Source organism: Delphinapterus leucas, chromosome 21 (genome assembly GCF_059928025.1).
Source record: "Delphinapterus leucas isolate spDelLeu-1000000601 "Yukka" chromosome 21, BTC_Dleu_Yukka2, whole genome shotgun sequence".
Classification (NCBI taxonomy): Eukaryota; Metazoa; Chordata; class Mammalia; order Artiodactyla; family Monodontidae; genus Delphinapterus; species Delphinapterus leucas.
This window is the reverse complement of record NC_143149.1, coordinates 24878454-24950542: the sequence shown is the minus strand read 5'-3', so window position 1 is coordinate 24950542 and position 72089 is coordinate 24878454.

Sequence of the window (72089 nt, the reverse complement as noted above, 5' to 3'; positions counted from 1 at the left end):
ATAACCTAAGTGGCTTTTATATTGTGAATTGCCAAGTGAACTCTGTTGAGTTTTCTGCAGAGCTAAGATGTGGTTCTTTCCCAATATAATTTTGAAGTGCATGGATCTGGGATGCACTGATGTGAGGGAGGCACATAAAATACTTGCCACTTCTAAGAACTCAAATGGGTGCAGTTAAAATGGAAGTGATTCCAGGTACACAAGTGCCACCTTCCCATATTTTGAGGAGGAGCCCTGACCTGTATTTTTAAGTTCCTTTAGTAATTTTGATGTGTTTCAGGGTTTAGAAACGAATCTACCTTGCCTTGAAGGAATTCCTAGGCGTTACAGTGGCCTTTCTGTAAAGATCACCACCACCAGGCTGTTACCAACCTGGAGAGACTGAGCATTTTTTGAGCTACAATTTCATATAGTACAACTTTCTTCTAATGGACTCCTTTTGACCAGGATTGAATTTTTAAAATCACATCGTACAGAATCTGATGGCATGAGAAAACTGAGCTCAGAACGGTGTGACGTCTGATGTAGCATAAGATAACTGTTAAATTTTTCAACAAACAATTTCTTACATACATAAAATTAGGGCCTAAAGAATTTTCCTAATAAAGCCAAAATCTGTGCATCTTTGGTGAGCAAATCTGTCATGGGATGGTTAAAGATTTCTCATAAAAGTCTCTGATTCATGACGATGAAGCATCAAGTAATAAAAACAGATTCACCACTACCACCTTCCCTTTTACTTCCGACTGCCATGAGCTGCCAAGGTGATCGCTCTGCAGATCCGCCTGTTAGGCCATTGAGGCTGTGTGTATGTCATGCCTAAGTGGACATTTAACGTTTCTCAAGTTCCTAGCAGGAAGGACCATCAGCAAAGGCATAAACAAACTAGAGCACTCTTTAAATTTCTGTTATGAAAGGTAAACATTAGCTAATCTATGGAAGACTTTATACTAGGTTTCTAAATTTGAGGAGGTAAAAATATCAACTAATCCCGACCGTGAACTTCACACAGAATTAGAAAATTAAATCTGATGGTATTCTCTATAAAATATTCAGGATCACAAAGAAGGTTTAACAAGTTGGATTAAATACATAAAATAAAAGCTGACAGGAAATTAAACCAAATACTAATTCTATGCTATCCTTTGACACCTTTTCTGAGGTTTGTATTTGGAAGATGATATTTACAGACAGTCAAAACAAGCTGGCCAAACAGTTTCAAAGTCCTATGTGACTGACTCTTCAGCATAAGGCAGTCTAAACGGTTAAATGAACTTTTTCCTCTTCGAAACAGATGATTTTGGCATTGTAAAACTGTCACGTCTATCCACAACTTCAAAATGGGGTCGGGGGTGGCGGTTCCAGAAACAATTCCAGAAGACAATTTATTTTTCTTATTCTTAAAGATCTCATCACCATCAATTAGTATTCATTAATCATCCCAGCCTGCTCTGTAGAACTGAAACGCCTCCTGCCTGAATCTAAGCCCATCTACCTTTGATGTACACAGTGGTAACACCTCATTTATTCTGCATTGTTAGGGAATGAAGTGATGCATGTCAGAGGATTTTCTAGAAAACAGATGCTTGTTTGTTTTTTACAAAGAGGCCTCTACTTTTATTCACCATGTTTAAGTGAAACCTTTCTAACATGTACCAAGATTCACCCGTATTCTTAAATATGTTACGGGAAACTTAACATAACATTAATCATTAGCATAAACTTAAGCTAAAAACTTCTAAAGTTGTTGTTAGGAGACATCAGTAATTTAACAACATTGTCAAGAGGCAGCTGAGAGGTTGGAGTGGAATTTTCTGGGGAGGCAATCGAGCGCTGGCATTAAGAAACTAGGCTGCAGTGGACCCGGGCTCTGCCTCTGATCAGCTGTGCAAACTTCATCAGTTATTGAAGCTTTCTGCCCAGTAGTTTCCTCATTAAAATAGTAACAACAGCACTCACTTATTGAATTGTTGGAAAGATGAAATTCTCGCAAAAGACTTAGACCAGTGCCTAGCACAACATAAACAAATCTTAGCGCTTGTGATGGTTAGTCTTGCTTTCATTTTTTACTGTTTTATAGGAAATCTGTTCTATTCTGGGAAACCGGGTACCATGTTTGCATATAATAGAGCATAAACTGAGCTTAAAGCAGGAAGTCTATGAGCTATTTTGGCTGCTTCAAAATGGTTTTCATTTAGAACTTTTTAAAAATTGTAGTAAGAACATTTTATAGGGGTTCTACCGTGGCAATAAGTTTTGAAGTGTACAATGCAGTACCATTAACGATGGGCACAGTGTTGCAGAGCAGCTCTCCAGAAGTTATTCACCTTACAGAACTGAAACTTTACAACCGCTGAAGAGCAATTCCCCATTTTCACCTGCTCCCAGCCCCTGGCAACTGCCATTCTACTCTCTTGCTTCTATGAGTTTGGCTACTTTAGATACTTACATAAGTGGAATCATAAAGTATTTGTCCTTCTGTGACAGGCTTATTTCACTTAGCATAATGTCTTCAAGATTCATCTATGTTGTCACATCTAGTAGGATTTCCTTCTTTTAAAAGGCTGCGTAAAATTCCATTGTATGTATATACCACATCTTCTTTATCTATTCATCTGTTGATGGACATTTAAGTTGCCTTCATATCTTGGCTATTGTAAATGATGCTGCAATGAATATGGGAGTAAAAAGTATCTCTTCAAAACCCTGACAACAATTTTTTTGGGGAAAATACTCAGAAATTGGACTGCTGGATTATATGGTAGTTCTATTTTAAATTTTTTTCTGTACTGTTTTCCGTAAAGGTGGCACTAATTTACAGTCTTACCCACCCTTTACAGTCCCACCAACAGTGGGAATTTCTCATCATTCTCGTCAAATTTTGTTTTTTGGATGACAGCCATCCTAACAGGTGTGAGGTAATATCCCCTTGTGGTTTTGATTTGCATTTCCCTGATGATTAGCGATGCTGACCATCTTTTCATGTACCCGTTGGCTAACTGTATTTGTTCTTTGAAGAAATTTCTATTAAAGTCCCTTGCCCATTTTAAAATCTGGTTATTATTATTTTTCTCTTCTTATTTGTTTTTCTATTGAGTTGTAGGAGTTCCTTTTATATTTTGGACAGTAACTCCTTATCAGACATATGGTTTCAAATATTTTCTCTCATACTCTTAACTTAGAGATTTTTGACTCTGCCCCAGAATGTGCAAATTTCTGGATACCTAACCCATTAAAAAACACCCACGCATGAACATGAACTCAAGTAACTTGGAGATGGACTTGGCTGAAACAACCTTTTTAAAATATTTTTTTATGAATGATATCATTAACAAAAAAAAAACAAAGGGAAGGGATAGGACAAAACAAATGGCATTAAAAATTGCAAAGCAGAGGCTCACATAGGATACATTACTTTCAAGCATTTTTGATATCAAATATTTTAAATTGATATACTAATTACTCTTTTATACATTCACTCAAATAGGCCTTTACTTTCACACGGTATAAATTCCTTTAGCTGGAATTACATGGGTTACTATGACTAAAATGGCACTTAAAAATAGTTTGTAATAGTTTGTTCACTAATGCAGAAATACTTCTTTATGCTTTGGAAGTCACAAGATTCCTTTAAAAATGTTCCTGCCTTTCCCTTACCTATTTTCGAACACTGCAACACGGTTCTGTTTAAAAACTGAGATTATAGGACATCTAGCAGCTCCTGAGCTTAGGACACAGACAATAAACAAATGAGGTCAGCCAGCTTACTCTGCCCATGCCTGTATGGTTTGGGCAACTAGGCAGGAATTAAGGCAGCTTTAATTGAATTGCTACTCTTGGTTTTATCCTTGGGCCTCACAGACCACAGGATCTGTAGAACCTCAAACCTGCCTTAGAAATCTAAGAGTCTAAAGACCCTGATGGCCAAAGACTTCATTCCTATGACCTTACACACTTATGCAGAACCGGCAGATGATATAATGTGGGTTTCACCCACGAGATTCCTGGTGTTTCATTTTTTCCGAGCGAATAACTCCTCTCTACTCTCTGCCGAAGGATGCTAATTGTCGATGTGGCTGCTAAATGAACAGGTTTAGGAAGTACTTTGATTTCCATGAAAGTAACATATTCTAGAAATACAAAGTGCATAGAACCCTCTTAAACATGACTCATGATTGGAGATATGTCTGGAATCCAGGTTTCTTCGTGCCCTCCTGGAACAAAGCACATGTATACAGATGAAGCTGAGCTTAAAACAGGAAGTCTCTAGACCTTTACCCACTGGGTTTTGGAGATACATGTAAAAATGTAGACACACTGAAGTAAATGATCTGAGCTGAATCTACAGCGTTTAGGTATTGTCCAGGGGTTGGCAAAGTTTTGCTGTAAAGAGTCAAACGGTTGATAAGTTATGTTTTACGGGCCACATGATCTCAGTTGGAACTAGTCAACCAGGCTGTTTTACTGCAGAAGTAGCCACAGACAGGATGGAAACAAATGGTCATGGCTCTGTTCCAATAAAACTTTATTGACAAAACCAGGTATCAGGTCAGATTTGGTCCATTGCTGCAGTTTGTTGACTCCTATTATAAAAAAAGATGTATAGGGTGCATGGTCTAAGAGATTGAGTTAGAATCCCAGCTCTGACATTTATTCTCAGAAAGTTTAGAAAGTTCTTAAACTTTTCTGAGGCTCCATTCTTTGTGATAAGGAGATAACAATACCTAGTTCAGGGGCCTGTGATGAGGATTATATGAGACAATGAGTGTAAAGCGCTGAGCTTGTTGGCTGGCACATCCAGCAAACTTATGTGGTACATATCAGTTCCTTTGCATAATTCCATTCCTGCTTCCTTAAGACGTCTTCTACCAGAAGGAAGTACATCCTTGTACCAGGTTTACAGGACCCTAGCAACACCAACATCAAGTCTGGTTACCAAAGGGAGGTAGGCAGACATGGCACTCCTATAAAATAGTCATGAGAAGATGAAGCACAGAACGAGGTTTTTTTTTTTTTTTCCTACAGGATTTGTCAGATACTGTACCATCCTAATACCTTTCAATTTCAGAATGGATGAATTGGGCCAGAATCGCCCCTGTCATTAAGCCTGCCTAAGCAGATGACACAGCCCCAAACAGGACAGAATGTGTGTGTATGTGTGTGTGTGTATGTGTCTGCATGTATGTGCACACGTATGTGCATTGTTTTAAATGCTGTACACTATGAACTATGACACGAATATAATATTACACGGCTAATAAATGCATGCGCACTGTGCAGCCACATTTCTCATTTCCCGCGCCCATATATCTAGCTCGACGACGGAAGTCCTAGGACCACCCCCATCTCACCCTCCAGCAACCAAGGGACAGGAGAAAACCAAGTTTTCTTGAAATCGTTCCTGCCTGACTTCTAAAAGCCATTGCCTCAGACCTCACCAAGCACATTTTTTAGATAACATGATCCCTATTGAGATTACAAGCTATTTTTAAAAAATAGAAATGGTAAATAAAAACTTTCTCATTGAGGGTATTTTTTATTCCCAAGCTTACAAACAGAATTTCATGAAACCTCCAATGACCAGGTGAAGTTGACAGGAAGATAAACTCCAGAGTCAGGCTGCCTGGGTTGAAATCTTCCCTCTGCTACTGAATGACTGTGACCACAGGCAAATTACTAAACCTCATTTTCTTTGCCTGAGAAATTCCTATTTCATAAATTAGTTGTGAAGATTAAATTAGATAATGCATGGAGCGCTCTTAGGGTATCTAACATATGAAAAGTCCTCAATAAGTGTGAGTTATTGTAATTGTTATCATCCCCACTTAATAGACATAAACAACAAAGCACTAAGAGTCATGTGATCTTCTGGATGTTTGCCTGGGAAGGTCCTGCTAGGACCAGAGCTCAGACTTGGTCTTCCACACCACCGCATGAGGACCGCTCCTGCATGCAGTCTATCAAATCACATGACCTTTTTAAGTCTATGCTACCATATTTAAAGTATTTCACTGGTGAAGGTGCTTATTCTCATTAATTTTAAACTCTAATTCAAGAAGTCAGAGAGAGAAAGTGAGTGCCTGGGATGTAGGGACACAGGAGAGGAAATAATGAATTCGTTTTTGTTTTTTTTTTTGCGGTACACGGGCCCCTCTCACTGTTGTGGCCCCTCCCGTTGCGGAGCACAGGCTCCAGATGCGCAGGCTCAGCAGCCATGGCTCATGGGCCCAGCTGCTCCGCGGCACGTGGGATCTTCCCGGACCGGGGCACGAACCCGTGTCCCCTGCATCGGCAGGCGGACTCTCAACCACTGCGCCACCAGGGAAGCCCCTGAATTCGTTTTTATGGTTACTATTAGATTACCATTTGAATTGTCTCCATCCTTTTTATTAACGATATGCATCCAGGATGCACATCCAGCTTTCTTTTTGCTTTCAAACTTGTCAAATCCAGGTAGGCTGCTTAGGGCGGGAGCACACGCAGATAATGGCAAGAAGAAAAACGAGGTTTCTATTCTCCTCTTTGAAACACCATGACTCCGCAGAATGACAGTTACCTGGCTGCCACCTCTCTCAATGCCAGTCACTCTAACTGACAGCGGATTTGACTTTTTCATCTACTTTATCAGGGATCTATTCCTTATCTTGTTTCTCCCTTCTTCAGTGGATCTGAGCTCCGAACTCCCCTGGAAGCTCCTTTGACAGGATTGAGCTCCCAAGGGCTTAACTAGAGACTTGAAGTCAGAGGAAACCATTGCGGTGAGATGCTTAATACTTGAGATGCTAATAAGCTTAAATAGAAACATCCTCCGGATTACAGAATGGGCACCTTGGCAGCATGTTTGAACTTTTCCAAGTATCATTCCACCAGGTGATAAAAGATTTCATTGAAGAATGACAGCAACTATATATTTATAAAATGCCCCTGCATTTAAGGATGTGAAGACGCCCCGTAAACTATCAGTCATTTTTCTCTTACTGAAAAGTCTGGGGCTCACTGAGAATGAAATTTTTCCAAGGTCTCATAAAATCAGCACTAGATTTGAGAAGTCCAAGTTGTCTGAGAAAAGAATCCAGTGCAATCCACCTGACTGCTTGATTTCCCACCATCCTTTTCGTGTCCACATAAATGTTTCAAGGCTAACTTTCCTGATGAGCATGAATGCTGAGCATTTATCAGACACATTGGATAGCTGTAGAATATTACATAATTGTATGGCATGCACCAAGTTAAGACTGTACAGCAACCCATCTCAACCAAAATAAAGAAGGTAGACTTCACCTCACGGTAACTCCTGTTAAAGGGGAGAAAACAAGTGGGAGAAATTCTAATGATGCGTTACACTTGCCCTAAAATTTCAAGTGACACATTGGATGCCTTAAGGCAGACGTTGAGTAATCTTTAAATTTCGGGCACTGTGTATTACAAGCCTATTAGGAACAAATTAGGTTATATATGAAAAAGTCCTAATAAAGCATAGTACTGAGAGCCAGGAGAAAAAAGCTCTAAATTTGGTCATACTAATAACTAGATCTGTGACCCCAGGTAAGGCATTTCAATCACCTTTCATAAGCCTTCTCATTCCTGAGACGATGAATAGCCTAGGTGACACCTTTAGATCTTTCTAGCTCTGGCACTGTCACAAGAAAATAGACTTGGTAGCTTGCAGGATATCAGGCTTGGCACTCAGGACTGCTATGTAATAGGTGATGTGCCCTTTTGTCACCTCAGGCTTTCCATTCTTTACTGTTTCAACTTTTCTTTCCCTCAGTAACCCTCTTTGTTTCTTCAGCCACTCAGGGTCCTACTCTCAATCAGAATTTGATTCCAAGGAAGGGACAGAACTGATCCATTACGTGTTCATATGAAGTTAAGGCCATGCGGTCCTTATTTAAAGGCATGAGAGCTTTAAGTCTGAAATCCCCCTAATTTCGTGTGGCCTCCACCTCAAATGTGGATCATAAACCCAACCACATCTCTGTGTTCAGTGACACCACTTTAGTTTTGCCGCCATCATGCTTCACCTGGACGCTGCCACAGAGTCACAATTGTTCTCTCTGCTGCCTCATCTGGTCACACAGCAGCCTTACTGCCCTTCACAAGGTCCATTCGATCAGCTAAGCCCCTTGCCGAAATCCCTCAAATGACTTCCCATTGTATTTAGAATAAAATCTCAACCCTACCATGGCCTACAAACGCCTGTGTAACTTGATCTCAGCCAGTCTCTTCCATCTTTTCCGTTCGTTCCTTGGGTCACAGAGACTTTTTCTTTTTTTTAATTTTTTGAGCACACTGGACTCATTCCTGCCTTTGGGGCTTTTCACTTCTTATCCTCTCTGCCTAGACCCCTCCTGTCCTATAAACCTCAGGTCCACCTGAGAGGAATGTTGACACAACCTCATTAGCGAACCCCCTGACTGCACCTGGTTATTCTCTCTCTGCCCCACCGCTGCTTTGTTGTCTCTCACTGATCAGTGCTTGAAATTATCCTATTAATTGTGTATTATCTGCACCCCCCTCACTAGAATATAAGTGCGATGACCTTGCCTCTCCTGACCATCATTCTATTTCCAGTGCACTGATAAGTGTCCAGTACAGAGTAGGCCCTCAACAAATGTGTGATGAAGGAGAAAGGTAGTAGATAACAGAAGAAGGAAAAGAAGTGAAATAAAAAAGTTTTTATCCTCTAAGACCAAATGAAGAAAGTGCTCTGAATTAGGTGACTGATCTTAAACGAGGTTCTTGTATGGCCAAGCCATGATGTCACTTGTTTTACACTTAGTGACGGCCTCCTTTGGGTGTAGTTTCAGGTGTGGGGATATGTGTCGTGGGTGAAGGGGGCATGCCACAGTGCCCTTGTCTTCCTGGCTTTGTACTTTTCTGTATCAGATGCTCAGGGACATGATCTGGCTACGTGTGTTTCTTTGTGAGGCCCACAGGCCTCTCAGCATGGTGACGAGACGGTACCCCTTGAGCTGTATTTCTTTCAGATATGTGTCTGAGAGGAAGTGTTATGACCAAGGTCCAAAACAAGATAGTGACAAAACAAGGAGAGAAGTATATCTTAGTACCAATTGTACAGCAATTGCACCAGAGCTGGGACTATAAACTCGGGCTCTATGAGCCAGTCTGTCAGACATTATCTTATTTATGGAAAAAACTTATGGAAAGCCTACTTTGTGAGCCACTGACTTCTTTATTCCTTCTCACATATAATTTATTTCCCAGTCCTGGGGAGCCTTTCAGTGTAGAGGCTTTCAGAAGAGTCTCCTTGGTGGTTTTTAGGTCCTCAAACATTACGCATATTTTATTAAATATGAATAACTGTATACTTCTGGCCTACAGAGGAAAGTCTGGCCCCAGGGTAACAGTGGATCGGTGAAGAACTGCCACTCAGAGCTTTACGGGCATTGCATGTGTGGAGGTGGAGACATCGCAGAATAACAGGATAACTGTTTGCACTTCTTAATCACAATTGTTTTCTGGAAAGGATTTGATAAGCTCACCCACACTGGATAATAAATGAATTGTAAGATTTTGGAAAGACTTGCGTTAGCAACATGAGGAAGGCTCCATTGCCTTAAACCGTAAGAATAAAGCTGTAATGGGAAATTTTCAGGCAATTAAGGAAATAGGTTTATATGTCTAGAGGTTTCTACACAGCATTTCTGAAAGTCTCTGCAGACTGCCTCCTACTTTTCTTAACATCTATCTTCTTATCTGGAAAATGGACATCATAACACTGAACTTTCAGGGCTGTTGTGAGACAAATACATTTAAAGTGCCCACCAAGGGGAGTGGAGCTGACACCGAGCTCCACAAAGGGCCCTGCCTGTTGGTGTTGGAGGGCTGTGAGCTCAGCCCGCTGTGGGGTCTGGGAAAATAATTTCTTTGTGTTTTGCCCTCCTTTATTCATAACATTTACCATGCTTCATCATCTTTCTAGCTTAGGGCAGAGAACAGAAAACAAAAATATCAAAGTATCAAAACATCAATTTTAACAATTAGTCTGTTGGTCTGGGTACACTCCACTCCGTGAATGCCAAGCAGATATCTATTCTACTTCCTCTCCATTTTTACATGTCTTGCTTTTATAAAACAGGGCCTTTTCAGTTACCATATTCTAGGGAGAAATAACTGGGAAAGGCCCTAGATCTTACATGCCTAAAGGCTCTGGAATGTCGTGGCTTTTATTTTTCTTAGCCGGAGGGCATACAAATATTTAACTGTGTGTGAATCATCTGAGCTGGGACTTCCTTATAGTAACAGTGGCAGGACTTGGAGAGCCTTTCTTTTGTCAACGTCTGGATAATCAGGGGCCTCAGAGGATATTTACTCAACTACTGATCAGAGCCCTTTGCTCCTCCTTTTCCGAGGAAGTGCCCTCTGGAAAGTCTCACTGCTCCCAGATTATTTTTTCTAAGATGCCAGTGAGCTTTTTAATATTAAAGAGTCCTGGGCAGTTTTCATGATTCCAATGCAGAACATTTTTACTTTTTCTATACTCATTCATTCAACAGATATATTTGAACAGCTTCTACATGCCAGACACCGAGAAGACTACTAGCGAAAAGGATGAAAAAGACGAACTCCAAACCCTAAAAGTTAAAAAAAAAAAAAAAAATCACAGTCTTAGAGGTGATATAGATGAATTAAAATAGAAGACCTAAGTGCTGTGACTTAGCATAGGACAGATTCAATGGGATCAAATGAATGAATGTTACTAACTGTGCAGGAGAGTGATCAGAGAAGATTCGAGAAAGTTTTGCAGAGGAAGAAGCATTTCAGCAACGGAAAAGATGAGCAGAAATTACCAGTGGGAACTGTGGGGATAAAAAATGTTACTCCAAGCTGAGGGATGACGAAGACCTAGTCGTATGAAAGAACGTATGTGTTTACAGGGCTGGCAATAGCTTAGTGAGGGCAGAACTGATACCGAGAAGGACCCTGTGGGCTCCTGGGCACGAAGCCTTTTTTGTCCCCCCCCATTTCTTGTCGGCAAGACTCCAGCCTCCATGACCTTCCCTGAGTCCCAAAGGGCAGATTCGAGCAGTTGCTAATCAGGGAGGAGCAGCCGAGAGACCACCTGAGGCGAGATTCAAGGGACCAGAGAAGCTAATCAAGTTTAGGAGACGGACCACCTGAGACCCTGCACACACCCTAACCTTGTCAGCGACCCCACCCTTGAACCGTTGTTATAAAGCCCTCCTCAAATCCTCCAGCAATGGGACACAGTTTTCGAGGCAGGAGCCCACTGTGTCCCCCTTTGCCCGGCAAAGCAATAAAGCTATCCTTTTCTACTTCACCCAAAACTCCGTCCCCGAGATTCACTTCAGCACCAATGCAGAGAGGCTGTGATTTTGGCATCAGAACATGCATTTTGTACACAGTCAGAGCAGGGAAACGGGCTGGGAAAAATAGGGACCAGATCCCAAAGCTCAAGGTTTCTGAGGAGTGAACCGTGTGTGGATAGAGGTGTTTTAATAGTGTTTCAAAGGTAGGTGGCTTTAAGCAAACATTTTATATGAAAAACGGATTTTTCATCAGTCAAAAAAATAAGGACACTTGTTTAACTTTGAAAATATGTATTACATGAAATTTTTAAACTGTAGGTTCTTCTCCTACATTTAAATTATAGTTCCCTTACTAAAACTGTATTTATTCAGTACTCATTCGGGATCACACTCATTTCATAAATTAAGGAAAAACTAAGTTTAGTTTTTGTAAGCATCTGACTTCTATGGATAGGACTCCATTTAAAAAAATTCAATAAATATTTATTCAGGGGGTCTCACTGTGCTCAGCACAGTGTCTGAAAGACATAGCAAGAGTCCAGACCCTAAACCCAAGTTAATGTCATAGGACAGGAGCTAAATGCACTGTGGCGTCAATGTCATGTCCCTGGTGAAAAGAATGAATGAGGGCTTTGCCTAGTGACCTGGAGGGACTGTGGAGTGAGCACAGCAACACACACAAAGTTACACTTAGTATCATCCCATTTTTGAAAAACCAACAATTCCATGAATGTAAATGAGACATGAGGCCACGAGAGAAGAAAATAAATGGATTTTTTTCACACATCGATTTTTAAGGCATCTTACCAGGACAGGCAACTCTGGGAGGAGGAGGGCAGATAAGATGCATGATTTAAAAAAAAAAAAAAGATGATATGGTCCCATTTAACTATCTGTGTGGGTGTGGGTGGGTCGTACATTAAACAAATGCATGAAAGGATAAAAACCAAAATTTTAATGACGATTATTTCATGCTCAGGGTAATAGGACTCTAGGGAATCTTTCCTTCCTTCAGCATATTTTAGGCATTGACTTAATTTTCACAATGGGCAAGTACTATTTATATAATAAAAAAGCTATTTTTACCACGAGAGGTAGGGAGTTCACAGACCAGCTAGCAAAGGACAGAAAGGCTGTGTGGCACAGTGGCTAACTGCATCTACCGTGGAGCCTGACCCCCGGGGCTTGAATCCTAGCGCTTCTTATTAGCTATGAGACCACAGGAAATGTAGTCAATTCCCTATGCCTCAGTTCTCTGACCTATAAATTGGTCAAAATAATAGCACCTACCTTCATGGCGTTTCATGAGGATGACACAAATAACCATTTGTAAATCACTTAGATTAGTGTCTGGCACACAGGAGAAAGTACACAGGTGTTTGTTACATGAAATAAATAATTGTAATAGAGTGTCCTAAGTGCCATGACTAAAATCTCCAAGGAAGACTAGGGGAGCACACAGAAAAGTGACTGGTTGGATCTGGGGTCTGGTCTAGAAGGGGGTCAGGGAACCTTCTCAAAGTAGAATAAACCTGGACGAATGGTGAGGTCATTTAACATTCTACTAGGACTTAGCCAGAGAGAGAACGGGAAAGGAGGTAGACCAGGGAGCAAAGAGGACAAATCAATGGCTCAGGTGAAAGAGACGCTCTTGTGTCTGTTTTTTGTTTGTCTGTTTTACCAACAGCGTGAAAGAGAGCAAGGTGTTCACGTCTAAAGAATGGGATCTAAATGTGTTGGCTGCCCCATCAAGGGCTGAAGAATTGCCATCCTTCTTTTACCTCTACTGCATTTTTTTACTTCCTTCATCACCCTCCTGCCTGAGATGTTTCAGTTCCATTTGATATTGTCATCATTCACTGAATGAGTTGATCGAAGGTACTGATCAAAGGCTTGTGCACTTTTTGAAAAGCCCACACACCTGTGTAATTTCCTAAGACAGATATTCAAGGCTGGGTCATCATGTTTCTGTAAGCATACGTCAAGCGCTAGTCTGCGATGATCATCTCTTAATCATATAGTGCTTTCCCTACCACCTCTTAATCTATTTACTAACTCACTACTCACACTTCCTTCCATTACCTCAACATTTATTCTCATTTTGATCCCTGGGGCATATGATTTTTGAATATAGATAAAAGGTAACGTTCTCTTTGTAAAGAGTTGTGTTTTCTAAATACTAAATAATAGAGGGGCAAATTATTGGCTATAAGTAGGTTGTAAGGATGGTGAGTAATGGCTAGGAAAAAGGAAGAAGAAATGAAAATTGGGAATGGTTATTAGTGAGAGAAGCTGAACAGAGAAGCCTACTCACAGAGACATTTTTTTTTAAAATAATACATTGCATTTTTATTACTAAATGAAAGAGAACCATCCGTATAACAGGGAAAAATCCACATGGATGATACCTTATCTTTTCCTTTTTAAATTTAATTTTATTTATTTTTTTATAGAGCAGGTTCTTATTAGTTATCTATTTTATACATCTTAGTGTATATATGTCAATCCCAATCTCCCAATTCATCCCACCACAACTCCCTGCCCCCCGCTTTCCACTCCTGGTGTCCATACGTTTGTTCTCTACATCTGTGTCTCTATTTCTGCCTTACAAACAGGTTCATCTGTACGATTTTTCTAGACGCCACATGTTTGCGTTAATATACAGTATTTTTCTCTTTCTGACTTACTTCACTCTGTATGACAGTCTCTAGGTCCATCCACGTCTCTACAAATGACCCAGTTTTGTTCCTTTTTATGGCTGAGTAATATTCCACTGTATATATGTGCCACATCTTCTTTATCCATTCATCTGTCGATGGGCATTTAGGTTGCTTCCATGACCTGGCTATTGTAAATAGTGCTGCAATGAACATTGGGGTGCATGTGTCTTTTTGAATTATGGTTTTCTCTGGGTATATGCCCAGTAGTGGGATTGCTGGGTCGTATGGTAGTTATATTTGTAGTTTTTTAAGGAACCTCCATACTGTTCTCCATAGTGGCTGTGTCCATTTACATTCCCACCAACAGTGCAAGAGGGTTCCCTTTTCTCCACACCCTCTCCAGCATTGGTTGTTTGCAGATTTTCTGATGATCCCAATCTAACTGGTGTCAGGTGATACCTCATTGTAATTTTGATTTGCACTTCTCTAATAATTAGTGATGTTGAGCAGCTTTTCATGTGCCTCTTGGCCATCTGTATGTCTTCTCTGGAGAAATGTCTATTTAGGTCTTCTGCCCATTTTTGGATTGGGCTGTTTGTTTCTTTAATATTGAGCTGCATAAGCTGTTTATATATTTTGGAGATTAATCCTTTGTCTGTAGATTCATTGGCATATATTTTCTCCCATTTTGAGGGTTGTCTTTTCGGCTTGTTTATACTTTCCTTTGCTGTGCAAAAGCTTTTAAGTTTCATTAGGTCCCATTTGTTTATTTTCATTTTTATTTCCATTTCTCCAGGAGGTGGGTCAAAAAGATCTTGCTGTGATTTATGTGAAAGAGTGTTTTTCCTATGTTTTGCAACAGACACCGCAGAAATACAAAGCATCATAAGAGACTACTATATGCAAATCTATGCCAACAAAATGGACAACCTGATAGAAATGGACAAATTCTTAGGAAGGTTTAACCTTCCAAGACTGAACCAGGAAGAAATAGAAAATATGAACAGACCAATCACAAGTAATGAAATTGAAACTGTGATTAAAAATCTTCCAACAAACAAACGTCCAGGACCAGATGGCTTCACAGGTGAATTCCATCAAACATTTAGAGAAGAGCTAACACCCATCCTTCTCAAACTCTTTCAAAAAAATTGCAGAGGAAGGAACACTCCCAAACTCATTCTATGAGGCCACCATCACCTTGATACCAAAACCAGACAAAGATACTACAAGAAAAGAAAATTACAGACCAATATCACTGATGAATATAGATGCAAAAATCCTCAACAAAATACTAGCAAACAAAATCCAACAATACATTAAAAGGATCATACACCATGATCAAGTGGGATTTATGCCAGAGATGCAAGGATTCTTCAATATACACAAATCAATCAATGTGATACACCATATTAACAAACTGAAGAATAAAAACCATATGATCATCTCAATAGATGCAGAAAAAGCTTTTGACAAAATTCAACACCCATTTATGATAAAAACTCCCCAGAAAGTGGGCATAGAGGGAACCTGCCTTAACATAATAAAGGCCATATACTACAAACCCACAGCAAACATCATTCTCAATGGTGAAAATCTGAAAGCATTTCCTCTAAGATCAGGAACAAGACAAGGATGTCCACTCTCGCCACTATGATTCAACATAGTTTTGGAAGTCCTAGCCAGGGCAATCAGAGAAGAAAAGGAAATAAAAGGAATACAAGTTGGAAAAGAAGAAGTAAAACTGTCACTGTGTGCAGATGACATACATAGAAAATCCTGAAGATGCCACCAGAAAACTACTAGAGGTAATCAATGAATTTGGTAAAGTTGCAGGATACAAAATTAATGCACGGAAATCTCTCGCATTCCTACACACTAAGAACAAAAGATCAGAAAGAGAAATTAAGGAAACAATCCCATTCACTATTGCAACAAAAAGAATAAAATAACTAGGAATAAACCTACCTAAGGAGGTAAAAACCTGTACTCAGAAAACTATAAGGCACCGATGAAAGAAATCAAAGATGACACAAACAGATAGAGAGATACACCATGTTCTTGGATTGGAAGAATCAATATGGTGAAAATGATTATACTACCCAAAGCAATCTACAGATTCAGTGCAATCCCTATCAAATCGCCAATGGCATTCTTTATAGAACTAGAACAAAAAAATCTTAAAATCTGTATGGAGACTCAAAAGACCCTGAATAGCCAAAGCAATCTTGAGGGAAAAACATAGAGCTGGAGGAATCAGACTCCCTGACTTCAGACTGTACTGCAAAGCTATAGTCATCAAGACAATACGGTACTGGCAGAAAAACAGAAATATAGATCAATGGAACAGAATAGAAAGCCCATAGATAAACCCACACACCTATGGTCAACTAATCTATGACAAAGAAGGCAAGGATATACAATGGAGAAAAGACAGCCTCTTCAATAAGTGGTGCTGGGAAAACTGGACAGCTACATGTAAGAGAATGAAATTAGAACACTCCCTAACACCATACACAAAAATAAACTCAAAACGGATTAGAGACCTAAATGTAAGACCGGACACTATAAACTCTTAGAGGAAAACACAGAGACTTCTATGATGACTATTTTATGGACTTTTTTGGCTGAGCTGAAAGGCTTGTGGGATTTTAGTTCCCCGGCCAGGGATTGAACCCAGGCCCCGGCTGTGAAAGCGCCGAGTTCTAACCACTGGACCGCCAGGGAATTCCCTGGATTTTTTAATATGCCACAAAAATGCAAAAGAAATGGTCACGCAGTGCTTATCTGTCTGAAAAAGAGGACTAACACAAACTACAAAACTAGAAGAAAAAAAACCTTTTTCCTCAATGGACCTGAAAGTGCAGAAAATCATTCTATAACTCTAGATGGGGAGAGGAAATGTATACATTGAAGATAATAAATTTCATCGGTAGCCAGATATAAAAATACCCCGATATCAGGGACTGCCCAATATTTTAACCACCACAGAATCTAATACTGAAAATAATGGTATGCGGTCCAGATCCAACCTTCAAGAGCACTTATTTCCTAAACTGCTGGAAATGTTGGCTGATGACAACTCATAGCTTACCCCTCCCCCAGGACCTGCCCTCAGCCTAAAGGGGTCCTCTTGCCCAAAGCCACACCTTTCCCCAGGGGGCAGCCCTAATGACTGGACAAAGTGACATGCAAAAGCCTAGAGGCTGACCTCCCTGTAATTCAGGACAACTCTGAAGGACCGTCCCAGCTCCGGGGCTGGAAGATTCGGCTGAGGACTCTGTCATAAATAAATTCCAGTTCATCCTCTTCCTTTTCGGGCTTCCCGCCCTCGAGGGCGTTCCTAAGAGCGCGCCCCAATAAACTCACCGCACTCATATCTCTCTCTGAGTCTGTTTCCTAAGGAACTTGATCTAAGGCAACTCTCTAGACCCATCCTATCATTTTACACCTGAGAAAACTCAAGTGTCTGAAAGGTGAAGTGATTTGTTCAAGATAGCGCAGCTGGTAAGTAATGGATTTGGGAATAGGATTTTGACTCCTGAACCAATTAAGTGCTCTCTTCACCTGGAATATTGGCCCTGACAGCAAAGATCCAGAAAATAATTCCTAAAGGTTGTAGCTTTGTTTCACAGCATGTAAAACATAGCTCCAAATCAAGTCTGAAATATTTTTGTGTCCTTAATATTATTTACCTGAGAGGTTTTTTCTGTTGTTTTTAATAGACGGATGATAGAAATGTGTATGATCAGGCCACCCAAGAGGGCTTTTCTCTTGCTCTCTGTACACCCCCTGCTCGACCGGTGCCTGCTTCACCCACACCCTACTCACCTGACTGACCTTCCTTCTTAATCGTAGAGACATACTTGCCCCCTGCCCCAGCTAGTGAGTGTTCTAACCTTTAGAACATCTCTACTATGACAGCTTATCAAAGGCAGGTGAGGGGCATGCCCCTCTGCTGGTTTCCCTGGTAACCAATGAGCCAACCTGCAGTCAATTCCCCCTATAACTGGTAGCCTCCCTCTCCTCTCAGGAGCAAAGACCAGTGCCTTGTCCTGCCTGCTGTCTGCGTACAGTAGGGTGTTGCTCCAGGACCTTGCTTCAGACATGTAAGATCCCCCGTCCATTAAACCCCTGATGTCACTGTTGCTATCTCTGGGGTCTTTCTTCAGTCTTGAGGTTGGGCAATTACAGGGCTTGCAGACCTGCGGGGTGTAGCCCAATAAAGGGGAAGTTCATCTAAGTAGGATTATGTTCCTAAGGCTATAATTTCCAGGAGGGACTGCTTGCCAAGTTCTACAACAGCAGTGGCAAACCAGAACTGAGAGCCATCAACCTAGACTTGGTTTTTTCATGGCATGGAACTGTCAATGACTCATTCATCAATCAATTTGTCTCCTATTTTTTAAATATTATTGAGTGTGCTCAGATCGTTAGCTTCAACGGGTTTTTTAAAGTGTTTTAAAACTTTTTTATCTGTTACTTTTCTGCATGGAGAGTGTATATACCTAGACCTGTGGACAGAAATATTATCTAGATACGATTAATATTTTGGAAATCTAGTTGTCCTTTCAGATTTGAGTTGTATTACAAAATCATTCTGATATTGAGGTTGAGAAGTGCAAGGATAATTGGTGATGATCTCTAAATTTCAAGGGTTTTACCAGCTCAGAAGTTGCTCTCTCCTACCTCCCAGTAAAGCTTTGGTGCTACGTTCATATTCAACCTTCCTCCGCACTCAGCTACAGACAGAGAAGCAAAAGCCAAGGAGCAAAGAGGAATTTGTAATTGCACGATGACTGTGCTCTTCCCGTTGCTTGGCCCTTTATTGTATTTAGCGCACTGGGTAGATCGGGTCTTGACTCTCCTCCAGAACTCACTCTCAGGACCCTGTTGACAATCCTTCAGGAAACCACATTGTGCTACAAAGCACCAGTCATCTTGATACATTCAGCTTTTGTGATTGTCCTGCTTTTGTTGCTCGTACTCCCCAGAGATGTGGGCTTTTTTCCAAATGAATTTAAAATGCAATAACCTGATATAATTTTAAATGGCCTGGCTTGATGCCACAGAGACATTTGGAAATATAAAAAGTAGGCGTTTGGACCTCACTATAGGCAATGTTTTCTTTTTCCAGAAAACAAAATGATTTTAAACTGGGCCATAAAACCAAGTATTTTGTTTATTACATATTATTTTTTTTAATGTTTGACAAGATATAACAAATTTGAACTACATTACCCTCCCCAAGTGATTCACAAGGACAGCCTACTGATTCTCAATGACATTCTGATCAAAATAATTGCCTTTGAAAGGCATTTGCCGTGACACGTTCACCATTGCAGCCATTCAAAGCGCTCTGAAAACATTGAGTCTCGTATTTTCACAATACGTCTGCGAGGTAAACGGGTGGCCAATATTATTATCCCTCCTCTACCTAAGGGGACAACCATGTTCTCCAAAGATGCTGTCTCCATTTGGGACATTCTATCTCTACAGAATACTTCTTTCTGTGGACTTCTTGAAGTCATTCTGTGCTCAGGATGGCTTCATCCTTTTCACATTAGAGATTTGGAGAGAGGTAACAGGTTTCCAAAAATCCCAGGTATTTCACCCTCAATTTAGTTTTCTAATCAAGATCAATTTGGTGGCTTTTTTTTTTCTCTTCCAAAAAAAAAAGTATTACAGTATTATGCTTACATATTACAGTATTATGACATCAATGACAGGAAACCCATGGCCTCAGACTTGCCCCATTTCTACCGTGTTTTAACTGTTAGAAAGGGCTTCAAGACGATAACCTGAAATCTGCCTTTCACATTTCATTCTACCTTCCAGGAAAACAAAAGGACAAGGAAGCTCCCCACCTATTTGAAGGCACTTGCTATTCCTCTACTTCGCTATCCAAAGTTAAACTTCCTCCGAGGATTCAACCATAACTCATATGGATGGTTTCGAGACCCTCAATAACCCAGTTATCCTTTCTGATCAGGATACCAAGTGTCAGCCTTTCTGATCAGGATACCAAGTGTCAGAGTCTCCCTTAAAATACATTATCCAATATTGAAACCAGTCTTTAAGATACAGTCTAAGCAGAAAAGAGCACAGAGAGGCTATAACTTTCCCTGGCAGAGACACTCTAAGACCCAAGATACTAAAGCAATGTGACTGATTTCTTTTTCCTCTGTTGCCTTTAAAAAAAAAAAACATGTTACATTACACGTCAGACATTTCTGCCGCCCCGTCACCAGAGCATCTGGGCATAATTATGCCATACAAGTCAATATTGCTAGCACATGGCAGAAAACTTGGATCACAGCATTTGTTCTCCTAGGTTGCATCACTTTTCTTTGCTGCTTCTCTATTCTGCCTCAGGTTCAAAGGGGCAGAAACCAGGGAGGAACCCTCTGTCTTTCAGGTGTGTGCCAGCACCACACTGCTCTCAGGAGCCCAGTCCTGTGAAATAGGAGAGTCAGAGATGCTTTGGTCCAGTGCACAGCTGGAGGACTTCTATCTGATTCATTATTTGATCCCATTGACTAGCAGAATATTCTAGACCTCTGTGATGAGGTTCTATCTACGGAAAGAAAAACTTCAGCACAGTTTAGGATTGTGGAGATTTCAAGTATTCATCTCATGGCCAGAGTTGTCTTGCCATAAAAGATACTGTTTGAGCATGATTTTCTTTATTTTAACTAATCTCTTCTTTATAAAATTCCCTACAGTGTCTAAAATAAAAGTGTTTGGAGATGTGACTTTAGCACTTATCTCTGCAGAACTTCAGGAGTGTAATCTCCATTCTCACTCTGTGTTTCTAATACACTTTTTAAAATCCAATGTTAGGACTCACTGGTTCCACTTTGAATACATTTGTTATACAGTAAATGCATACGTCAGTACAAGTAGTTCCTCACTGTTCTATCTAAAAACCTGATGGCTGAAAGGAAGAAAAATATACCATTTGGACAAAACAGTTTCTGGACATAATATAGGCTAAAGGACGAATTATGTGCAAGTTGACTGCCAACTGAGTTCTCAGCTGCCCCATTATAAAACAGGAATATGAACACAGCCTTGGGCTGCCAGAGATATCTTGTAGAAATAGATGTTCTGGACACAGTAGGTATTGAGTAATGTTTAGGATCGTAGAGGTGAAAGGAACCTCTGATATCACCTAATTCAACCTCTTTTTAAAATTATTATTACATTTATTTATTTATTTCAGTTTGGGTTTTTTAAAGTTTTTATTTTATTTTTTAAATTTTTACTGGAGTATACTTGCTTTACAATATTGTGTGAGTAGAGTTCCCTGTGCTATACAGTAGGTTCTCATTAGTTATCCATTTTATACATAGTATCAATAGTGTATATATGTTAATCCCAATCTCCCAATTACTTTTAATTTTTAAATTTTTCTTTAAAGCGAGGCCCAGTGAAATTAAATGATTTATTCAAAGTTATACAGATATGCAATAAACGATTCAGGACTCTAATCAATATTTCCTAATACCTCCATCACCACTCCCTCTCCTATAACAGGTGCTGCTAATGACGACTTTCTTTACCTGACCCTTTACAAGTGCTAAAAAGCCTAACAAAACTTTCCAATAATAATTCAGTCCTGCTGGGCCCCCTAGAAGATGATTAAAAACCTTAATAAGATATTTTCTCATGTCTCCTTCTTAAAGTCTTAAGTTTCTTTCTTTGTAGAATCAGAATTGTCTATGGCTCCTTATAACACAACGTAAATAATAATAGGAATTGATGTAATGACAATAACAATAAAAATGATACTTATAAAGCATTTACAACAATATTTGACTACAAAGTAGTCAATTAATATTAAGTATTATAATCTCATTTAAACATTAAAACAACCTTATGAAATACATAATATTATCCCCCCACTTTACAGTTGATGTCACTGAGGCACAGAGAGTTGTGTACCTTTCTCAAGGGCTTACAGCTCAAAAGTGGCAGATTTCACCCTGAACTAAAGGCCTGCATTCCTAGCTGCTACAGGAACACCACCAAAAAACAAGACAATTTTCTGAAGATTTTAATAAATAATAGCTAGGAAGAAATGAATGTTCTTGGGAGTTCTGAAACTACTGAGAAGTATTTAAAGATAGTTTTTCAGGTTTTTTTATTTGCCTTTTCTGGTTTCTTTCATTGCAATGTAGAATCCTCAGAGTGAATCATATTTATTCTGCAACCACAGATATCAAAGTATCCTCCCATCAAAGTTCAGCTCTGGGAAAAAGCGTTTGCTTCCCAGAATCCCAGATCCACATCTCAGCTTGTTTCAAAGATGCCTTCCCTATTAGTTAGAAGCCTCCACCCATTCCTTTGCTATACATACCTACAGCCCAACTCAGGCTCCCAAAGCTGAATTCCCAGTAGTCAAAAGCAAGCCCAAGCAAGACAGCTCTCTACTCAACACTTAAAATTCTCTAACAAGCAGGATGGTTTCAAGGAAGACAAAGCAAACCCCCAATCAGTGGCTTGCTTCCTGCACCATTTGGATTTCACCCCACTTACAGGGCATAATCCTGCTTTCCTAAGGACCATCAGAGGTGAGGCGGTTGGTGCTTCTCCAGTCATAAATCACAGAGGTGTAAAGACAACTGGACATAAAATCTGTGCAAGCTTTGCATACAATGTGCCTGAAGACAACAGACGCCTGGCTGAATAACACCAGGAACAGTTTAGGTTGGAAAATTCTTTACAGGGCTTTGACAAAACCTCCTGAAAGACTCATGTTTCAATGAATTCATCCTGTCATTTCCCATCACTTGGCCACTTTACTTTTTTATTAGCATTCCTTTTACACAGTTGCTGCTGTGAGAGGCATAGGGAGAAGATGAACAGTAAAGACCAACCATGGAAACGCTTTCAGGATCAGCAGCCAGTGAGGTCACGACAACATAATTCAGGGATGGGCTGCGTTTCTGGATCCCACCATGGGCTTCTCAAAGCCCAGCCACGAGGGCTCATTGGGAGGCATCTCTGCAATGGCTACCGTCCACCAACTAACTGCTCATGTAGCTATGACAGCAATCTTAGGTTCCTCAGGATCAGCCGGATCTCAACCCCTCCTATAGATAAACTCAGAATTCTAGATCTGAGAGCCAAAGAGGGGGAAAAAAAAAAAAAAAAAAAAAAAGAGGAAATGAATCAAATTCCAACAACGGAGTAAAGAAAAAAATGGCTTGTACGCCCTCGAGGCAGAGGCAAAGGAGGAATCTGCACATTGATAACCTATGGCTCAGCCTTTTATCACTCAGAGCTCAGAGTTCTCAAATCCCTGTGGGATGGATGCTGCTTCTGTTCCAAAGGGATGTCCTCCCAGGGAGGTAGCTTCTGCAAGAGATGGGTGGGTAAGCCCTGTCTCCGCACTGCTGCATGCTATGGCTGCGTTTTCATGACTATGATTTTCCACCCTATCGGCTCTAAATTCATCTCTTTTATTTTTTTTTCCCAAAAGAAGCAAAGGGAAGCCCTTGAGACTCATGTTGGTATCAACAGGAAACCTGGGGAAAAAAAGAAAATCAAAGAGGAAACCAGAATACACACAACTAAGAATAGGAATTTCAAGGACATGACTTATGGAAAGGAAAAATTAAAGTTTTGATGAGTTAGTTGGATTGCAGAGGAGGAAGGGTGCAGGGCAGGGCGTGGAGTAGAATGAGGGAAGGGAGGAGAGATTCTCTTTACATAAGAAGCAGAGGTGACCTCATATTTTATATGGCTTTTTCAAAAGCATTTGGCAAAACCCAACATATTTCTTAATTACTTTACTCTCACAGAAGGTTCTTAAGTGAAATGACTGTGCCAAAGGGCTATGCTTAGTTGAGGTCTGGTATGGTATGACACTCATTCTCATCCTTCTTGTCTCTCCAGGTTTTGGTCCTGTGTGGATACCAAGGTGGCCTTAAAGCATCTTTGATGTCTGAGGATAGTACATATTCCTGCAAAGTACTTCATCCACTGTTGATACGTACAAATATGAACAAAGTGAGAACTGCTATTACAGAGCAACAGTGTCCGTCGTGTCAGAAAAAGGCACTCTTTGAAAAGATCAAATGGGGCTCCTGTTGACTATTTGCTCAGTCTTCTACAACCAGAAGGGGTCTACTAAAGGAAGACCCCATTCAGGATATGCTTCCTTTCATGAGCTGCCCCCAGGGTCACGTTCAATGAGAGCTAGAGGGAACACGAGCCAGCAGCAGACGTGATGCCCAGAACGCCACTGGAGAAGATGCAGGGACTACATCTCTCATGCCTGAAGCCAACTGTTTGCAGGATGTAACTTTAGGAGTAAGTCCTAAGACCAATATATGGAATGAATGGATGAAGGAAACGGTGAAGACTTAAAAAAATTTTTTTCCTACAATCGTTCTACCTTAATGCATTTACAAATCATAATTTCTGAACTATCCATGTCCATGGCTGCATTTAAAAAAATCAAAATGATGGGTACATATACACTTAAATGAGGATTATCCTTGTTTAGTACCAACAAAACTATACATGTTCCATTTTTAAAAGTCTATTATTTTATAATAATAATGTGCATTTATATTCAGAAAACCTCTACAAAAAAGGAAATATGTTAATTCTTATTTTAGAATTGCAAATGAGATATTCACTCAGTAATTGAATTAAAGGAACATCTTTGGATACTTGTACCATACCTACAGTCATGCCAGCATTTTCTGTCTATGTATAACAAAACATCTTAAAGAGTGAGGCCTAACTTACAAAATTGGCAAAAAAATCAAACGTACAAAAAACGACAGTTAGAAGCAAACTCAATACCTCCATCAAGAAATCCGTGATTTTAAAAGGTACATCAAGAACAAAGCTACTTAGTGGTGGAATAAGATTTAAATATGGATTTATTTGTGAAGGTTTTAAACACTGCATTTACTATGTTTAGCATCCTCAATGATTACTTAGTTTGTAAAGTGCTTTAAGGTTATGAGATCACTAGTGAAGCTATTAGTTTCGTTTAAAATAAATTCAACTAAATATTTCTTTCTTCACAGTGCTTCCAGCCCATGGAAATCATTTTCAGAGGATGTGGTAGAGAGGGAGGAGGAACCCAAATAACAAAATACCGGTGCCGTCAGAGTTTTTTCACAGGTGGTAAACATGATTCTAATGTTTGTAACCTTACAAGGTTAGAAGAATGGTGATAAGAGCCAGGAGAATCAGCTCATTTGCTAGAGGGGCACATAAAGAGTCGATAGTCTCATTTTACCATTTGCAAGAACGTGGGTGGACTTGGAGGGTATTATGTTACATGAAATAAGTCAGACAGAGAAAGACAAATGCTGTATGATATGACTTATATGTGGAATCTAAAAAATACAACAAACTAGTGAATATAACAAAAAAGAAGCAGACTCACAGATACAGAGAACAAACTAGTGGTTACCTGTGGGGAGAGGGAAGGGAGGAGGGGCAATATAGGGGTAGGGGAGTAAGAGGTACAAATTATTACGTATAAAATAAACTACAAGGATATATTGTACAACACGGGGAATATAGCCAATATTTTATAATAACTATAAATGGAGTATAACCTTTAAAAATTGTGAATCACTATATTGTACACCCGTAACTTATAAAAAATTGTACATCAACTATACTTCAAATTAAAAAAAAAGAGTTGATATATCTCCCATCTCATAAAATGGAACTACTTTTGATTTCCCAGAAACACCATTATCAGTGAGCTACAAAATCACATTGCCACATTTGGGGGAAAAGGTAAGTCATAGTGAGGCTTCTCTTCCTATTGTCTTGGTGATTTATGAGGTCATTTCGAAGCTGACTAGTGGACTGAGCTCAGCGAGTCAAGGTATACAGCATCGTTTCACTGACAACAGATACGGGGGTTGTATTTTCCGTGGGCATCACCAAGTGCCGAAGTGCTTAGATCATAGGGTAACATGGCACATTCCTGAGAAGACTCATCTCCCCAAGACGCAATATTAGGAGAATGATTCCTCCACTACAACTGCTACCAAAAAAAAAAAAAAAATTAAGCTTGCCAAAACTTTTAGGAAGGAAATTGCTTTTCTCAATGCACTGTAGCAGTATATCACCGATCCAACCTGCCTTTAAGTTTATGTCGTTGATAACCAATACGAGAATCAACCAACCAGATTACCCAAGGCATTTAAAAGCAAGACTATACATGTGTCTTGTATAGTCACAATGTGTAACTATGACATGTGTAATGATGATGTGTTTTTTGAAGTCTAGGTGCAGTCTATTTCTGCACGAACATATTCAGGGCCTAACCTCCAAACAAGAAACTGAGAGGGTAAGTCTTGAAATATTTTCTGCAGACAGTGAAAAATAACTAATAATTATAACAATATGGTACCAGAATTCTTTTTGTGGAGGGAAAAGGCAAAGACCTGTGGAGTGTCTACTAAGTGGTAATCATTGACTAGCTTCGTTCATATATATTTCAGATTTAAAAATTATAACAGTAACATGAGGTGGATATGCGTGTTTTTAGTTTATAAATGAGGAAAACAAGATCTAGCAATTTAAAATAGGTTGTTCACAGTCATACAGCTCTTAAGTAGCAGAGCTGGAGTTAGGCTCCTGGGGCTGTGGAAGGTATTATATTCTGCAACCGACATGTACGTTAATGGGCAATTTCTGAGACGATAATACTTGATATTCATATTGTATTCATATTTACATTAATAATCTGCATATTATATGCAGAAAGCCTCTACAAGTCCAAGGGTATAGTAAAGAAAATAGGAATAATATCAAAATTAGTCCTAATTTTCTTCATTAATCCATTAAAGGTAAATAATTTATAAGCTCCTCCTTAAGCTTATTTATGTCCTTAACCTTATTTCCCTATGTTCTTTCTTGGTAAAGTACATATTATTTATTATATAATATAATAAAATTTCCTTACGTTTGTTACCTATTAAAGTGGTACTCCTTTTAATTAAAAAAATAAAAAACTTTGAGCTCATAAACATCTCCTGGAATGATAAAACAGTGAACAAGATCATATCCCCCATCAACCTTCTCAATATTTTATAGGCATTGATGATCTCATTTAGTTCCCGGCTTCTGGGGAAGTGCACGTTTACAGTGTTTTTTGCATGTTGAAGACACTCTTTCCTGCTGATCCTTGCATGTTTATGTCTCTCAACCTTCTCCTCCTCTTCTTAGGCAGTTCTCAGCTTCCCTCTGAAGCTTCTGCCCCAACTCCTTCCTGCATCCCAAGAATGGTTTCTAAGTTTAGCCCTACTGTGCAAACTTTAGGTGACTGTCCTCTTACCCAACGTTATCCGGGAAAAGCAGAGCAGAAATTCAAAACCTACACTTTCCTGGCATAACCCTAGGCATGACTGGTCCTGTTTCCATCAACATCCCTGCAACAAACAGGTGCCCAGACTTTACAAGTGATGGGCCTGCCTCTGTCTTCCCATTCAACTGCATCAGGGAATGTGTCTTAAGAAATGTACAAGGATGCTCTACAGAGACTCTCAGAGGCCCGATCTCAATTGTCAGATAACCTGCGGATGCTCCTCAGGTCGCAGGCTTAAGAAGAACACTTAAGGGACTTCTCTGGGCCACTGAACTTTCCACCTTTGTGTGAAGCATCAGCAGTGCTGGCAACCCTTTTGATCATACTGCACCACTCTTACCTGGGCCTCAAGTGAAGAAGGCGTTACACAGCCTTGTTAATCGGGCCAAGGCTCCCTACCCTGAGTCAGTTGAACTTTACTCCACCGTTCACACAAAATAGCAAAATCATGCACTAAGAAGGGAGTTTACAGGTGGGAAGAAGTGGGCTGAACAAAAGGAAACTTGATTGACTAGGTGTAAATGGATATTGCAGTTCATAGAGCTTCTCCATTAGCCTGTCATAGGATGGGGCAGGTCTTGCTTTGAGCAAGTCAATCATTGAATAATATATTTTCAAAAGATGTTTTGGGGGCTTCCCTGATGGCGCAGTGGTTGAGAGTCCGTCTGCCGATGCAGGGGACGCGGGTTCGTGCCCCAGTCCGGGGAGGTCCCACGTGCCGCGGAGCGGCTGGGCCCGTGAGCCACGGCCGCTGAGCCTGCGCGTCCGGAGCCTGTGCTCCGCAACGGGAGAGGCCACAACAGTGAGAGGCCCGCGTACCGCAAAAAAAAAAAAAAAAAAAAAAAAAAAAAGATGTTTTGGTAACTAAGTGTGAGATAAATGTATGTAAAGTGCTTTGAAAACTAAAGTCATCTACGATTACAGATAGTACGATATTATGACTATGTACCATCAGCATATAAAATGCTGACATTCAAGGCAGGGCAGCAAAACAGAGCTTTGGACAAGGGGTAAAAGGGCACTGGGTTCCAGTTCTGACCTTCCCACGAACATGCTGGTAGATCTGGACAAGTCCCTTAACCTCTTGGTGCCATGTCCCCGTATTTTGAAACATTAATAAGATTGTACTTAGTGGCCCCATGGGGCTGACTAGTTCTAAAATGTGTGATTCTAAAAGAAGCAGGGGTAGTCTTAAAATATATTTAAAATCTATATTGGTTACATTTTGACTGTCATCAAATAGACAAACTACTCAAAGAGTGAGAACAAATAGTAACGAGATTACTATTTGTTACCATTACTATTTGTTACTATTCGATACTATTTGTTACTATTTGTTACTATTTATTACTATTTGTTACTATTTATTTAATAGATTACTATTACTTCACCATTTGCCAAAAGGCTTCTCTCATTGTAGGAATGGCCCTGCTGAAAATTTTGCCTTCTGTTTTCAGACAAAGTCTCAGTCACCTTAAAATTTCTTAAAGCTTGCCATACCCTGGGCTTCCGCCAAAGACTTCAAAATAGTACAATTTTAGAGGAATTTGATCATTTCCCATGTTCCCTTAGAACTTAATGTGTTATCTATACCCTTTAGCATGGCTTGTGCACTCATTTTATTTTTCCTCTTCCCAGTTCTTTTGGGAAGAACACATGGCCTGAAGAGAGAGGGCAACCCTAAGTCCCGGCCTTGTACAGAAAAATCTAGCATCTCTTCAATTATGTCAGCACAGCACCCTCTACTGCTTCAGGGGGAAAGAAATATTAGCAACTACGAAACACCAGAACAAAACTGAGACATGTCACTCTGCCCAGCTACACAGCGATGGGTAATAACTTCCCTCATTTGTCACCTGAATAGCATTCCTTACAAAAGTACACAGTTATGGTAGAGAAAGATTTTATCTTTTTCATCTTTGTGTTTGGTTTTTTTAATTTGTCTGTCTTATGTTTTGTGACTTCCAAGCTAAGAGGTCTTGTGATTTTACATCTCAAGCCAAAACAATTACAGGCCATCTTGGGAGTAAATGGGTAGTATGAATAAATACATCCGCATTAAGTCTCAATCAAAGACTCAAAGAGGGGATGTTATAGCTCTCAGTGTGTAAAGCCTCTGATATATTTAACAGAAAACTTCTGTAGACCATGAAAAGGTGCTTCCCCCTTGGCTTTATTTAAACTACACCTATGTTCAGATTGTGATCCCAAAAGAAAGAAACAGATTTTTAAAAAAATGTAGATCTCCATCTATTTGCATGTACTTTCTCCTGAGTGTCTTGTTTTGTAAAGTCAGTAAGTCATTAAAAATCAAATCAGAAGCCTTGGAAATGTAATTTATTTCCTATGGGCTCTTAAGCAGAGATGCTTCCAAAGCGAGATGTTTCCTCCTCCACTCTAGAGCTCTTATTTTTTTCCACTGAGAAAATACATTTATAGTATTCTGTGCGGAGAAGAGTCCTAATCTGTCCCAGGAAAGTCTGCTATTTATAGCGGAGAGAAAATCTATGGATAATGTTATAAAATAATACCTAATCTAGTGTTTTACTTCAGACAGAGTTTACAACTTTGGATGAACATCACATGATTTCCCTAACCCAGAAGCCTGCTGTGTACAAACCTTAATATTGCATTCATTCAAGGAAAGGAGAAAACACTCCCTGAGGAGCTGACCCTGGCAAAGCCTATCTTTGGGGGTCTTCCGATTTCTCTCTCTGAGCCGTTTTCCACCTTCTAGAAGTTTGTCTCCCAGGGCACCTATTCTACCTCAAGTCTGCATAGACCTATTCAATCCCAGCTCTCTCAGCTGATTCCATGAATGTGCTTCAAGTTCCTAATGTGTTTTTAAAAGAGAACACCTGATAATTCAGACAAATCAGTGGTGAGTGAAGTTTCAAACTGAGGATCAAAGTGGAGTCAGGGAAGGGTAATGTCAGGGCTGCAGTTTCAGCAGAGGAACCTTCTGTCATGTTCCTCTAACAAACAATAGTCTATAGGAAGAGGAGAAAGGAGCTTCCTGCCTCTCCAAGTCCAAAACAGAGAGTGAAAATTTGCCTCCCTCCCACCACCGTCCTTCAAGGGATGTGTATCTGCTAAGATCTGGGAATTTTCAGGGTCTTTCAAGCTCCAGGACGAGCATCCTTCGTGGAGTTTTCAGCATGCATTGCACTTTCATAGCCTTCACGGTCAACCAAACACAACTTACCACGTACTTGGATTCTAACTATTCCATTTGGTTAACTGGCTCCCTTTAGCTGTCCTCAAGACAAGATGCCTAATTTCTATTCTTTTCTACATCCTACAGTGTCTAGCAAAATGCAGGGTACATACAGGACACTTAATAAATACATACATGAAATAACACCTACTGTCATTCGCTTTGTAGAGATGAGTAGACAAACAGCGTGCAGAGTTGTATTATTGAACAAATATTGGTTGGGGGCCTATCAGGTGCCAGGTACCAAGCTAGCTGACAGGGATCAGTGGTCAACAAGACAAGTGAGTCTTTTCAAGGCATTTATATTCTAGGGATGGAACCTGAGCAGAAGACAGGGATGTTCGACGTACACACAGCATAGTGTGGGTAAACCCAGGTGTGTGACAGAAGAGGGTCACTGAACCTCATCTGGGGAAAGGAAGAGCTTCTTGCAAGAGGTGACATTTAAAGAGAGACAAGGACAAAGAGTCAGAATTAGCCAGGGGGATGGTGGGGATGGATTCCCTGCAGGGGCTGAGAAGGGAGAGGGTGGAGTGTGATGGGGCAGCAGGTACATCATCTGGGCCATGGAAGGCGGGGGAGGGCAGTGATGGAGGAGCTGAGGCGGAAAGGCATATTGGACCAAGGCTGCAAGGACCAGGACCCATTTGGGAGCTGCCTCTCTGTGCTAATGAAGAGATAGACCCATTCTTCGGCGGCATGTGCGGGAGAAATATCCTTCCTTCACTATTAGACTTTTGGTCTTTCTAGGATGAAACTGAGTAAGGAACTAATGAATCTGTCTGCCTGAAAAGGCCAAGAAGAGATTAATGTTAGATCAGTGGGGAGTACATGGAAGGAAAAATCGCGTAGTAATTGTTTACTTCTGTATTATTGAGCGGCTTGACAGAGGTCACTAGAGTGACTGCTCAAGCCAGCCCAGGAAGTTAATCGAACGTCTCCCTGCATTTTCACAGCACACCAACCATCTTTAGGTTATTGGGAAAAGCGCCATATCAACAGGATGCTAACCAAGGGTCGACTTTTCTAGCTGGAAAGGAGCCTTAGAAATTCACATTTCCATTTTAGGGGTAAGGGAACTGCCAGGCCCATGGTAAGCTGATCGTGAGCTTAGCTGGTGTGTGAAAACAGACCCCTTCACTCCTGGCCCAATGCCCCTTCCAAAGAGCCACACCGCCTTGTGCCCCTGAGAAGGGGTTTTTTTCACTTAAAACTAGTCTACATGAAACATAGTGAAGTAAAAACTAAAGTGATCAAACTGATGAATAAAGGGACCCAAAAGGAGGAAGTCATTTTTTTAAGCTTTAAAAATAATTGGATTTGTGATGCAGATTACAACTCTCACAAGAAAAGGCTGACTAACAAAGACAGATATCGCGCATCACTCACATGTGGAATCTAATTTTCAAAAAATGATATAAATGAACTTGTTTACAAGACAGAAACAGAATCACAGATTTTGAAAGCAAACTCATGGTTACCATGGGGGAAATGTTGGGGGGAGGAATAAATTAGGAGCTTGGGATTAACATACACACACTACTATATATAAAATAGATAACCAACAAGGACCTACTGTATAGCACAGGAAACTCTACTCAATATTCCGTAATGACCTATGAGGGAAAAGAATCTGAAAAAGAATGGATATATGTATAACTCATTCACTGTGCTGTACGCCTGAAACTGACACAACATTGTAAATCAGCTATACGCCAATAAAATTTTAAAAAAAATAAGTCTGACTAAGGGCAGTTAAAACCACCTGCCCAGCTTTTGGAGATAAGGCCAAACGTAGTGGCTGCTTCTGCAGAAAGGAAAGAAAACTTTGATATCTTATTTAAGATATAAAAGCTGACACCAGTTTTGTAAAAGAAAGTATAGATATTTATAAATATGTCTGCAGAAGCAGGGGCATCACATACACACACATGCCCATACTTAGAGGGAGAGAAACTAGAAATAAATGGATTCAAATTGTAACAGTAACAACTTTCTCTGCGATTTCAGGGCTTTTTTATGCTCTTTTTTTTCCCCACAATATCCCAGTTTTTATGATATAATCAGAAAAAATATATACATGTTAAAAATGAGTGGATATGACAACACCCTGCAGAGGGAACAAGCACATATTGAGGGGGGCCCTGGACCTAGCATTTCACTGTTTATTGTCACACCAGGCCACAGGCACATGACACTGTTACTACTGTTACTGACTTTCAGTCTGTGGCAAAAGGCCTGGCTCCTTGTGAGTGTAAATTTGAAACAGTATCTTCAAAAGACTAACACAACTTTGTATTTTTGAGAGGACTGGTTATTTACAAAGTACCTGACTTCTACCTGGAAAGGCAGGGGTGGGTGGATTCAAGCTGTTCCAGAACAGCCCAGGTCTAGGGCTTGCTGCTAGTGAGCCAGGGGGTCTCAGGGTACAGGTAACAGTGGATTCAAGCTGTTCCAGAACAGCCCAGGTCTAGGGCTTGCTGCTAGTGAGCCAGGGGGTCTCAGGGTACAGGTAACAGGAATACAGGAGCAGCAGGTGTTCCCTAAAAAGGTTACTCTTAAGATTCCATTCCCAACACCTACAGGAACGTTAACTTTCAGAATTGAAAGCTGTGCTGTAGTCCTGAAATACAGACTCTCTTAAATCATGTTACTATATTTTAAAACAATAGTATAATCCAAAAATAATAATAGTAAAAAGATTCCACCCCCAGGGGGTTGGTAAGTCTCTGAAACAAATCATCCATGATCACTCCACCGTGGATTCAAGGCACTGCTAAGCAGATGTGAGGGTGACCTAAAAGGGCAAGACATTCTCCTGTGCTCAGGACCACCTTTCCCAAGGATGTGAAATAGGCTACACAAACGTCACCTCCCAGGTGGAAGCCTGTATGCCTTGGTGCACTGCTTTCTCTTTTCTCTTTTCTTTTTTCTTTTTTTTTGGCCGCACTGTGCAGCTTGTGGGATCTTAGTTCCCTGACCAGGGATCGAACCCCGGGCCCTCGGCAGTGAGAGGGCAGAGTCCTAACCACTGGGCCGCCAGGTAATTCACCTTCATGCACTGCTTCTTGAGTTTCATTTTTAATGTCACAGGCCGCTGTGGGTGTGCTGAGATTAACTCACAGAGTAACGGATTAGCGACCCTTAGAAGAAAGTCACAGAGTGAATACAAGCCTTGATTCCTGCCTTCCTGCGTCTTCTAGAAAGTAATGTTTCAACTTGAGACGGTACCCCGGTCCTTCAGTTTCTCATCACGGCCCCACCTTGTGGCCTTGCCTGGAGGCAATTCCTCAACACATCCGAGGTGGTCCAGCTTGGTCTAAATGGGATGAACAAACACTGAATGGATTATCTATGAAACTCAGAAACGAATCTGTGCAGCAATGTCAACTTCAGGAAGTTTTTAAAGGCTGGGCGGAGGCCAGCAGATAGCACCGTGTGTTGAACTGAAATGATGCTGAACTTTCCTTTTCGCTGCACAGCGCACGCCTTGGAAAAGGCCATTTTCATGTGCAGAAAAGCAGCATGGCCCTGGGTGTCACGATGTGAAACAGAAGCAGGTGTTAAGCTAGGCTCTGGGGACACAAAGCAAAATCTATTCACGTCACGCACAGCCCCAGGGATTTCTATGAAATGAAAAGCTCAGCCGACAGCTCCATGTTTAGAGCTGTTGCAGGGTTTCCCGTCCCACAGAGAAAAAATCCCCGCTTTTACTGTGACTCTCAGACCCTACGTTAGCTGCCCCTGACTTCTGCTGGAACACGCTAGTCCATCGGTCACAAGGCCCTTTCTGGGTTTTTTACTTGCTCTGCTCCTTCCTCCTCTGGGGTCTTGTACTTGGTGTCCCCCCAACTCCGATGCCGTCCCCAGATCTTCATGTAGTCAGCTCCTTCTTGCCTTTTAACTCTCAGCTCAGAGCCATCTCTTAAGTGAAGCCTTGCCTGACCATCCAGCCTAAAACATCAGGCACTTTCCCACACAGCAACACATTTCCATTTTCTCTGTAGTACTGGACTTACTGGCTTGGTAGTTTCCCTTTTTTCTGTCTCCTCTGCTAGAATGTATTCACCTGGAGAACAAGAATCTTACCTGTCTTGTTCACTACTTGATCTCGAGTCTCTAAGGCAGAGTCTGGCATATAATAGGAATCCAATAAATCTTTGTTGAATGAACGAATGAATGGGTGGATGGATGGACGGCACCATCTTTTCCCTTGAGGACCTCAGAGTCTGCTAAACAGAACTGAGGAAGGTGCTGACACAGAGTCACATCCAGGATGATCTAGGAGCACAGAGGATGGACACTAAACCCGGAGAGGGGTGTAGGAAGACCATACAGAAAAGAGGATGCCTGAGCTAAATCCTGCTGCCTAGAATCAGTGAAGAGAACTGAGACGTTCCAGGTAGAAGGAACAGCGTGAGCTAAGAATGGAAACATGAAACCACAAGGATCAGAGGGGAAGTACAAGGTTGCGAAGGGCAGGAAGTCAAGAGTTCAAAAGGGTAGCTGTCATGGAGTGTATCAATCGGAGAAGCCTGGACCTTCCACTGAGAGTAAATGATTTAAAGGGGCCAAAGATAGCCAGTACCTGAAATCGGGATTAAACATTATTATTATTATTCACTTTTATTCCACCTTCCCTTTACCTTGTTGCTTCTTATTCCTGGGTTAGGGAATACTCTCTTTGAGTGGATTCCACAAAATCCTAAGTCATCAGATATCAGTGAAGAAGAAATTCAATATGCTTTATAATAAATTGTCTATTCATGAAAGCAACCTAAATGTCCATCAGCTGATGAATGGATAAAGAAGGTGTGGCATATATATACAAGGGAATATAAGCTATAAAAAAGAATAAAATATTGCCATTTATAGCAACATGGATGGACCTGGAGATTATCACACTGAGTGAACAAAGTCAGACAGGAAAAGACAAATATTATATGATGTCACTTCTATGTGGAATCTAAAAAATAGTACAAATGAACTTATTTACAAAACAACAGACTCACAGACATAGAGAACAAGCTTATGGTTACCAAAGGGAAAGGGGGAGAAGGGATAAATTAGGAGTATGGGATTAACATACACACTACCATATCTACCACATATAAAATAGATAAATAACAAGGACCTACTGTATAGCACAAAGAACTATATTCAACATCTTATAATAACCTATAATGGAAAATAATCAAAAAGAAGATTTTATATATATGTATATGTGTATATATATATAAATAAAACCAAATCACTTTGCTGTACACCAGAAACTAACATATTGTGACTCAACCATACTTCAATTTAAAAAAATGTCTAGCATCTATGTTGGCTTTCTTTTTTTTTTTTTTTTTTTTTTTTTTGCTTTCTGCTGAAGGCACTGGGTCTGTGACAAGGTATATCCCAGCTCTAGTCTTCCTCAGAAATGATGTGGGTATATGCTCTGGCCAGATTTTTCCTTGTATATAATGTGGGAATGACCATCTCTTTAAGTGAGTTTCACGCTTGCATCCCTACAACACTTGAAAGCAGCATGATTGAACACTGTGCCTTTTCTGTACCCTAGAGAGTTGGCATATGAATAGGGTATCAGATAAAACTTCTGTTGAAACAAGTTCTTTTTCCTCTGTGTTCCATTCACAGCAACAAAACCCAAAAGTCAACCCATCATATATTATCCAAAATTATTCACAAAAATGTTTGCCTTGTTTGAGGCCATTAGCAACAAGCTCCTTGTCTTTTATTCCCTCCTCCTCTCCTTCTCATTCATGAAAACGATGATTCACTCCAGTGCCCTGCGAAGAGTGGGGCAGCGGCTGTTTCTGAGGCAGCCCACCTCTCCTGCTCACGTGGGAAAAAAACCCTCCAGTGAATCAAGTTCATTGAGCAAAACTAGGGGAAAATATTTGTCTGGCAATGCAACATGCCTCTCTCTGTGCTTGTCCAGACAGAACTAGGGTGGACTTCACATTTTTTTCCTTTTGGTCAGAAACAAGTGTATAAAATGGCATATTTTCCCAAAAGAGTGTCACCCGGTGGGGATTTTTCAAGCTACAGGATCAGCGTCATCCACCTTTGGAACCAAGACACAAAGGGAGTTAGTTGATCATGTGTTCCAAACTTAGCAACCGTGTACTGGTTCTCTGGAAAACAGAAATGGTCCAATAATATTTATATGTGTAAGGTCATGGGGGAGTCCACCGTGCTGATGAACTTTGAATTGCATGAAAAAGTATTTTTAAAAAAAGACATCAGCAGTAAAGAGGCAGCCATCAGAAAGGCATGGGGCACAAAACTCAACCATCCAATGAATCTCAGCCGTCTTTGGTGAGATGTGATGGAGGGAATTGTCCACAGGCCACTGAGAGTGGAATAATAGCCTGGTACATTCAACTCAAAGCACTGGTACATGGCTAGACATTGATTCCCACTTTCCATACATCATTCTCCTCCAAGGGGACATCATAGCGCTGAGTCCAATTGTTTTTTTTTTTTTTAATTTCTTTCATATGATTCTTACTGTTATGCCACAAGAGAATGGCTTGTCTCTGAATAGCTCATTTGTAACAGACGTTTGTGGTGGTGGTTACATAACGAAGACCCTGCACAAAAGTGGCAGCACGTGTGAAGAGTTAAAAAGAGAAAGAAGCGACTGGTGGAAGAGAAACACCAAACCCAAGACAATGCTTTGATGTTACCCTGGGCTTTGGAAATGTAACAGACCCAGTAAAGAGTGTGACTGTGAGAACAATAGGTTGTCCTTGTATTTAAGGGAAAGAAGAGCTACAAAGACATAGCAATGAGTAAAGCTGAAGAGGCTGCGATCAGAGAATGTATGAATAATCAATATCTGGCAGAGGAGAGGATGAGATAGTGTCTAAGGTAGAACGTACTTTGGAGGAAACAATAAGCAAATTCAGATCTATGAAAGAATGTGCTTCAACAGGACACTGCAGCGCACACGGATGCCATAATAAAGAGGATGGAATGACGAAAGTCTAATGAATTTTAAAAATTGTTGCTGCCAGAAAGAAGTTAGAGCCTCGGAAAGTGAAGGTGTCCAAATTTATTGACATTTATTAACGTGGAGAGGAAAGCAATCTAAGCAGAAACCATCAAGCTTCCTTTTTTAGGAATGCCCACTGGAAAAGTCTAACCCAAAGTTAAAAGGAGAAAAACAGAGAACCCCCAGAGAGATGTGGGATTGGGTGGATGCAGGTTGAAATTAGAGGACCGATTACAGAAGCAACCTCACCCAGTGTTGTCAGGTTTGGCCAGCTGAGCAGAGCTGATAACCTTCATGTATCTATGAAGAGTTCTGCGGCTGGGGAGGATTTACAATACATGTCAGAAAGGTTACACAATTTGTGCTACTAGTTCCTAATGCTAACTGATAAGAGTATCTAAGGAGCATGTCTGCTAGAGACAGAGGGACGGATCCTGGGAGGTAATTAAAACACGAGTGCCAAGAACACACAAGGGTCATGCTCGTTTCTTTTGTCCCTTCTACTGCTCTTCACACCTGTGTCTACAGTCAGGCTATCCTCAAAGCAACTTAATTCCTACAGCAACCCTGTCTGTCCTTCACAGACTGTAGTTTCCAAGTCACCTGGTCTAACATGCTTAGTTCACAAGTAAAGAAACCAAAACGTCAAGAGGGTGATGACAGGGCCAGCTTCCCACAGCAGGAAATGGCAAGGCCAGTGTTGGTAATTCCTAGCCCAATGCTTTCACACTTTATAACGTTGCCATTTCTGTTGAAAATCAGTCAGTTTGAAATTGCGGCACTCCAAGACAAACACTCCTGACCCACAGAGGAAGGATGACTCTTCACTCTGGGGAGAGGTGCCTCTGCATGCTTTCTCTTTGCTGACTAACTTGCACGATCTGACTGTACACATTCCAGAAAATGCCTGAGGCCCCAGATTTTCAGTTGAACCACCCTCTTCCCATTTCTAATTGGCCACATTGATACTTTTGATTTGAATACAGGAGTAGGCCTTTTGACATTAGCCAGGTTGGGCTCTGTTCTCTGCTTTTCCTCTCTAGGATAAAGAGGGTCTCCTTTAGACATTATTTCCATGGAGTGATTTCCTTTTGCCATGATTTATCAGTAGCTTCCATAAGGGGAAGTTGACCACATATGGGCAAGTTAAGATGCCTTTAAAGAAACCAAAAACATGTCCTGGGCGAGGCATGACTTTGTAAATGTCCCCCAAAAGCGTTGCGACACCTGCACTACCTCTTTATCAGGGAAATGAGAATAAGGTTTTTTAATTTCTCAAAAGCTGCCCCTTATTAAAAACCTAGTAGGGATTAAAATTTCAACTACATTTAAGGCCTAAAAGAAAAAGAATGCTCTGGGGATAGAATTGGTAAAACCCCAGACCACAAATCACTTGGATGTGATCCTTTAATTAATGACAACCTCTCTCTTGTCATTTTTAATTGACTAATGGATTGATCAGTTGATTGATTAATATTTGGCCCTGCAAAAATACTCTCTGATAACTAACAAGGTCACAAAATTAGGATCAACCTCATTCCTTCTTTCTCTATCACTGTAAAAAATATCCTTATGCTACTTCTTACCTCAACTTTAAAATACAGAGTCCAGGCCTCCTAGAGGCAGAGATAGAGAATCAAATGGAGAAAGGAGAAAAAAGCATTAGAATGTATTTACAGGCATACTTTTTAATAAACCCTGGTGTCACTTACCCAGTTCTCTGCTGTCCAGGCTCGACACAAAGCCCTAAACCTATTGATTTCAATGACACCTTCTTGGGAAGGCCAGTTGAAGCCCAGCTGGTAGCAAACTCAAAAAGGGAGTTCTGATTTAATTAACTTGCACGTTTCCTTAGGGCCCATTCGAATGCTAACAAGTAGTTAAATTCTTTCCCGACACAACAAATCATTATTGTTATTTTCCTCTTAAGGAGATTTTACCCAGGGTTGATACAAGAAAGAAATTGGCCTCATCTTTTCATTTGCCAGCCAAATGCACCTTTTCCAGTATCGAATGGGACTGGAATCATCCCCAGTGAATTCGCAGTGGCAACACACATTTATAAATGCAGACTCTCATTACTCATTGCGTCCATGTTTCAAAAGAATCAGAAATTAAATGGTGAAATAGAAATGTCCTTCTTTAAAACTTGCTGGGGAGAGGTAAAGGTCATATAAAATCCCATGCCATCTATTAGTCTATGCTAAGAAATAGTTACCAAATAAATATTGCGAGACAATCATTAGATTTTTCTAAATATAGAACTCTATGACTGAGGTATTACGCATGCATTTGCAATGTTTTCAAATTAGTCACTTTGTATATTATTTTGTGATCAGGAAGAATGCAGATGCAGTTTACAGAAAGGATCACTTCAGACAAATAGGTTTATCTTTTGTATAAATGACTAAGGCCTATGTGCATTACAAAGCAGAGTTTACAACTATGTAATTTTCTTTGTGACTCAAAAATAACATACACTGCTTGTCAGCCCCCAAATAACCAGTGAATTACTTTCCTCAAGGAACTTGTCCCTAAGGCCTTCTAGGCGTCTCTAAGTGTGTATAACTCTAGCTCTTCAAATCTAACGTTATAACAAAATGACGGTTTTCAGAAAGCTGTAACCGTTATTCCTGACAACCGGATGGCATTCTTGGATCATCAATTGCTACCACCACTCTGCACTAAAATAAAGTTCAGAGTTTATAGCTCAGAATTTCCTTTCTCACCTGCCCCCTAGGCTTATAGTTCCTTATGTTATTTACTAACTCTGCAATGTAAAATGTCTTTAGGGACGTGCGTGCATAGAAAAGCTTCCTTTAAGTTTTTGATGATACGTTCAAGATCAATCTGTTTGAGGCAGTCACAGAAGAAAACCACAAGAATCCTATGTTTTTCTCTTGATGAAGTTTAGCAATTATGAAGATAAAGTTTGGTTAGGCCAACCCTTCAAGATACAGCTCCTCATTAATAATTTTTAATTTTCCATTCATCATCCTGGCTGTCTAACCGTATCGAAAAGAGTGTTAACAATTTTACGGTGTTCAATCTCAGATCGCTGTCTTTTTTCAGCTTTCTAAATAGCTCCCCAGGACTGATTCTAGCTTGAAGTCCTAGGGAACATGTGAGTTCTGAGTGAAATATGTTGGAAAAGAGGGTGTGGGTGAGGGTTATGAAGTCAGATGAGGTATATGCCCATGACAGAGTCTCTCTAAACTAGCTATTCAATTATTTATATTTTCTTCCTCATTCAAAATGATTCAGTCTGAACTCTGTTTTCTCTCCTCATCTAACCGATGGAATGTCGTTGCCTTAGGGAACTAAATTAATTTTTTTCCTTCCTCATATGTCTCTGCAGTATCAGCATCTCCTGCCCAGTAATTTTTCTACCACCCTGACTTTTTAAATGGAGTGATTTACCTTGAGGTTACTTTCTAGAGTGGTTGTCTTTACTAGGAAATTTAGTTAATACGAAAATAAATTAGATATAATGTCTTATCTTTATTTTTTTAGCTGCATTGGGTCTTCACTGCTGCACACGGGCTTTCTCTAGTTGTGGCGAGTGGGGGCTACTCTTCGTTGCGGAGCATGGGCTTCTCATTCTGGTGGCTTCCCTTGTTGCCATGCGCGGGCTCTAGGTGCGTGGGCTCAGTGGTTGTGGCTCGCGGGCTCAGTAGTTGTGGCTCGCGGGCTCTAGAGTGCAGGCTCAGTAGTTATGGCGCACAGGCTTAGTTGCTCCGCGGTATGTGGGATCTTCCCCGACAAGGGCTCGAGCCCGTGTCCCCTGCATTGGCAGGCGGATTCTTAACCACTGCGCCACCAGGGAAGTCCCATAATGTCTTACCTTTAGAGTTTTCTTTTTCCTCCATGGGAGTCAAATGTATCTCTAGTCATCAACATTGATCCATGTTCCTAGACGGAGTAAACATTTTTTGTTTGTTTTGGTTTTTGTAATTCTTAGGGAAACAATAGCTCCAAGGAATAGTTTTCATTTGAGAAAACACACTGGAAGCACCTCCAGCTAGTTTATTTACATGGAAGGTTAATTTGTATAGAAAGGAAATACAATTCCTGAGAGATCAATATATAATTTCTTGTTAAAATGTTAAGGGCTAGTATCTCTAGTAGCCTAATCTCTAGTAGCTGAGAATTTGGTAAACCTTGCCGCACAGCTGAAACGGTATCATCGGCATGGTATAGATTAGATAGATACACATGGTTTAGAACAGGAAAACCTTTACTAGGTTGGTCTGAATGGAGAGGGGGGAGTTAAGAACAATAAAATCCCTCAGACTCTGGAGTCAATTCTGCTAGACCTTGATTGAGTATCGTCCCAACTTTAAGTTGAAAACTCTTGGCTTAATAGGTTTTTCCAAATTGGAGGTGTCTTCCAGTTTCATTTAATGCCAGGGTAGTTTTTGAGAATAGTGCTGTGTAAATCAGCAAGTGAATAATAATTGCAGAAATAACTACATGTGGAAACACCAACTAGCCAATAAAGCCACTTAATTAGTCTTAATAGTTTCTTTTGCTCTTCAAGATGCTATTTAATACTTTGATGCTGCTGTACATACATTGCATATTTTAAAACTTTTAATTTATATGCTGTCCTTATAGATTAACTAAGGGTCCTAATCATTTAAAAATAAATCATGAATGAATTCACTTTTCAGTAATACTGTTGGCAAAGTAGTCTTTCAATGACATTGCCTATGACTACCTCTGGCATGGATGCTTTTTCATTGCAAAAACAATATGCATTGGGATTAATCCTAAATGGAGACAATTCTATGGGTCCACTAAGCCTTGCCCTTTCAGATATTTTTGCAGCCATGATTTTGAATTGACTAAATTTACATGATCTCTTCCACTACCCATGCTATTAAATGAAATGTGGCTTGAAGTAGTCTTGGAGATACTCTAGCTATGGAACAATGCAGAGAGAGTAGCACCCAACAGGAAATCAAGATGTGACTTTACTCCAGTTTGTACCTGGCTGTACTCAACTAAGATAAGCAGCCCTGGGCAATGACTTCTTCCTGAGAGATGGGTCCTTCATGCTTAGAATCCCTGGGAAGAGTCCAAAGAAAGCAGCAACTGAAGGGCAAGCCATCTAGTTGGCAGCCAAGTATTTTCTTTTCAACCCAACATCTTCTTGCTGCCTATTCACATGCTTCCCTGGCATTCTGACTTAAATCACTAATTACATATTATCCCCAGATACCATGCCTGGCCTCTGCTTGGAATAAACTATATTGATAGATCTATATACTATTATATGATCCTAATACCAATAGGCTAATTCCTTTTATGATATTACTCAGACCTGAAGGGAGGCCTTTGTTTACTGTCAAGCTATTTGAATATGTGGTACAACAGATCACCATGAACTTGCCTGGTTTTCCCAGGATTTTCCAGGGCAATCTAGAAATTTTAAACTTAAATTTTGGATAAACACAAAAAGGCAGAATTTGAATACTAAGTATGATTACAAACAGATTTTTAAAATATGCATGAAAATAATAAGTCTAGTAGCAAATATTACAAAATGTTTGTTTTGGGATGGCAGGATTTTAACTGCTTTACTTTTTTATTCCAAGGTTATATACTAAACATGTATATCTTTTTCATCAGAAAAAAATCAATAGCCCCAATAATGGCAACACAGACATTTCTTTGTACTCATAAAGTTCTGAATGTTTCTTCCTTATTCTTTTTTCCTATTACCCTCCCCTTTCACCACAGAAATTAATATGTACGTGCACACATCTGCATATAGGTACACATGGTTTCAACATGTTATGTTCCCGCTTACAGACTTTTAATGACTGCACCCCACATCCAGGAAATCTGCACATGTTAAGGCCAGGAGTTCCTTAACGTGTTGGAGGTCTACACTGAACCTTATTTACATGTCTTGCCAATGAGAAAATTGGCATGGCTAATTTCAATGTTTATGTACTGATGGCAGTAAAAGTGGGTTATGGGGTTATATTCACAAAAGAAAATAATCAAACTTCTTTAAAATCTTTTCTAATCACTGACTTCCCTGGAAATAGAAGGACCAGAATGCCATCACAACATATCTTTCATCAAAACACACAAAGAACATGATTTATACCACGAAGATTCTACCAGAAGGTGAAATTCTACTGTAAGATGTCGGGTCTTTTCAATTATTAAATAGGAGGTTGTAGGGATAAAAGAGGTTCATTCTCACAATCCTGCACTAAGAACAAGTGGTAGAAACCAGTGCAAAGCAGTTTCCTCCTAACCCCATTTTCAGCCTTACCAGAGCCTCTTAAGCATGTTCACTCTGCCAGCACCCCAAATTTTCTAGATGTGTCATGATGGAACAAAATTCAGAGCCATTAAAAATATATTTTATTCTGGAAATTTTTGTATATTTAAGAAAGAAATCATTGGGGAAAAAAACACCTTTGCATAGCTAAGGAAACCATCAACAAAATGAAAAGGCAACCTACTCAATGGGAGAAGATATTTGCAAGTCATATATATGATAAAGGGTTAATATCCAAAATGTATAAAAACTTAGACAACTTAATATCAAAAAAGCAAACAACCCGATTAAAAACTGAGCAGAGATAATTTTTCCAAAGAAGACACAGATGGTCATCAGGAATATGAAAAGATGCTCAACATCACTAATCATCAGGGACATGAAAATCAAAGCCACAGTGAGACATCGCCTCTCACCTGTCAGAATGGCTACTATCAAAAAGACAACAAAGAGCAAGTGTTGGCAAGGATGTGTAGAAAAGGGAACCCTCGCGCGCTGTTGGTGGGAATGTAAATTGGTGCAGCCACTGTGGAAAACAGTATGGAAGTTCCTCAAAAAATTAAAAATAGAACTACCATATGATCTGGTGATTCCAATTCTGGGTACTTACCCAAAGAAAAGGAAAACACTAACTCGAAAAGATATATGCACCCCTATGTTCACTGAAACATGATTTAAAATAGCCAAGATATGAAAACAACCCAAGTACCTGATAGACGAATGGATAAAGAAGATGCAGTACACACACACACACACACACACACACACACACGCACACACAGAGGAATGTTATTCAGCCATAAAAAAGAATGAAATCTTGATGTTCAAGACAACATGGACAGAGCTAGAGTGTATTACGCTAAGTGAAATAAGTCAGACAGAGAAAGACAAATACCATATGATTTCACTTATATGTGGTATTTAAAAAACAAATCAACCAACATAATAAAACAGAAACAGACTCACAGATACAGAGAACAAACTGATGTTTGCCAAAAGAAAGGGGTTGGGAAGGCAGACAAAACAGATAAAGGGGATTAAGAAGTATAAAATTCCAGTTATAAAATAAATAAGTCATAGGGATGTAGTGTACAGCAGAGGGACTATAGTCAAGAATACTGTAATAACTTTATATAGTGACAGATGGTAACTAAGCTTACCATGGTGACCATTTAAAAATGTATATAAATATCAAACTGCTGTGATGTGCACCTGAAACCAAAATGATACTGTATGTCAATTATACTTTGATTTAAAGAGAGAAACCATGCATAATTTGGAGAAATTTCAAAAATAATATGAAGACATCAAATTCTAACCATCTTTGCTGAAAATTTTGTCTTAAATTAGGAATTACATGATCCCTAGATAATAATATTGAATATTTTTTTCATTACCACAATCAAAGTCAAGAAACATTTTAAATAGTTTCATTACAACTGGGAATTAAAACAATGCTTAACAGTAACAACAGCAAAGTGAGAACTGCAAACAATCTGTTACCCTCAGAATTGTTAAAGAGTTCTTCTAAGTAGGTTTTAGCTGGGAATGTTAATATTTTTAGTGTTTGAGATCTGTTTTGAGGCATTATATGACTTCAAACATAAATAAGCCTTTGGTTCCTGTTCTTGTTATTTTGGAAACAAGCACAGGTTGAGAAAAATAACTTCATAATGCATTTAGTATTAGAAAACAAAGCAGATATGAGAAGAACAAAGAATTAAGGATCTACGAAGAAATGGAAATCGTTCTTAAATGATACGAGTCTACCCGGAGCCTCTCCCGACAATAATTGGATTTGGTTGAATAGAGCTAAAAGCCAAGTGAACAGATGTTAGGTGATGGAGCAGAACCTGCTCTTTTCAGATTAAACAACCAATTATGAGTGGATAATGATGTGTGCAACTGGTAGTCACTGGAAATGTTTCCAATTCAGACCAAGCAATAAAACTAAGATGCTAATATATTTGATTCTACACAGTATTGGAACCTAGCTATTTAAAACCGCTATTTTTAAAACAACAGCGGATAAGGTGTGTGTGGATGAATTCCATTTTTAGGGCTTTTGGAGATAATTAATGGCAAGTTTTCTTCCCCTTAGGTAAGTTATGATCAGACTCTAGTTTTCTTTCTTTTTTTTTTAAATTGAAATATAGTCGATTTACAATGTTGTGTTAATTTCTGCTGTACAGCAAAGCGATTCAGTTATACATCTATATACACATTCTTTTAAAAATTCTTTTCCATTATGGTTTATCACAAGATATTGACTATAGTTCTCCGTGCTATAGAGTAGGGCCTTGTTGTTTATCCATTCTATGTATAGTAGTTTGCATCTGCTAACCCCAAACTCCCACTCCATCCCTCCCCCGACCCCTTCTCCCTTGGCAACCCTAATTAACTAAGATTGACAGCTATTTGCAATCTGACTCCCATGACCAGCCAGAACACGTTTTAAAAATCTTAATTACTAGTTTAGAATATTCATACAATTGACTAAAATGCCTTTTCTTAGAAATCGAACAAGTGACAATGTCAAAGCATTAAACATGTCCTAATTTTTAGTTTTTATAAAATCACTGTCTGTACTAATATCCTGTGACAACTGTAACAAATTATCACTAACTGGGTGGCTTAAAACAACAGAAATACATCCCCTCACAGCTCTGGGGGCTGGAAGTCCACAATCTAGGTGTCAGCAGGGCCACGCACCCTCTGGAGGCTCTAAGACAGAATCTGTTCCTTGCCTCTTCCAGCTTCTGGTAGCTGCTGGCACTCCTTGGCTTGTGGCCACGTTATCCCTCTCTCCTCTGTCTTCACATTGTCTTGTCCTCTGTGTGTCTGTCTCAAACTCTGCTCTGTGTCTCTCATGTAAGCAGACATGTGATTGCATTCAGGGCCCACCTGAGTAATCCAGGATAAGCACCTACTTTCAGGATCTTAATCACATCTTTTGCCGAATAAGGTAACATTCATAGGTTCCAGGGATTTGACATGACTATCTTTGGTGGGGGGGGGGATCATTTTTTGGCCTGTCTTTGTTTTATTGCATTGTTCCTGAATGTTTGCTAGTGTCATTTTCTCTCACTCAGTATACTTCAAAAATGTCTCTCAGAAGAGAGGAATGTATTGTCTTTTACTCTTTATTTAGTGTCCTACCTTCTGTTAAGTACTATATGAATTCTGGCATTAAAGTTTCTCAAAGATTGTACTGGCTCCTACTACTAATGAGAAAGAATGGAAGAGAGAGAGAGAGAGAGAGAGAGAGAGAGAGAGAGAGAGAGGTGCAGGAGGAAGAGGGGGAAAGGGAAGAAAGTCACCAGTTTGCTCTCCCAACTGATTCAACCCAATCAGCTGAGGTGCAGTAATCATTAAGAGCTGCTGAGATGTCCCAAATCATGAGTTCAGTTCTTCTTGGTTATGTATCTGGAATCTACTATGTATGATTCTCTTCACGTCACGACCAATAGACTTAAACGTGATGGCATTTATTACAATTAGGGCATTTGTAAATGTTATATTTGTAGTGACATTCAGGATAAGTGGAATAATTAATTTCATTCAATCTTTTGGATTACCAAAAGCTTTTGAAAGGGTGGGATAGATTGATTTTCATTTGGTTTTCCTGATCTGAGTTTTATAGATATTACTAAAATATGTAGTTTGAAAAAGATCATAATGTAAATTAGGAATTTCAGGTTATTTTCATTTTTGTAGGGGGTTGGGATGGGGCAGTGGGGAAGGAAATGGTGTCACTGCTCTGGCTTCCCTCGTATATTACACACGTGCTATTGCTGATGTTTACAATCTGGGATCGGGTTGATTGTAACAGAGGATACCAGCTCTTCTTAACCTGTAATGAAGAGCTCTCTTTCTAAAAGCTTATGCTGTAAACTTCTATAACTGGTGTTGGTTTTGAGTCACTAACAACGTTCAGTAGAGGTACTCATTTTCTACTTTCTATTTTTCAACTGTTGTTTGCTTTAAATCATATGCCATATAGGATCAAGAGTGGATAAGAGGGCTCTCCTGGTGGCGCAGTGGTTGGGAGTCCGCCTGCCGACGCAGGGGACACGGGTTCGTGCCCCGGTCCGGGAGGATCCCACATGCCGTGGAGCGGCTGGGCCCGTGAGCTGTGGCCGCTGGGCCTGCGCATCCGGAGCCTGTGCTCCGCAGCGGGAGAGGCCACAACAGTGAGAGGCCTGCGTACCGCAAAAAAAAAAAAAAAAAGAGTGGATAAGAATTTGTAGAAGAGCTTTCGGCTTTAGAACTAATAGGCTCAAGAGGTCAAACAGACTCAATCATTTTATTTGAAACTTTTCAAATTTATGTCAAGATGGTTTCTCAACAAACAAGAATAGCAAGTCTTACCTATTAGATCATCTACAGGAGTCAGAGGGTTCCAGGCCAGGGATATTAAAGTGTGCATTGGTAGAATACTGTGATGGTTAACTTTATATATCAACTTGACTGGGTCAGAGAATGCCCAGATATTTGGTCAAGCATTATTCTGGGCATGTCTGCCAGAGTTCTTTTAAATTAGATTAAGAACGGGTAGACTGAGTAAAGCAGATTGCACTTCCTAGTGTGGGTGCACCTCACCCGGTCAGTTGAAGGCCTGAATAGAATAAAAAGGCCAACCCTTTCCTCCCACTCCCTCTGTGTAAGAGAGAGTCCCTCCTGCCTGACTGCCTTTGAACTGGGACTTTGGCTTTTTCCTGTCTTCAAACTTGAACTGAAACATTGGGTCTTCCTGGGTGTGAAGCCAGCTGACCTTCAGACTAGAACTACCCAGATCACCTCTCCTGGGCCTCCAGCTTCCCAACTGCAGATCTGGGACTTGTCAACCTCCATAATCACATGAGACAATTCCTTATTATATATATATATATTGACATCTATATAGCTATCTATGTCTGTACGTACACATCCTTTTGCTTCTGTTTCTCTGGAAAACCCTGACTAATTCATACCCTTTGAAGGTGTCACCAAAAAGCCATGCACATGGGCTTGCCTGGTGGTGCAGTGGTTGAGAGTCTGCCTGCCGATGCAGGGGACACGGGTTCGTGCCCCGGTCCGGGAAGATCCCACATGCCGCGGAGCGGCTGGGCCCGTGAGCCATGGCCGCTGAGCCTGCGCGTCCGGAGCCTGTGCTCCGCAACGGGAGAGGCCACAGCAGTGAGAGGCCCGCGTACCGCAAAAAAAACAACAACAAACCAGGCACAGTCTTGAGAGACAGACATAATTAAGTAGCTCTCAATATAATATCCATAGGAGTCAAGGTAGAAAGGAAGAACATTAAAAAACAAAACAAAAAACATGCAGAGAGAAGCGAATGTTGCAGTAACCATAGGTATTAAATCTAATCCACTGATATGACTACTAGGGTAAAGGTTTGGGCTTCTATGAGCTAGTATGAGCCTTAGTAATGTATACCTTCCAAACAGTGGATAGGGTCTGTGACATCACTTTATTTAAGCACACTGACAGAGCCACTGTAACAGGGGCACAGTTTGGCAGTTAGGGTCATGTATGTGTTAGAACCCAGTCTTCATTCAGGCCAGGTGATCCTCTGAGCCTCCAGAAATCTCAGTGTGCTGAGGAAGCTAGCCCAATAATTACAAGGGAAGAGAACCCCCATCATGTATGGAATGGTCTCACTGATTCCCTGATGGGTAAGCATCCTTTAGCCCTGGTAAGACTTAAAATTAAGAAGAAAAATATATATGTAAGAAACAAAACTCATAGTATCAAATACTTTTGCATTGAAGAGTCTATATATTTGATATTTTATATACTTGTGATATTAAGATATTTTGGCCAATTAGATAACAGTAATTTGGAATTGTGATTCCAATTTAAACTGTGAAATTGAGTCAATGATTTAGACTTGTGGTTTTAAGTTGAAATCTTACTAAGTTAACACACACATTTAGAACTTTAAGAGAACTTAAAAATAATCATATTTCATATTTGTAAGTATTCAATTGATGAATTATTCAAGTATTCATGAGTATCTCATTTGTTAAGTCACACAAGTTAAAGTACTTAAAAGGAAATTAAATGTATTAAATTTATGCACAAAGCTTTAAGTGTTTAAAAACGTTTAACTACATTTGAAAATGAAACAAAATCATTAATCAAATTTCCCTTAAGAATGATTGTTAAAATTAGCTTCACTTATAAATAGGCTAATGAGGTTTGTAAGCTGAACTTAGAATTTTAAATACGATTATGATTTTGATCACGTAACTTCAATAGCGCACTATCTAGTTTTAAAATCAGAGTAACCTCTGACTAGTCTTTTCTGGGCATAAACATTGTCCTCATTTGCCCTTGACAAAACGTGACGTCCCATTTTGGAGCTGGTAAACAAGAATGCTATTCTAGAGAAGCAGAACAGGCTAGGACCCAGCTCCCCGGGGCCAGCAGTAAGGCAAGCTTGGTGAAAAGTTGGCTGTTCTTTTCCTGTCTAGGGTCTGAGCCCACAGAGGTCAGGAATCCATCCCTCGGGTTGAAAGGAGTATAAAGGTGAAGAATCAGAGGGCCATCACTTCCTGAGTACCTTGTAAAGAGTCACTGATGAATAAGAAATCACCAAGTTAAGAAAGTATCCATTTTTGTTACCTGAGGTGTCATCAAGAGACAGAAAAGTAAAAAGAAAAAAAAAAAGGAAATAAAAGAGAGAAAAGTATAGGTATCTCCTGCTTTTCGAAAGTTCACTTTATGCCACTTTGCTTGTACGAAAGACCTACATTATTATCTGTTTTCAGGAATCGAAAGAAATCTGAACAGAATTTTTGCTTTTACGAAAAAGAGCAAAAATCAAAAATAGCGTTCAGTGTTTTTTTGTTGTTTTTTTTTTTGCAGTGAGCCATTATAGAGGCAGTGTGCGCCCCAAGCAGAGCAGTGAGTGTGGCCCCATCAAGCTCCTTCCCCGGGAAATGCACTCAGCATCAAGCCTCCATAGCTTTGAATGGTGTCTGTGAGCATTTGTGCTGTACAGCGATTTATTTTGTGCCTCTGTTAGCAAGATGTGTCCTAAGGTAATGTTTATTCACTTTATCCCAGCTCGGCTTAGGAAAAGTTTCAAAGGAACGCTTTACTTTCTGATAGTGGGGGAAACCTGTAAAGGAAAATCATCTATTACTCTTCTTTCTATCAGGAATTCAGAGAGTTCTAGGAGTTCTTCAAAGTGCACTACGTAGGCAAGTGAACTTAGTCTGTCCACATAGTTAAATCTGTATTAGTGAAAATTTTGAGAGCTAAAGCTAATCATCAAAAGTTATTATGCAGGATCTCAACATGAATAGAGAAGTTTCCCTTTTTCTGTGGCTCTTCAAGGAGCAAACAAACACTAGAAAAAAAAAAAAGAAGAAAAGCAGAGAGACACATTTTCCTTTAGCTAGTGGGTGGTTTGAGCTGTTACTGGGTTTTTCCATCTTACCTATGCTCCCCCCTCCTCCAGCTGACAATTCCAAAGGAAAGAAAGGATCATGGTTTTCAAGGACTGTACTGTAATTCAAGGATGGTGAGAGTCTGACAAAGTAACTCAGCCTGGTGAAGAGTGAGTGTCAGCAGAAAGACGTAACAAAGTTACTTTTTTGGAAGTGAAGGAATTATGAGACCTAGAATCACATTAATCTTGTGAATGCCATAAAAATCTCATTATTGATTGGCTAAGGAAACTTGCATTCCAAATTAAAACAAACAATGAAACCTCGCGAGATATTCTTTTTAAGTCAAAGCTTAAGTCTTTATTTTTTATGGACTTATTCAATTTTATGTTTCCTCGATAACATATCCATCTCAGTCACAAAATTTTTTATTGCTCAACAATTTTCTCAAAAAAAAAAAAAAGAAATATTCTGAAAATTAAAGAACTTACTGAAAATCAACAGCATTGGTGCAGGTGCTGCAGGCTGTTATGTCACCCCCCAAATTGCTAATCACTCTTATTCTTGACAGTATTAATAATTTTTTCTAAATGGCAGTTTGGGGTGAAGAATAATTTCTGTCTCTATGTTTATTTATTTTGTCCTATGCAAAAAAATAACCATTTTGCAAGCAACCATTCAGTGCCATCCACATTGATTGGAAATGGCAATGCATTTTTTTCCCCCCAGTGATGGTTCTAATCACTGGTAGATTAGCATGAGCTGGCTGGAAAATGTGAACCACAAATGTGTGTACTACAGATGTGTACCGCAAATCTGTATCTGTTGTATTTTCCCATACAGTGTGATGTGTATACCCAATACATGCAAATATGTGTATTTATATATTTCTGTATACAGTAAGTCCCCTACATACGAACCTTCAAGTTGTGAACTTTCAAAGGTGTGAACGTATTATAAACCCATTACAGCCGATTGTGTTAGCTGGATACCTAGGCTAACTTTTTTGGACTTACGATCAAATTGGACTTACAAACACGCTCACTGAACGGAACTCGTTCGTATGTAGGGGGCTTACTGTATGGAACACGTATTACATGTATATAATATATGCAAATATATGTATTTATATATTTTTATATTGTGTGTATATATATATATATATAACATGCATATATGAAAAATATATATCCCTAAATAGTGAGTGTGTATCTACTTTTTTTTTTTTTTTTTTTGCGGTACACAGGCCTCTCACTGTTGTGGGCTCTCCCGTAGCGGAGCACAGGCTCCTGACGCGCAGGCTCAGCGGCCATGGCTCACGGGCCCAGCCGCCCCGCGGCATGTGGGATCTTCCCAGCCTGGGGCACGAACCCGTATCCCCTGCATCGGCAGGCGGACTCTTAACCACTGCGCCACCAGGGAAGCCCGTGTATCTACTTTTGAACAGATTAGTTTTCCTTCCCAGGTTGTTAGATCTTAGACATGATAAGCATGTGGTATCTGTATCTGATCAAACAAGATACCCCAGACTCAAGGAACTGATTAAAAGCAAACAACTTAAACAACACAAAAAAGAATGTGCTAATGTCTAAATGAAAAGGGAACCAACTCTAGGAGGAGTGCAGTGAATGGCGTTCTTTGACAAAAAGCCTCTCGTCTGGTGGACCCACCTTTTCCTCTATATCCAGAGGACTGCTGTGGCCTGAATTCTCTGTACAGCTACATAAAACCAGGAACTGGTAAATGGTTGACAAATATGCCCAGGTGCTGGGATCCCAAGCAAATGTGAGTTTTGTATAATAGGCCAAGAGCACTTGGGGACGGCTGACAGGGGAACAAAATTTCAGTGCCTTGGAGGACAATAGATTCAGGAAAGATGTCTGATCTTTAAGAAGTGTTCTCTAAGTCACAGTGGTTGAAACCGGTTGGAGTAGAAAGTAATCCTAAAATCCTCCTTAAACCTGTAGTAGATTAATTGCCAAAATGTCCTCAGTGGTATCCCTTCCTCTATCCATGCCCCTTGTAGTATGGCTTTGGAGGTCCCCAACCAAGAGGTAGGGCCCACTTCCCCACCTCTTGACTGTGGGATACCCTTGTGACTGGGCTAAAACCACAGCCAATAGCCTGTGGCAGAAATGACAGTGCTTTAGCTCTGTACCTGCTGCAACTCTCTCTCTCAGAACTTTCCCTCCACCGTGTGAACAAACCTCGGCTAGTCTGCTGGATGATAAGGGACACGGGGACCAGGCATCCCTGCAGTCCTAGCTATCAGCCAGCCAATAGCCAAACATGAATGAGGCACCCTAGTCCCTAGCTGACTTGCCAGCTGACCGCAGAGACATGAGAGAGCTCGTCTAAGATCAGCCAAGCCTGGTCCAGATCAGCAGAATCACCCTGCTGACCCTTGGGCTTGGGAGCAATAATAAACGCTCATTACTTCAAGCTACTGAGATTCTGGGCAGTGTGTTATTGCAGCATTATCTAACTGACAAAAAAATCAACACACCAATGCAAGTACGAAGATGCCACCATTTGTTTACCCCCATGTATCCTACCTCTAAAAAGTACTGATGGCTTGACACAGTGTCCCTAAGAAGCAAGCCATTGTTGCCTTCTTATGGTGCAGGACCATGGGTCCATAGGTACAGTGCTTACATGAGTGCTTTCTGGCCATCTTGTAAGCACTCACATTCCAAAAGAACTTATGGCCTGGCTGAGAGCTCTCCTGCATATGTCTGTAGTCAATTAACTCACCTTTTATTTCACTTCATTGAACTTAAAGAGCAGCCAGTCTGTCCAGAAGCCACACACCATGTTTCCTCCTGCCTACAAACATAGCAATAAACCAGACAGCTTTTGGTTCACTGTAAAAACTCCCTTTATGGGCTTCCCTGGTGGTGCAGTGGTTGAGAATCTGCCTGCCAATGCAGGGGACACGGGTTCGAGCCCTGGTCCGGGAAGATCCCACATGCCACGGAGCAACTAGGCCCGTGAGCCACAACTACTGAGCCTGCGCGTATGGAGCCTGTGCTCCGCAACAAGAGAGGCCGCGATAGTGAGAGGCCCGCGCACCGCGATGATGAGCGGCCCCCGCTCGCCGCAACTAGAGAAAGCCCTCGCACAGAAACGAAGACCCAACACAGCCATAAATAAATTAATTAATTAAAAAAAAACTCCCTTTACAGGAAGACAACACAGTAACAATAAAAACACCGCCTAAAGGGATGCTTACAGAACCTCATCGGCAAGTCTCAAGTACACCCGCGAAATAAAGATCAGCACCCTCTACCCCAAGCACACATGAAACTAAAAATAACATTTGAATTGTCCAACCTCAGCCAGTCCTGGAGACACCATGCTTCTTCCAGCTGCACAGTGCCGTGTAGGGAAAGAGTGCTACAGTGGAAGTCAGGAGAGATGCATTTCTGCCCTTGTTCTACCTTCAGTACTTGCGAGGCCAAGCTCCCCTGGACACTTGGGCTCTCAGATAACTGCTGAGGGTGCTTCTAGTCCTGTGACTTCATGCTCTCATCTTGCTTCTGGGCCTTTTAGTTTACAGCTGTGAATGAGTGTACAGAATTCAAAACGATGTAGCTGTGGAAAGACCTCTGGACCGAGAGTCCTTAGACCAACCTCTGCCCCCAGCGCATCAGGTGACCTTGAGCAAGCTCCACCTCTCTACACCTCAGTTTGCCCATCTGTAAAATGGGTGGTTCACTTGGGCTAAATGATCTTGAAGGGCCTTTTCAGCTCCGAATGGCTGATTTCACAATGCCTCAAGGTTACATGGTTTATAATGGATTTCTAAACAGAGAGCGTGACCTAGACTTAGGCACACAGAGCCCAAAGCATCAGGCAGTCACTTCACTGAGCCAGAGGTAGGTCACACTGAGTTTGGAGTCAGTTTTTCTGATTTCTGACAAGGAGGAGTTAAGGGCCTGTTATTTGTGGAAGTGCTTCTGGTACTAAGGAAAATGTCATCCACTATCAAAACCAAGTGTTTTCTCTACCATGCCCATTGTGGAACATTTGGGTGTGCTGGGCAGTTCAGCATGCACCCGGGACAGAAAGTGGCCCATGGGATGCCCCAGAACTAGTGCCTTTGTGTCAAATCGAAACTCTCAAGCACAAGGTCCTCCACACAGCCTTTGTCACACAGGGACAGAGCAGACCAATTATAGGGACCTCCCCACCTACAGGAAGACAAGACATAGATACTCTGTGAGGGAAGCTTTTCCAAGCATGGCCATGGAGAACCCCTGGTGGATGGGTCACCAACAAAACCTAATTGTATTCACTCAAGCTCAGAGTATTTCGAAGAGTGGAAACCAGGTCACTGGATAGCCAGCATCTTACAAGGGCTAATATAACAACGACATGAATATATCAACAGGGCCAGACTCTAGGGAAACTAATAGACAAAAAAGCTGACTGTAGACTCCTCCACCCCTTAATCTGCCATGCCCCTTCTTTCTTTCAACCCCACCCCCACCCCAAATCTTCTAAGTGCCTTATACCACCTTTGACCGCTAATAGGGCTGGACTCTAAATCTATTTTACTATATGATTGGGCTTCATTCCATTCTGGCTTTGGGGTACCTCCTACTCATGTTCTCCGTTAAATAAAACAAAAAGCCTATTTGTCCTTTACCCTAGGTGACAATTGGAGTAATCAATTAATCCCCCTCAATTTTAACTAATTTATATGTTAGACGTAGCATATAAACTTGCCTCCAGAAGGTATTCATAAAAGATGAAGAAATGAAATAAAATGTCTAAACATCTTTAACATCATCAATCATCAAAGCAAGGCAAATGAAAACAACAAAATACCATTTTTCATTTATCATATTGACCAAGGGGATGCTCCTCTCTCCTCGTAGGGGAGTCATGTGGCACACATGAAACTGGTAGCATAAGTTTTAATGATGTACCAGGAAAATTAACAGTTCACAGACCCTTTATTCCAGTATTTTTGCTAGGACTCAAACCTAAAATCATAACAGAAGTAAGGACAGAGATTGGTATAGTATGTCATGGACACATTATTTATGATTTAAACCACATACATTTACTCCAAAACATATAACTAGGCAATGGTATTTTAGATAGCCTTCAAAAATTATGGTTTTTGATGTTCCGTTAAACAGAGTTAAGTAACATACAGATCTGTCTATATGATATTTTCTCAACTGGCTTATTTTAAAAGTAAAATAGGGAGGTACCAGATTTTTAATAGTGGTCTTCCTAAATTAATACGTTGGAGGGTAGTTTTAGTTTCCTTTAATAACCTTTTCTTTATTTTCCCATCTTTTGAAATAACGGGTACAAATTATTCTTATCATCAGAAACAACCTTCCTTAAAAGCTCATAATAAAAACAAAGAAAGGGGGTCGGACCTTTAGGGATCAGACAACCTGTTGAGGGTCCTTAAAACCCAGGATGTGTGATTTGACTTTCCCACCCAAATACCCAAAATGAGATCTTGAGCACGAAGGCTGCTCCCGGGGAGCTGTGAGGCTGGTGAGGAGACCTGAGCAAGGCACCCACCCTTCCGGCTCCCACCTCTTGCTGGAAGCAGTCAGAGGAAACTAGCTCTCTGTGTAGGGAAGCCAACTGCAGCTGTGCCAGCAGGAACCACTGCACGATGGAAACCACGTTACACAGGCACGCTGAACCACTTATTGAAGGCGGACGGTAACTCTGGCCTAATGAAGACTGGGCGTACCCCTTCTGTTGGCTCTCGGCCAGTCGATTAGTTTAGTCTGGATCCGAGGGGGAAATCACATGATTGTTCCTCATATTCAGAGTGGAAGGTACTGAGTAGCTATGAGTAAATGGCTTCTTTGGAAACTCAGAGAGAGCGAGCTACTGTCCAGCCTTCTCCATTGTGTAGGTCGTACTTTGTCCACCAGGGGCACACATGCACCATGAGAGTGGTACCCTAGGTCCAGTTATTTCCCATCTCAAACTTTAAGACTTTTATTTTTCTAATTTTGATTATTAATTTTTAATTTTTGGCCATGCTGTGTGGCATGCGGGATGCGGGATTTTAGTTCCCCGACCAGGGATCGAACCCGTACCCCCTGCAGTGGGAGTGCAGAGTCTTAACCACTGGGCCACAGGGAAGTCCCTTTAAGACTTTTACAATTCCTATAGCCTTGATCCCCACGCTGTCAAGTTAAAAGTCGTATCATCATAGTACACGGCCTCTAAGAATAGGGTAAGTTTCCAGAAAGGGAAGTCGTTTTCCCTAACTTCCTCCTTAAAACCTCGGAATATCCTTGAACCAGTTTTCATTTATATAAGATTTCATCGCATATTGGAAATTGATGAAATAAACACTTCTCGGTCGTGTTTATATGTACTCGTCTCAAACACATTTTTTTCACTGTGATAAAATATACGTAACATCAAATTTACCACCTTAACCATATCTAAGTGCGCAATTCAGTGGCATTGGGTACATTCACGTTATCGCGTAACCATCATTACTGTCTGTCCTCAGGACTTTTTCGTCATCCCAAGTTGAATCTTCCACCCATTAAACAATAATTCTCTGTTCTCCCTAACCCCAGCCCCTGGGAACTATCATTCTACTTTCTGTCTCTGTGACTTTGCCTATTCTAGGTGTCCAATCAAGTGGAATCACACACTACTTGCCCTTCTGTGTCTGGTTTATGTCGCTTATGTTTTCAAGTTGAACCCAAATTTTGGAGTAACAAAACCCTCTAAGTTGATAAGCCAGCACACAAAGTCATTCCTTCTTATTTCCAGTCTCCTGAATTGTCCTTTTCAAAGGTCTCACTTGACCAGTGCTTCGTTTTTGAACAGCCAGAGTCCTATGACATTGGACAGATTCCCTCGCCAAGTGTGCGAACTCCCTGCCAACCGGAGAGTCAGGCAGGACTGAGATAACCGCTTGGTGATGAGGATGTTGCAGAATTTTGAATTAGATCAGCTTTAACCTCTCATTCTGCTCTAAGGCCTTGTGACTTTTACAGACAAATGCTTTTGTTTGTTCCTTCAGTCATCCACGTAGGAAGCTGTCAGCCTTTACTAAGTGCCTGTTGCATGTAAATGACGGATATCGATGCAGTGTGGTGACGGATGACACTGACGGTCAGCTGGCACTGGCGAGTACACCCGGGGAGGACTGCCAGTTACCTACGTGCTTGAGTGGAGACGTTGGCTTGCGGTAGAGGGTTCCTTAGTTGTGCAACTCTACGTATCAGCCAGAAAAACGTAACAGACTCAGACGGCAGATGTGGGTCCTGAGAGTGCCTACTGTGAACGGGTATTACCTAGACTACAATCTAAAAATATCAAGGACCTCTGAACTTTGCATACGAGTACCCAGTCGTTTCTCTGCTGCGTATTAACACTGTGGTCTTTGGGCAAGTCACTTTAACCTTCTGGGGATAATAAATACCCATGCCCCCAGGACTCTGGTAGGAATGAAATAAGTTGGTAGGGATAATAAATACCCATGCCCACAGGACTCTGGCAGGAATGAAACGACTTGCACAAGGCTTGGCACGTAGAAGGCATTAAGAAAATGCCAGGCCCTCCTGCAGGGTTTTCCCCAAGGACACCCAACCTCACAAAACAAATGCAGCCCTGCAGTAGGCCAGCCCTGGACCCGCAAGCACCAGAATAAGGTTGGGGTATCTCCTGGGTTTCTTTCGGATTGCTAGCTGGGGACAGCGAGAGTCTGCTTCAGAAACGCCATTGTGTTAGTTTGAGAGGGAGCAATGCCACTTTACCCTTCGGCACAGTAAATCTTGTAAGTCATAAAAAGAGGTTCAACACAAAGAAAACTTAATCTCATATGAGTCAGGAATAAGATCTGAGTATTTCTCTGGCTGGAGTTCGTAACCGAGCACAAATCAGGATCGGTGAGTCCCAGGACCACCGTCTTCAGTGGCTGCCTACACAGAGGTGGATGCCTGAGGGACAATCTCATCCAGGAGGGACTCATCACCCCAGGAAGCAGGGTGCAATTTGGCAACCCACAGAGAGCAACTGTTGCCCAGGCAGAATCTGCCCAGAGAGATGAGTGTCATGAAGCCACTGGAAGGGAGACAGGCTGTTCCGGTGAAGGTCAGGGTGTGGCTCTGAGTGGCCTGCAGCGATGTGTCCACACCTGGGACTCTTCCTGACCAGAGGCTATGAGTAGATCACACATGGAGTAGGCAGAACTGCAAATACTGACAGGCTTTCTGAGGATGGAGGCGTGTTTGTCTTAGACACCCACAAATGGAAATTATTCCTCTAATTAGAAATGATGACCTCATCACCATGTCTTGAACCAGTCCTGATTTTCAAAAGTGAGGAAGAGTTAGGTCAGTGGATGCTGGTTCCTCACTTTAGTTGCTTCAGATGAGGTCTGAGTTGGGTTTTAAATACATGAACAATAGCTAATTCTCTTTTTGTCTTTTTGAATAATTGGGCTTTCTTAATTTCTTTCTAAATATTTCTATCTTTTGCTTATTTACTTATTCGGTTGCTTTGACTAACAATTTAGTAGTCAAGTTCTTATTTCTGAGCCATTTGTGTGTCTTAGAACATTTGCTTCCCTTATCTCTACAATGGGGAAGGTTCATATATTCATTATTCCCAATTATTTAAAGACCTATTAATCCAGGCCTTCTGAGAAGAAGACTGTCCAGTGGGATAAACTGTACAAGGATTTTCTTTGGGAAAATGTCTTGGGAGAAAATCGGGAGGGAGCTGGAAAATGCTGGGAGAGCCTTCTAGAGATGCTAGTCTGACCAGAGTCCGAGAGAAGGAAGGAAGAAAGTGAGATGAAACATCTGAGACTGCTGTGCTGTCTAAGCAAGGTTTGGCAAGCATGTTGGGGAATCCTGGAGCTGAAGGTGACCTTCAGCGAATCCTTAGAATCCCTGCCGTGCGCAGTCATCGGCTGGGAGCAGCCTGTGTGACGGGGGTTGGGGCTGGGTGCAAACACTGTGATGGAGTTCGGGGCCCAGCAGTTGGAGACTTTGCTGGATGACATTTTCTGTAGTTCGAGGTCTTACAGTCACCAGAGCGGCAGGGTTTCTCAAACTTGTCACTATTGACATTTTGAACCAAATAATTCTATGTTGTGGGATCTCTCCTGTGCACGTAGGATGTTTACCAGCATCCCTTGCCCCTACCCACTAGATACCAGTAGCCTCCTCCCAAGTTCTGACCGTCAAAACTGTCTGCAATTACTGCCAAATGTCCTTGGGGAGAGGGGGCAAAATCACTTCCAGGTGAGAAACATCAAACCAGGGAAATTCAGAGAAACTTGGGATGGCTTCTCAGGGAAATTATAAAATCAGAGGGAAAGGAAAACGTAAATGTTTTGAACTATAGATCACGATTATTAAGAAAAATAACTCAGGTGAGGACCCCCAAGTAAACAAGACTCTCCCACTACAGCAATATGCCACTGATTAGCTTATTAATTTCTATTCCAATTGAAGTTTCTTACCCTGAGATGAACTTTCAGTCAAATAAATTTAAGGACACAAAAATAAAGTTTAAAAAATTAAATAGGTAGTCTTTCAGCTTCAGGTGTCCTATTGTAATGCGAACACAACTCATGCTTACTTATGTTGTAGATGGATGAAAATCACTCCCCCGCAGTAAGGTACATCCGTTACAGGGACAGGACACAATGACTTCACATTTAATTCAATAGAAACACGTGCATCGGGAAAGGAAATGAAATCCAGGAATGAAGCCGATGAGGTTCCCAGAATCAAGCATCTCAGATCTGATTTTCACCAAATCGTCGAAGAGCCTTTGACTTGCTAGATTCTGCGAGGCCACAGGTTAACACCCCCAGGTATGTTTCCACCTGGACGGTAGAGCCCATCCCCACTATCACTTGAAGCGGCGCTGGGTGTAATGCTGGGCCCCAGCACTGTTACCACTCACCTTGATGAGGCCCATCACCTCCAAGCAGGTGTTTTTTTTTTTTTATTTACTTTTTCAATTTTTGGCGGCATTGGGTCTTCGTTGCCATGCGCGGGCTTTCTCTAGTTGCAGTGAGCGGGGGCTACTCTTCGTTGCGGTGCGCGGGCTTCTCATTGCGGTGGCTTCTCTTGTTGCGGAGCATGGGCTCTAGGCAGATGGGCTTCAGTAGTTGTGGCACACGGGCTCAGTAGTTGCAGCACGCAGGCTCCATAGCTGTGGCTTGTGGGCTCTAGAGCGCAGGCTCAGTAGTTGTGGTGCACAGGCTTAGTTGCTCCACGACGTGTGGGATCTTCCCAGACCAGGGCTCGAACCCGTGTCCCCTACATTGGCGGGTAGATTCCTAATCACTGCACCACCAGGGAAGTCCCCGGGCAGGTGTTTTGCTTCCTCCCTTACTGTTTTCCACAGAGCAGCCGGAGTGGCTTCTTTGAAACAAGTCAGATGCCACGTTCCCTCTCTACTCAAAAGCCTCCAAGCCTTCTACTTACTTCACGCATAGTAAAAGCAGAAGTCTTACTCTAGCTAAGAAAATCCGAATCCTTGCTACTCATAGACAGTCTGGAGACCAGCAGTGGCAAGGGCTTCCCAGGCGCGTGTTAGGAATACGGACTCTGGGTCTGCCCCAGACCTCCTGAATCAGGGTCTGCCCTTGAACCAGGTCCTGAGGGGATGGGCACATCCACTGGAGCTTGAGAAGCTCAGTCCTCATGGTCGGTCTGACCCGTAGCTCCTTCTCTCCCCTCATCCCCCTCTGCCCTCCCATTGCTCCCCTTCCATAGCCAGTTGTGGCTCTTGTAGCCACTCAACCTTCCAACCACGTTCCAGCCCTTGCCTTTACTCTCTCACTCCCTGCAGGTGCCTGCTCAAAGGTGACCTCACTGCCGAGGCTTCCTGACCGCTGTAGCTAAAGCCCTTCTGAGCTCCCAACCCTGTCTGCCCAGGTCACTCCCCATCCAGGGACCCTGCCTTAGCACTCATCTCCACCTGCCCTGTGACATACGGCTATTCATTCTCACTGTCTGTCTCCAGGTCCATGAGAGGAGGGACTTTATATTTTTGTTCACTGATGAATCCCTAGAACAGTGCTAGCCACACATTACATTGTTAGTAAATAATTGTTGGCTCAAGGGGTAAGCGAATTGGGTGGCCTCCTGGGATATATTCCTCAGAGAGGGAGCAGGTTCCAAGAGAACACAGAAGGGGCTGGGGTCTCCTGATCACCCAACTCATCTGGTTGCTTTGTCTGACATCCTGTGATGCTTTCTTCCAAGCTGCCCGGAAATGAATCACAGCCAAAGGCAAGTATCTGGCTGCAGGGCAGATTCTCTGCTCAGTCAGAGAATCAGCCCAGATCAAGCCGAGGCTACAGGAACAAAGCACGGAGCTGCCGCTCCCCTTCTGGCAAACAGGAGGATCAAGCTGTGCATTTCATTTAGATGAGTTTTTGTTGTTTTTTTTTTTAAAGGGAAAATGGCCAAAGTTTCCAAAACGCATGGGGTTTTTTTGTTTTGTTTTTTTTCCAGAAGAAAGATTAATCTTTACTCCTTCTAAAAGGCAATCTGTTTATACGTTTGCTGGAGGATTTGTCTGGAACTGAATTAAAATAGGAGAACTTGATTTGACACATCTGGAGCAGACGGGCATGTTTTCTTTGGCTTCCTGTGGATGTTTACATTGGGGTTAAGATGAGGAAGGTGGTAAAACTGTCGGAAGCCTCAGGTGGCTGGAAGAGACGAGCGTAGAGGATGCACAGAGGTGCAACGTACAACGCAGCAGGCAGAATCGTGACAAATCTTTCACTTTCTTGCCCTGTCAAAGCTATGCTTAAAATGTTAATGAGAAGAAAGAAAATGAAGGCTCGAGGACAGACTCTGAGAGCACAGGGTTGAAGAACAATTTGTGTATAAGAACATCTTGCTTAACTCTATTCCTGGGTCTCCTGAAGGCTAGAAAATGTCATCAGGAGAATCGTTAGGGAGAAGAAAAGCTGCTCTCGCCCAACCCATATTCACCTTAAACTCTCAAAACTTAAACGAAAACTTTCACACAAAGCATGGGTGTGTTGAGAATCAAGTTAGCTCCAAGAAGAAGTTGCAACTGGGGTGGAGACACAATGCCTGTGAAAGTTTTTGAACCGCATTGGCTATAACTGTATGGAGAGAGTGTAGCATTCAGTAAATTGCTCTTGGACACCATGCATATTTTAGCTACTGAAGCACAAACGGATTATCGAGCAACCCATTGTCAACATCTTCATTCAGGTTTTCTTCTTGGGATTGATTTTCTTTTTCTTTCTTTCTTTTTTTTTTTTATTTCCCAGCCATATAAACAAATCAGTTGTAGGCGTTTGGTGTTCAACTGTAAGGGATATATTTGTAAGAATATAAAGACAATAATCCCCTTGGCTCTGGAGGAGTAATGCTGAATTTCACACACAGAGCTATCAGGAGTGGACGATGCTCTGCGGACAGGACATGACTTTGAATATAAACCATGGACTACCATTCACATATTAAAAAAAGGCCAGTGTCAACAATTTTATTAGCCAACAAATCCCACATAGTTCCATTAGGAACTTTGAAAACACCCACCTTTAAAGGTTCTTTTTTTCTCGTTTCAGGTTCCCAAACTACCACAAACGACCTATAAAGCAATATTCTCATAATTACCCAATGTGAGGAATAAGGTGTAATGATAAAGAATTCCAAATCAATGTATATTACATCTCAAGATGCTGCTTTAAAAATAATGTCTCCATTATTGGGACTGACGTATACACACTACTATATATAAAATAGATAACTAATCAGGACCTACTGTAGAGCACAGGGAACTCTACCCAATACTCTGTAATGACCTATATGGGAAAAGAATCTAAAAAAGAGTGGATATACATATATGTATATATATATTTTTTTTTTTTGCGGTATGCGGGCCTCTCACTGTTGTGGCCTCTCCCTTGCAGAGCACAGGCTCCGGACGCGCAGGCTCAGTGGCCACGGCTCACGGGCCCAGCCGCTCCACGGCACGTGGGATCCTCCCGGACCGGGGCACGAACCCGTGTCCCCTGCATCGGCAGGCGGACTCTCAACCACTGCGCCACCAGGGAAGCCCCATATATGTATAATTGAATCACTTTGCTGTACAGCTGAAACTAACACGACATCACAAATCAACTATATTCCAATAAAAATTTTAAATAAAATAAAAAATAAAAATGTCTCCATTGACTCAAACGTACCATCTGATTCTTAAACCTCTCAAACCTTGCTTTAATTGAGCCCCGACCGAACAAAAGCCACCATTCTCTGCAATTCTACAGCAGTACTTCTGCAGTTGAGGTACTCAAGCTCCCCCCTCCTCCAAATATCTACCTTCCACTATTTTTTTAGATCTTAAATGGCTTTTCTGGTAACAGCAGGTAAGAATAAACAAGTCATGGTGGTTTCCAAATAAAGTAGGCAGTACCCTTATGTCTCTCTTTGGAAGTAATCCTGGCATTTATGTTCTTTTCTGATTGCTTTTGTGCCAGAAAAAAAAAAAAAAATAACGGCAAGTATTCCGAAAGTTGAGAGGGGGTTGGGAATCTCACAGCATTTCTAAATTGCTTCCAAAAACTTTAAACGATGAGTTTTGAGACTGGAAAAGACAGAAAGAAAAACAAACCTAAATCTGCCCCATAACCACAAAGCACATATGCAACTCATAGGAAAGAATGTGTGCATGAATATATGAGGGTGGAATTTGGCCTCAACCAGGCTGATAACATGCTTAATCAAACGGTTCATCATTCTGCCTCTACAGATTTTCTCTTCTGACTTGGGCAAATTTATGGAGAAAAGAACACAGGTTCAGCCATCTCATTCTGGACCCTCTCAACAGGTCATTATTTCGTCAATCAAAACACAACCCTCCACCCCTCTGAACTTTGAGAAATATGCCTCCTTTCAATAGAAAGTGTGCTTGTCAAGCTTTTTTCCCACCAAATAATTTGATAAAGTTTCCAATAAGTGTTCCCAGTTTGGACAAGGGAAACACAGATTTATTTTACTGGGAACCACTAATATTTAGGTACAGATATCTAAGATAACAGAGCTACCCTTTGAAACACAGTCCAAAGGTAGACTGACATTTTGATCGATAATGTATGACCCCCGGGACACACAGGCAGGGGGAGTTACAGGGCAATTTACGAGGTAAGAGTCTACGTTCAGTGAACTCTCATGCCCCCTTCTTTGAGCCTCTGGTCTCCAGCAGCCCAGCGCCCCTTTCTCTGTTGACTACAATCTACTAAATAAGCATCCTCTCAGCTGTCTCCTCTCACGCACCTCAAATGGAAATGTGCCTGTATGTGCATCACTCCCTTGGGATCCCGTTTTCTGAGACTGGCCAGTGTGACAGATCCTGAACAAGCTATTACCAGCCAGTATTTAGTTAATAGGTCCCCGTTCCAGGAAAAATGGAAGTTTACTATTGGAAGCTTGAAGACATAATGCTCTAACCTGAATGAATGAGTGAATGGCGTTTCTTGCTGATGTTTTCTCACTAAGGCAGGCTGATGGGAAAAAACAGCCCTTACCATCAGCCCTTTAAATAATGCCATTGCCTGGACTGCCTCCGTGTCCCACTGGTTTTCTAGAAGGAGGCCGTGCTGTGTGCACACATCCTGTTCTGAAAATGCATGCTGGCTCCTGTCTCATGCTTCTACAGCTCAGGTTGGTTTCAGGAAGTTCTGATGGCCCCAGAAGCACAAATGTAGACCAGAGCACAGCTAAAGAGACTTATCCTGACCAAACCCAGAGTGGCTCTGACTACTTCCTCAGGAGCAGACCCAAAGGCGAGCCCATCCAGAGATCCATAGTGCAGGAGATGTGTCTGCAAGTGCACTGGTGTGGGAACCCACCAGGCTGTCCCCCTGGATCCCTGCCAGTGTGACACTCCAACAAACTAAGGACCATTTGTCCACATTTAAACCAAAAAAGGAAAGACTCGCAATGGATGTAATTACATGCTTTATAGGACTTCTTACATGGGAGCAAAAGCAGTGTTTTCCCATAATAAAGAATTTACCCCACTTTGGGGATTTATCTGGTAGTTCGTGCCCACTCTCTTGTCTCCTCTATCTGCCTCTCATCTATAAATCCCCATGTCATTGAGTCAAGCCCCCAATTCTAATACTTCCATTTCTTAAGTTGTGCTTAAATAATCCGTGCTTGCAAATGTTTGACAAAGCTACCGCTAACTAGACAGGGTTTGATATAAAGCTTAACTCTCTTCTTTTTCTTTGGCTCTACTTTTCTGATTAGCATCTGGGAAGAATGTTTCAGACTATGGAAAATATATTCACACTGTTTCTGGAAACTTCTCTAATTTAGGAAGACCTAGAGCTGGGACAGGGCTGAAAAGAAAAAGAAAAAAATGTGAGATTCTGAGGAGATGAAAAAAGGGAAAGGTTTGGGAAAAAAGGGCAAAGAAGCCCCAAAACACATTTCACCTATTTCATATTTTGCTAGAACCGGTCTTACCCTTAAATACAAAGACTTGCAATTAGCTTTAATTTAGAAGCACCAGAAGGGCAGTAGAAGGAAAATAAAATCAAAGGTGGTGATGAGAGCAAGAAGATATTTGACAAGGACTTGATCAGGCTGATAGATGTTTAACGGGATCACAATTTTTTTTTAAAGCAGAGAAGAAAAGAGAAAAGAGGTTTGTAGCATTTGTAGCTTGATCACTAGCATTTGCCAATTTCTGTGGTGTAAATGTTCCCAACACGACCAATTTCAAGCCATCAACAGGATGTCACTGAATGTGCATTAGGAAGAGGTGCTTATAATTGGCTTTTGTGAGCCAGTCAAGTCTGCCACAGTCTACTGCTGAAGATCAAAGTTAACCTGTCTCTTCATGTTGAAGTTGGGAAGCCCAAAGAAACAGCAGAGGGCATTTCAAGGCCACATGCTGAAGTGTCCCTCTGTAACACTTCTGTTTATTAAAATATGCTTTCAAACAATGTCCACTTTTTGAAAATGAAATTTTGTATTTCCCTACTCTGTCTCACAAGTATTCCTATGAGTTTGTATCATCCTCTGGTATGCTCATGTCCTAATTTTATTTATTTATTTATTTTAAATTCATTTAGTTATTTATTTTGGCTGTGTTGGGTCTTCATTGTTGCACGCAGGCTTTCTCTAGTTGCCGCAAGCGGGGGCTACTCTTCATTGCAGTGCGCAGGCTTCTCATTGCGGTGGCTTCTCTTGCTGCGGAGCACGGGCTCTAGGCATGTGGGCTTCAGTAGTTGCGTGTGTGGGCTCAGTAGTTGTGGCTTGTGGGCTTTAGAGCGCAGGCTCAGTAGTTGTGGCGCATGGGCTTAGCTGCTCCACGGCATGTGGGATCTTCCTGGACCAGGGATCAAACCCATGTCCCCTGCATTGGCAGGTGGATTCTTAACCACTGTGCCACCAGGGAAGTCCCATTCATGGCCTAATTTTAAATAGCTTATCTATTTTATTTCAAGTAAGTGAAAAAAAAAATCCTTGTGGTGTAAAGAATGAGAAGTTGCAAATTAAATATGTAAACTGAGGAACACATAGTGGTGCCGTTTATATTCCACATAATTCATGATTCCTCAGCATCTCTGCTCAGAGCCTGGGACAGCCCTTCCTGCTGCTTTAGACGATAATTCATTTATTTCTGGACCTTCACGACTCCACACGCCAGAGGTTAATAGATGAATTTAATGAAGTGTCTTATTACCTTCAATACACTGGGCATGCAAAGCAGATCACTTAGCATTCCTATTTACATACAACCTTGTCTTTATTCTACTCTGATGCCTCCATCATATATTAAAACATTCAGAATCACAGCGGCATTTAAGGTAATGAAGGATTTTTGTGTTTAATATGGGTATTCATAAAATATTTACAGATTGTTGTGTGTATGTATGTATGGATGAAAAACAGATGTTGTATTTCTTTTTTTAATAAATTTTATTTATTTATTTTTGGCTGCCTTGGGTCTTCATTGCTGCGCACGGGCTTTCTCTAGTTGCGGCAAGCAGGGGCTACTCTTCGTTGCAGTGCGCGGGCTTCTCTTGCAGTGGCTTCTCTTGTTGTGGAGCACGGGCTCTAGGCACACGGGCTTCAGTAGTTGTGGCTCGCGGGCTCTAGAGCTCAGGCTCAGTAGTTGTGGCGCACGGGCTTAGTTGCTCTGCGGCATGTGGGATCTTCCCTGATCAGGGCTCGAACCCATGTCCCCTGCGTTGGCAGGCAGGTTCTTAACCACTGTGCAACCAGGGATGCCCAGATGTTGTATTTCTTTATAAGCCCCAAATGCTAATCATGTATGAGGGACAGAGAAACAGCACTCTTGGATATAAATTATATCCTAATCACTTTTGGTTCACATACCCCTGAAGCAATAGTCATTACACTGCTCCTCGTGCAAAAGATGTATTTTGTTGTTGAAAACTTTACTGTGAGAGAGAAATAATAAGTCCTCAACAAATACTTGTTTTCTGCCTACCTGGTGAACTGAAGAATCAATAAATTACTTGATGTCTTGGTGGGAAAGTCCCTTCTTTTGCTTCCCATTGGTGTGGCAGACTATGGCATTGTGATCCCACAAAGTGAAACCCTCACTTTCCCACTAGAGTTTCACTTCAGAAACTTAGATGGGCTTTACCCAGAGGGCTCGCCTCTCTTCCCAGGCGACCTGGTCCTAGAAATCCCAGCAGTCGAGCCATCTTTCCCACTGGGTCCTGGCTCTCTAGGAGACACAGGGGGCAGCTACACCATCACTGTCCCACGGGGACGTGGAAGCCGTAAGCTCTAGTGACAGGGAATGTGAGACCACAAGCAGATCAAAGGCATAACCTCTGGGAAAACAGTCCCCAACTGGCAGCACTGGCAGGAAGTAATGGAAAGTGTTCCTATTTCTCAGGTGGTCACAAACTTTTTAGAAATAGTATATGCAGCCTTGATCTAGAGTTGCTGGGGTTTAGAACTGTTCTATTCTCTCTAGCACTGGAAATGGCTATTTAAAAACAGAACATTACTCTCCTCTTCATCTCCCCAAAGATACAGTCTTTTAAAATTCTTTTGACAAGATACAATACTTACAAGTGACAAAAGGAGTATTTGACATGTTATTTAAAATCCATTGGTGTCGAAGATACTATGCTAATAATGGGCATAATTAATAAATATTTGTGCGGAAAAGGAAGGAAGGGACGGTAGGAGGGAGGAATAAGAAAGAGAGGCAGGGAGAGAGGAAGAAAAAGTTACTGTGATTTTTTTTTAAGTTTCTGAAGTAAACTGGATAATTAATATGGTTCTGTGAGCTAAGTCAGTGTCCAAGCCTTGTATACTACTTCCAACATTAGTTTAGATCCGCCCTTTAAGTGACATTCTAATACCACCACGCCCTGAGGGACGCGGCCGTCTTACACCTCATTGGCTTGAAAATTTTAAGGTCTTGCAGAGGGCTGGTCAAATCATAGACCTCAAAAAGACTTGTTGGATGGATGATGGATTCCTAATACCAAAAACTAAAATCCAAGGCAGAATGTGGAGAAATTACAGAAGGAAATGTCTTGGGAAGCACTGAGATAGTCTTTAAGAAACTATCCCACATAAATAAGGTTTTTGTTTTCTAAAATCCTTTTTAACAATCTCCTGTACCATGATTAAACTTACACACACACACACACACACACACACACACACACACACACACATAAATACATACATCTGGTCAACCTTGCTGTATTCTATCAGTAAGAAACAAGTCAAAGGCCCTGCTCCCATTCATGAGGAGGGCATCACACAAGAGACTGAAACCAGGGGTCAGGTATCATGGGGACTATTTTCAGAGTCTGTCCACCATAGCCAGCAATCATCTTGAAATGACCCCCAAAATTCCACAGGAGTATTCTTTGTGTTTTTCTGTGAAATTGTTGCATAAAGGAGAGTGTGACATAATGAGAGAATGAACATCAGCCTCATTGGGAGATTAGGAAAAATATTCCTAGAACTGAACTTACCTGAATTAGCTATAAACAAAAGCCAAATAGAACCCAAAACAGCAAGTGTCACATGTTCCTTACATAATCTTAAGGTCATGGGTGCCATGAAAGCTGCATTTTGCCTTCATTTAGAATAAGAAGTTTGGACTAATTTTCTTCTACATTCAAAGGGACTCTTGCCTTTTTTCTTAATTGTGTTTGATATCCTGTGTTCCTGAAGAGAGGACTCTTCTATGCATTTGGTAAATGAGAGCTCATTTTGAAAGGCACAGCTACATCTAAACCAGGGGGAAAAGTTACTTGTTCCAATTGCCTTATCTTCAGTGGAAATAAATGGCACATTTCTCCAAAGAGTAGTGGATTTTGAGGTATCCTAGCTATGCTCACACCACATTATCTTTCTCAATGGAATCACAAAATGTGCTTTACAGACAACTGCCTGGGACACTTCTTCTACATCACAGTGTAGAGAATGTCTTTTATTTTATTTTTTTAACATCTTTATTGGAATATAATTGCTTTACAAAGGTGTGTTAGTTTCTGCTGTATAACAAAGGGAATCAGCTATACGTATACATATATCTCCATATCCCCTCCCTCTTGAGTCTCCCTCCCACCCTCCTATCCACCCCTCCAGGTGGTCACAAAGCACCGAGCTGATCTCCCTGTGCCATGCAGCTGCTTCCCACTAGCTACCTATTTTACGTAGTGTTTATACGTCCATGCCACTCTCTCACTTGGTTCCAGCTTACCCTTCCCCCTCCCCGTGTCCTCAAGTACATTCTCTACATCTGTGTCTTTACTCCTGTCCTGCCCCTAGGTTCTTAGGAACCATTTTTTTTTTTAGATACCATATATATGTGTTAGCATACGGTATTTGTTTTTCTCTTACTGACTTACTTCACTCTGTATGACAGACTCTAGGTCCATCCACCTCACTACAAATAACTCAATTTTGTTTCTTTTTATGGCTGAGTAATATTCCATTGTATATATGTGCCACGTCTTCTTTATCCATTCATCTGTCAATGGACACTTAGTTGCTTCCATGTCCTGGCTATTGTAAATAGAGCTGCAGTGAACATTGTGGTACATGACTCTTTTTGAATTATGGTTTTCTCAGGGTATATGCCCAGTAGTGGGATTGCTGGGTTGTATGGTAGTTCTATTTTTAGTTTTTTAAGGAACGTCCATACTGTTCTCCATAGTGGCTGTATCATTTACATTCCCACCAACAGTGCAAGAGGGTTCCCTTTTCTCCACACCCTCTCCAGTATTTATTGTTTGTAGATTTTTTTGATGATGGCCATTCTAACCAGTGTGAGATGATATCTCATTGTAGTTTTGATTTGCATTTCTCTAATGATTAGTGATGTTGAGAATCCTTTCATGTGTTTGTTGGCAATCTGTATATCTTCTTTGGAGAAATGTCTATTTAGGTCTTCTGCCCATTTTTGGATTGGGTTGTTTCCTTTTTTGATATTGAGCTGCATGAGCTGCTTGTATATTTTGGAGATTAATCCTTTGTCAGTTGCTTCATTTGCAAATATTTTCTCCCATTCTGAGGTTTGTCTTTTCGTCTTGTTTATGGTTTCCTTTGCTGTGCAAAAGCTTTTAAATTTCATTAGGTCCCATTTGGTTATTTTTATTTCCATTTCTCTAGGAGGTGGGTCAAAAAGGATCTTGCTGTGATTTGTGTCAGAGTGTTCTGCCTATGTTTTCCTGTAAGTGTTTTAGAGTGTCTGACCTTACATTTAGATCTTTAATCCATTTTGAGTTTACTTTTGTGTATGGTGTTAGGAACTGTTCTAATTTCATTCTTTTATATGTAGCTGTCCAGTTTTCCCAGCACCACTTATTGAAGAG